Genomic DNA, 72,089 nt, shown 5'->3' on the forward strand with positions numbered 1-72,089 from the left:
TTAAGGAGGAAAAGATGACATGATTTTAGCTTGTTCAGGGTTACTTGTGCCAAGCATTCTTTAATGGGAAGAAGAAGCTGTTCTGAAGAAGGTAAAAAGCTGGGTTTCTAGGGGACAGAATAGAATGCAATAATGCCCCAACTCATGCCTTCTAAGGACCAGAAACATTGATCAGCTCAGTCTGAGAAATTAAAACTGTACATCTTCTCTCATGTAATAGAATCATAGAATCATAGAACCATAAAAGAGCCTGGGTTGAAAAGGACCACAAAGATCACCTAATTTCAATACCCCTGCCATAGTCAGGTTTGCCAACCACCAGACCAGGCTGCCCAGAGCCACATCCAGCCTTGAATGCCTCCAGGGATGGGGCATCCACAATCTCCTTGGGCAACCTGTTCCAATGTGTCACCACCCTTTGTGTGAAAAACTTCCTCCTAATATCTAACCTTAATCTCTCCTGTCTCAGTTTAAAACCATTCCCCCTGGTTCTGTCACTATCCACCCATGTAAACAGCCTCCCTCCTGCTTATATGCTCCCTTCAAGTATTGGAAGGCCACAATGAAGTCTCCCTGGAGCCTTCTCTTCTCCAAGCTAAACAAGCTCAGTTCCTTATGTCCAGAAATGTATTTACTGAAGAAAAATGGCAAGATTATAGAGTATAGCTATGGAAACTACCTCCCCCTTACCTCCTCCCCAACACTTTCTCCTGGTGACTAGAGCACTCTGAGGGTCACAAGTTAGGTAAGGATGCACCTCCTTGTAGGACAGCCTTTTTCTCAAGCTCCCATCTAGCTAGAAACTGTGGATGGCCTTTTTCTTTACTGTACGTCTCTTCAGCAGATGCATCTGGTCAGAAATACTGTTGAAAGTTGTTCCTGGTTGTTCTTCATCCATACTGCAAAGGCTAAGAAGAAGGGGAGTAGAGCTAGTGAGCGTGAAGGATGCATTGTGTCAGAGCCTTGCAGCAAGAGTGTGGATGCTCAGAATTAAGGTCATATGGATGAACATCCTGGAGTGGTGCTGGAGAGTGTGAACTACTGGAGAACCTGTTGGTCACCTCTCAACCCCTGCACTGGCCTGTTGGAATCATACCTGTGGCAACTGCCAGCTTCAGAGAAGGGAATTAAGGTTGCATCACAAGGGTATGATATAGTAGCATTTTACCATTTCCAGGGGTGTGAATTGAGGCATATTAGAGGTATGAGACACTACCAGCCTTTATCTGTGTTAAGGAGTTCAGAGTGTTCAGTGTTTAAAAACAGATTAATAGCAGGCATTGGGCAATACTGCCTGGAATGTTCCATGGAGGTATTCAACTCAATTGCCATTACTTACCAAATCATATGAACTATTCACACACTTGGAATTGTGGTCATCAGCACATGAAAGTCATCAACCACAAGGTTACCAAATACTCCAGCACTGTCCATTTGCCAAATCAAAGACGTATTTGGCTGAAGCTAAAACTGAAATCCAAGTGTCATCCAAGAGAAAGCTGTGGTTTTGTTTCCTGCGAAAAGCAGCCAGATTAAAACAATTTATAACAGATTAATTAAATGGCCTCTGAAGTAATGAAACTATATTTGTAGTCATTAATCATATGACTTTGACTATTCCCTTTAAATATTACCTTAAAGAAACTGAAGCAGATCTAGAACATCGTGTTACTGGCATAAGGCAGGCAATGCTAGTATGAGGCATTTTAGTACAGTGTTAATAATCTGAATGGACCATTTGAACTGACCCACAGCAAGCAAGGCATTCTGCATTCTGAGATTAGGATATTCTCAGTATTTTTTTTTAAATCAGTCCTTGTAAAGGAAATTCTAACTACGTTTACAGGGAATGCCTGATTTTAAAGAGCAACATCCTTTCCTTGATTACCTGTTTTTCATATAGTCTCTAAAACCTTTTGATTGACTCAATAAACTAGTGTGTGTTTTCTCCCCTCATTTCCTTCCTACCTTCCCTTTCCTCCTCTCCTCATTAATTATTTGACATGGACTTCCAAATATTTTGTAAATTAGTAGATTTCATAAATTCTTTTATAGTGATTATGCTTCTTCTAAACATCCAAAAGATGACCCTCAATTGTAATTTTTAGCACTGGATTCACAACCAGGTTCTGTTCCAAGCTCTGATTTTGATTGAATCTCTCTGAGCAGAATTTTAGCAAGAACAATTACTTTGGCTGAAAAGTGACAAATTATTATGCACAGATGGAAGGCTAATATGTATTATGGGCCATAATACCAAGAGAGATTATTTTTCAGAGTGCAATCGCCTTGTAAATTTAGATATTAACAACATAATTAATTATATTAATTAAAAACCTAGCTCAATTAAGTTCATCTGCATTCAGTTCCAAAATCATTCTCAGTGTCCCAAAATGGGGAAAGAATGGGATGGCTCTCCCTTTTTTGATCAGAAGAAACACAAATAACAGGACAGACATTCAATTCTTCCTCCTGCCTTAATAAGACGTTACAGTATTTATTTGAGATTTGTCTGTTATATGTAAGATTACAGTATGGATACAAGATAGTTTTAAATATCTGAAACAAAAAGGATGCATTTAGCTTTCTTAATAGATATATTAGAATCAAGAAAGCAAGACCTGACAGTAGACAATGATAATTCCCCCTGTCCTTGTGTCACAAGAAGCCATTAGCTCTTTTTGCTCCACAAGTTGAACACTTTGAAAGGAAAGCATGTAATGTCTCCTCTTCTGTGGAGGTATTTCACTGACTTGCTGCAAGCTTCAAAGAATCATAGTGAGATACATGAGTAAACTGGCATAGTAGCAAACTACCCCTTACCCATTTCTCAGAGGAGACTTATTTCTTCTTCATATTCTTAAAATGTGGAGTAAGTTACAAACTCTGAGTAGGCTGTGCTCCAAACTTCCACTCTATGTGTACTATTACACTAACACACTATTTGCTGGCTTGATGCCATCGACAAAACATGACTGTAGCATCAGAAATAATAAATATATGAAAAGTTAAAACGAGTGAAAAACAAACCCTTCTCGGAAGATTGTAGCTACCTTTGGAAACAGCCTGGCCCTTCCAAAACTGTACGGGAACTGGAGATTTTTAGCATGGACATGTCAGCTTGAAGTTGTGATTTTTACCCACACAGAACTATAAGGGTTAAGGCCTGGTCTCTCCTGGGTCTTCTCAGTATTTCAGAGTGGATCCACAAAGCACCTATACTGACTCCCAACCAGGAGCTGGTGTGGAGAAATATTGCTGGAACCCTCTTAGTAAATTTGGGCCATCTTGGAGACAATAATGTGAGGTACTCGAGGATAAAAGGAGACTATATACTTCATGGTTTCTTTCTTACGGTACACATAAAAGAAAAGCTGAGGGTCCTGTTAGTGCGTCTCCAAGTTAAATTAAAAGCACAGAGCTATTCAAAATCCTGTGGGAAGGTGAACTCAAAGCAGCTGAAGTCTGTGGTGCGTAACTGTACTCCTGGTTAATCTATCGAGGTAGAAGAGCAGTGTGGTTTCATTAGGTGGGAATCGTGGTGAAAGTGCTTTTACACAAGGCAAGATCAATGCTTCTTTCATGTGGTCTGTTTTTGGTTATTTAGTTTACTGTGTGCTTCTAAGTGTAGTTTGTATGTTTTTTCCTGAAAACAGACCTGTTTCTTAAGACCTAAGTGCTTAAGACCTGGCTGTTTGACTTCCAAAAACAAAGGTGAGGCTCTCATCCCTCCAGTCAGTTTCTGTTTCCTTCAATCTTAAGGGCATAGTCAGAGAATGCAGCTGTATCAACCACCACGATAACAGTATCACTTGAACAGATAATATTCTCTCCTAAAAAATGAGTCCTGATCCCCCCTCCTGTCCACACCCTCCCTCACTCCGCAAAGTTCATTCACGCTGAACTCCCGAGAACTATCGCTTCTCGTTCCCCATGGAACCTCAGAAGCCCAGCACGCTTTCCAACGAGCCTCCCCTCATTCAGGGCTCCCCGCGGCGACCAATCGCCCCCCGCTACGGGAGGGCAGCTCCGGGCATGCGCAGCAGCTGCCGAACCCCTCCTCCCACCCGAGGGCTTCCGAACCCTTCCGAAGCCCCCCATCGCGGCACGCATGCGCACCGTGCAGGGGGCAGTCGCACCAACGTCCTTCTGTTCCCCCCCCACCTTCCCATCGGATCCCGGCCCCCTCCCAGGGCCCGCAGCACGCATGTGCGGTTGCCAGGGCGGCCGGCTGCGGTGAAGGTTTAAAATCGGCGGGGCATGCGCAGCGCCGGTTCTGGCTCTGGCGAGGGGGACGCCACATTGGATCGACGCGGGGAGCGCTCTGGGCAGCGCCGGGCCGGTACGGTGCTCGCCTCGCCGGGCCGCATGCCGCTGCTCCCGGCCCGCGCGTAGCGCCGCTCCGGGCCCGGCGCGCTGAGGCGAGCGGCTGCGCGGTGAGCGGGCGGGCGGCGGCGCTCTGGCCGGGCCGTGAGGGTCGGAGTCGGGCGGGCGTGGATGGATCCCCGCGTGGCCTGGATCCAGCCCGAGCAGAAAGGCCCCGCGAATGCGCTCTGGATGCAGATCTGGGAGACCTCGCAGGGCGTGGGGGGCCGCGGCGGCGGCGGCGCCTTTCCGCACTACCTCTGCCTCAACTCCCCGGCGCTGGACTCGGCCGCCGCCGTCGCCTCGCCGCCCCGCGGCCACGGCTGCGCTCGGCTCGGGGCTCCCGGCGGCGGCCGCTGCTCCTCGTCCTCGCCGCCGTCGCCCTCGCCGTCCCCCCCGGCGCTGCTGACCGGACTGGTGCCCGCCGCCGGCCCCGCGGCGGCTGTGAACGGCGGCGGCGAGGGAGGGCGGCGGCTGCAGAAGTCGCCCTCGGTGTCTTCCTCGTCCTCCTGCTCGTCGGTGGAGTCCGGCACCGAGAGCCCCGGCTTCTCCTCCTCGGGGTCGTGCGGCGGCGGCGGCGGCTCCTCCTCTTCCTCCTGCGGCCCCCGGGCGGCGTTGGCTCCTCCCGGGCTGCCGGGCGGCGGTGCCGGGCCCGGGGAGTTCTTCAACTTCCACGAGAACGGCAAAGCGAACGGCGCGCACGGGCACCACCCGGCATCGCACCTCTCCCGCAACCCCCACCCGCCGCCACCGGCTTCTCCCCAGCAGCACCAGTACCACCCGGGCCGCAGGAAACGAGAGAATAAGGCCAGCACCTATGGCATGAATTACCTGCTCTCCGGCAGCCGCGGCGTGGCCGTCGCCGCCTCCCCACACCAGCAGCGTCAGCCGCCCCAGCCCGCGCTGCAGAGCCCCGGCACCCCCTGGAAGAGCAGGAAGTACAGCCCGGGCGTGCAGGGGTGAGTGGCTGGGAGGCGGGGAGGGAGGGGAGGCGGTGGGCTGGGGTGCGGGTACGGAGCTCTCGGAGCACCGATGTGTGTGACAAGGAATGATGACATCCCGCACACGCAGCGGGATGGGCCTCTTGTCGTGCTGAGCTGAGAAGGGAAGTGTCGAAGCGCTCCTGCAGAAATCAAAAGTGTGGAAGTGCAGGGGAAGCGTTTCAGAGGTCTTCAGGTCTTCTCACCTTGGAAGGGTTTTCTTCAGTTTGGAAGAGCTGAAAGGAAAAGGTTACACAGATTTTTAAATGCCTTTCCTGGAGCAGGCTGGATGCTCAGGAGTGTGTTAAGAACATAGATCTGGAGGGAAGTGCTCAGCTCTGCCTGAAATGTGTCAAAGTCAATATGGACATGATATATTTTTGAGGGAAATATTCTGTCTTTAGAGTCAGCCAGTGTCAGCTTGGCTCCCTGAACAGCAAGGACACTTTAAAGGTTGTCCTCTTCTGTGGCGGCTACTGTCTCATACAACTGGCTAGTTGGAAAGATGAAGTTCTTTCAGATGGTTTTATTGAAGGGACTGGAGTTTGAGCAGAGCGCCTCTGGGACATGCTGTGAGATGTCTTCCAGCTGTCAAACTTCACTCAGCCAGAGGATAACATTGCTTTCTAAATTTAAGGTTATCTTACAAAAAAAGTACTTGCTGCATTGATTGACTGGAGGAGATTTCTCATGGCATTTCGAAAATATTTTCTTTGAACTTAAAAAATCCAAAGCTCTTGAACACATGTGGGAGTAAAGGCACTGCATAACTGTAGAAAGAAATAGATAACAGGGTGTACTGGAGAAATTTCAGTGAGATCTGTACCTAAGGTTGGTGTCCTCCTTTTCTGGGTGGTGCTGTCAGATACTGGGTGCTTTATATTTGTTCTGAAGTATTAAAAGATGCTTTTAAAGTTTAGTTATTGCAAGCCATAGCCTCTCCTGACAGAGGTTAAGATCTGACTGCTCCTTTTAATCCTGAATTGCAGGCAGTAAAGTTGTATGTATAAAATTCTAGTAGTATCTCTAAAATAGTCCAAGTTTTTTTGTATTTCTAGGCATACGCAGTGGAATGCTTAGTTAACATCTTCATTTGTCTGTGTGAGACAAATTAATGTCAGTGAGGCAACTTACAGCGGACCAATGAGCAGAGCTATGGCAAACTTGCAAATCCAAGTTCTCTGTTCTCTAGCTATTAGGGTTGGCACAACTTATGCTAACTGCACACTTCCCTTGTCTTTTTGTCTTTTGGTCTTCTATCGTTTAGCCAAGCTCCCTTTGATCTGTTCAGTTGCATAACACAGGTGCTCAGTTGCTGAGGAGTTAATGCAAATTTGCTGGCTATGTATCTTCGAAGGGGGGACCTGGGTTGTTCCCTGGTCTTGACAAGGTTCTGTGTTACAGCAGTGAGGCTTGATACTAGCAGAGGATTGGGAGGATAGGTAACTACGGCATGTGGTCACATAGTTCCAGATTGCCTCATGATCAGTTTGTCAAATCTAATACCTCTAATGCTTCACAAAACTATGAGTGCCATAGATTTGCATGGAATAGCAGGTAACTAAAGTTGGAGGAGAGCGCAGAAGTTGAGGCTGTGGACTTATGTAAGAAATCTTAAGCTTACTGAATGTTGGACAAGCATATATTCCAGAGCAGTTCTGGTGTCAAAATTTTTCCATGAAGTACTTCTGTGATAGAAATAACACAAAAATATTGTCACTAATAGAGATGTTTTAGGTGTCTGTTTTCTGCAGTGATGCCTGATGGCCACTGAGCTTCATTTTCCTAAAGGCAGGCTAGTGGACTATTTGGCTGTTCAAATAATGGTATCACTGTGAAAATATCGCAGTGGGAACAGATCCTTACAGTGGTTTCTTCTGGAACATTTATGTTTGTTACTTGCTGTCTAGCATTACCTGGAACTGTCAGCCTAGCTCTGAAGCATCACTTCTGTAACTGTGGCTGTCTGTTGGCTGGCGGAGTGTCTTCAGTGTGTCAGAAGTGCTGTATGCTGATGTCTAGTCAAAAAAATGTGATCCCCACAATCTTCAGTTACAGGCTGCTTTGGACCTAAATGGCAGGAAGGAGGGCTTGATTGTAGATGCTCTTATGCACCTACTGTGCATCAGTGTTACCTGGTAGTGATGTAGGGCTTACTTTGCTGTGTATATAGTTTGTTGTAGAATGTAATTTAAGTCATGTAGAAAAAAAAAATAAGTGATAAGCAGTAGTTCAGGGTTATGTACCCTCTTTAGTAAAGAGGCATGGAAATGTTAGGCCTTGCTTGCACTCCTCTAGGATGCAGTGATACTTTTGGTGGAGTGCCTGCATGCTTTGAAATAGTGTTGGGGTATCTTCAGTTTCTCATTCACAGCTGGACATGAACTATAGCAGTGCATGTCATTGCCATTTTTTCCCATGGACCATCTTCAGTGTCTCTGTGATGGTAGGTGTGGTGATATTCAGGAATGCTGTATGCTGTAAAGATTGTGCTTTGCTCTATCTTATGGCATTCCTTCTTTTCCAGTGTACTCACATTTGTTGCTTTCACAGCCTTCTGACAGCAGCATGCCAGACTTTGAGTTGTAAAGGAAATTAAGTCTCATAAAACAGTGTGAGAATAGTCATGCTTGGTTAGAGTTTATCTGAAAGCTGTGCTTTAGCTAGCCCCAGGTTGACCTTTATGTTGTCTTTCTCCAGATGTTTGGAAGTTAGTGAGGAGGATGAGGAAAGCCTTATTTGTTCTGGTGTGTCAGTGGAGTGAGTGATTAATTTAGCAATTAAATGCCTGTAGATGTTGAATGAGGTTAGTGCTGAATACCTGACATACCAGCTGGTTCGATACAGCACTGTGCAGGAACAACAAAGTGGTTTATCAAGGGCTGGTCCGAGTACTGAGTGTTATAATGCATTAAAGTGGTGCTAGGCCTGCACTCATAGCTTTGCATAGCATCTGGCGTCTTGCAAAAGTCATCCATTTCACCCCCACAGCAGTTGTCTTTAACTGTCTCTTGTTAGAAACACAAATGTTCTGAGTGCAGGGGTATAAACGCCTCCACATTTGATGAGGCTGAAGGAGGATACATGGTGGCACTTTCTGGCTGAGGCAGCTGCTGCCCAGGAAGTGTTCCTTTGAGCAAAGTGAGGTTATGATGATGCTTTTCCAGATCACTTGTTTCCACAGAGTTTCAGCAGATGAAGGATACTGCCTAGTGAAAGCCTTGTGCTGAAATTCATTTCTGTGGCTGCTGGAGTGTGGAGTTCTTACTGTATATGAAGCCTATATTAGGTTTTGTTTTTTTACCTGTGCTAATTCTAACTTTGGCAGAGAAATTGAACTGAATTTTGTGCTATGCAACTCGACTATTAAAAATGCTTTGTGTTTGGGATGTAACATAGCTCTAACTCTGTTTCTAAACTCTTGCCTCTTTGTTGCTGTCAGGGCTGGATGCTGAACGTGTAGGAATGCCATGTGAACAGCCTCTTCCGCAAATGTGTATGCTCTTGTGCTTTGGCTGAGCTGAAGAAATACAAACCTAAGAAACTGTGAAGCCTTTTCTGTCTGCACTTGGGAGTATCCAGCATTGGTAAAGGCTTTGTGGGACTCCCAAGGGTGTTTTTCTCACCTCAAGTCAGTGCTGTCTTGCTGTAACGCCTTCTAATAATCAACATGGTGTTTTGTGCTTCATCCACACTAGTGTTAAATCATTGGTGTCTGTTACAGATAACTTTAGATGGGTACCTGTAGTGAAAGTTTTGATAGAAGAGGCAGACGTTGCTGGCAGTGTGTGATAGATTCTTGATTCATCTGGCTTTAGGATTAGAGCAGAACTAGGCAGTATATACTGTAACATGCAAGGAGAAGGGCAGGAGTTGGTCGCAGTGTCTGGAGAGACACTTGAGAAAGCATCAGGAAGTGGTTGAATGCATTATTGTTTTCATGCCTAGAGGTTGGTATGCAGCAGTGTTCAAGGCTGGATGGATTGTCGCATGAATGGAGTGCCCAGTGCTCTTTTCGCAGACAACTGAGCTGACTAAGGTGAAGCTCAAAAGCTTTCCTTGCAGAGTGAATGAATGCCTAGTGTAGTTGGACTGATGTTTTTAGAAGTGGAATGAAAGGAAGCAGTGGCAGATGAAACAGGACAGAGGCTGAACTGCAGTGGTATAATGTGAGAAGGATTTACTGAAGAGATGCTCATGTGTGTAAAGGAGAATAAGAAATGTTTGGAGCAGTTAAATCCTAGTGTTAGCTTCATTATACTTTTCAGGTTTGCTAGGTTTTTGGCAGTCATGGTAATTAGCCCTAAGGATAAACAGCTGTACCAGGTGAGACCATTAAAGGCCAGTGCCAAATGTTGAGAGAAGATGATTATATCAGTGTGAGGCTGTGTTGATATTTCCTGGAGTAATTGCTTATTTTAGTGATCAGTGGCTGCTGCAGACTGTGCATTAAATTCGTAATGAATTTGATATATGAATTTGATTCATCTTGAATGGGTGTGAGATTCTGGGATCAACAGTGTTCTGTGTCACGTTATTCCTCAGAGAAGTTGTGATTAAAAACCATTTTTTGTCCTGTCACTTGAGTTGCAGTTGCTGCTGGTCATGTCTGCATTAACCAGGCAGTTCAGGGGCTCTTTGCATCTGACTTTGTCCAAATTTGCCTTTCCTTCTTTCACCTGACTGTTGTCCTCTTTCTAGTCTATAATCACTTCTGTTGAAGCTGTTTCTTGCCTCCAAACATCTGCCACCTCTGCAGTTCTGCTGCGTCTTTGGAACTCAGACAGACTAGACCTTCATGTAACAATTATTTCATTTTTCCTGTACTTTGATGCTTTCTACCTTATTCTTTGGTTTCCAACGCTGAACCTCCTATTTTTGCATGCTTTTGTGGAATTCTTACTTGTAGAATCTGTTTCTCTGTATTGAATCCTCCATTGCATCTGTGTAGAGATGGGATAAATACAAAGCACGACACAGGAAGTATGAGAAGATTGTCTCAAATTCCAACTAACAGTTCATTGTGCAGTCTTAATGTCCTACAGTTCTGCAGCTGGCTTATTTGCAGATATCTTCTGTATCAGATTTTTCTGCTTTACTCTGTTTCTTTTCCAGATTGCAGATAGGGGTACTGAATAGTACAGGACTTTCTGGGACTTCACTTGTGATTTTCCTTTTACACAAAACCTAGGTTTCAGCAAATCATTGTCCATTTTAAAACTGTTTCTCTACATAAAGATCTTCCCTTCAGTTTCACATCAGCTTACTTTCTGCAAGCTTTTCTCAGGATGTGGATTTCAAATGCTTATAAGTAGGTAATAAGATTTCCTTTGTGGTTCACTGATTCTTGCGAGTAATTCCTAGTGGTTTTGTTTGAGTCATTACTTCCTTTTAAGAAAGCTGTGTTGACATCTTGATGTAGTCATAACTATTTATGCACTGCACTGATTCTACCTTTTACTAGTTTGACTATTATGAATGTCAAAACAAATTATTTAAAAAAGGAAAATCTTCTCCATGTTCCCCTAATACAAATGTTAATTTTGGTAAATAAGGAATTGCTTAAAAATGTATATTTGAGGCAGGTTCTGCCTGTAAAATCAGGGACCAGGGAAATCTCTCTGAGGAATTAAGATTTTGTTGACCTGTGGAGGTATTCAAAGTGTAGGATTTGCTGCTGTTGGTGCTGTGACACATAGGTGTGTTTTGAATTATTCTGTGTGCTGCTCAAGGCTAAGTTGCATTGCTTCACTGAAATGTTACAGTGGCTACTGCCATGCAATAAATACCTGCTATGGGCATAATTAGTTTCTCATCACTAATGTTTCTGCTGTTGCAACCTTTCTGGTTTGTGTGGGGTATTAATCACTTGCCATGTTTGGGTGTTTGGAAAAGAACAGTATTAAGACAGGGCTTGCAGTGTTTAGTGGTTCGATTTATTGGCACAGTGTGCTTGCTGATGCAGTTCCAAGGTTTAACATATGGTAAGCTCCTTCGTTGATGCAACAAAATAATGTGGCATTTGCTTGGTGTTGTGGTGAAGACCAGCAGCCTGTCAGGAGTGTCATACAGCTGTTCAGAAGCTTGCATAGCAGATCTATTTTGTCATGTATCGACTTGGAGCTACTAATATATCAGCTTCTTTTCTTGTTCTTAGTATAACATTGTTCTTGGTGCAGTGTAGCTTTTTCAAGGTATATCCAGCCATTAAGAAGCAAATTGGTTGAGTCTTATTGAATTGATATGCTTCAAAAAACAGATTAGGTTTTGATTCTTTTTCTCTAACAAAATGCAGACATATTCTCCTAAGTCTGGAAGCGTGCAGCATAAATCAGTTGGTTTGAAGTGTAAAGCAAGCTTAGTTTCTTGAGTGCTTGAACTGCCAGATGCTCTTAAGGAGTAAATTATAATTCTCCAGAAACTCGATCTAAAATTAGGACAGGGTCTGACTCCCAAGCATTTGGGGCAAAAAAAGCTTAGAGAGGAAACAAGATCTCTTGTGGAAAAGGTACAGTAGATCTTAAACTGCACTCTTTATTGTATGGATGAGAGCAAATGTACTTTTCCTCCATTCCCTCTGAAGTTCTGTATAGCTGAATTTTCTTTTGCTGTTCTGAGTTTGTGCCTTCCATGCAATTATAATGCTAAAGGTATTTGTCTGAATTACATAGAATATTGCTGCAAGCTGGTCTCATATTACTGTGTGAATGTAGCATTATGTTTTTGTAGCTTATCTAAGCTGTAAGCATAGAATACTGTTATCTGAGCATTGATGGTAGTGAGGAAAACCAAAGTGGGGGCACCTGATGGGTGTTGTGTGGTGTGGGAAGAGATGAACTGTAAGTTAATATCCTCTACTAGGTCTTAGTTCTAGCTCTGCTATTCTTCTACATAGCTTCATTCTAGATAATACTGAAAAAAATCTGCATATCAGAATATACAGTTCTTTCAATTCTGTATATATCAAGCTATTTTGTCTGCCACACTGTTTTAGTGAAGTGTGTGTATAGTTGCTTTAGTTTCATTTCACCTGTATTTTCATTATAACACAATTGTGTGTTCCAATAGTAATAGTTGTGAAAGCAGAGTACTTCAACAGAGGACTGAAATATGCACAGTAGCTTTTGGGGCTTTCACCATTTAAGCTTAAGGCAGCTATTTCTTCAGGCGCTTTTCAGGGTTGTTACTTCATCAAAATCTATCTTCTTGTTTGCAAGTGCTCTTTCAATACAGCTTGTCTTGAAATGCTCTCTTTCCTATGCAGTGCTAATGTTGCACGCATGCTGTAACTGTGGCATCTATTCTTTTACTAGGATTCTTGACTGTTTCCTTAGACTTCTCATTTAGAAAAATACTCATTTAAATAAGTAAAGAATATATTTTCAGTAACCAGTTAAATGTAAATGACGCAGTCATGTGTAGGTCTAAGAATAAATTTGTGTGCTTAAAAGTGTAGACATGAAAAGAATATACTTACCTGAGGAAATGATATCTGTAGTTTTTCATTCACTTTCTAGATTGTTGATGCACTTTATGGTTTTTGTTTCATTTCCTTGAAGTAATGCATGTTATGTGTATAGTACTTGCAGATACAGTAAATGGTGAGTAAGGTAAATGATCTCTTAGAAACCTTCCTTTGAAGAGAGACATGAAAATCTGAGGATGTATCTTCTTGGTCTTATTTTCACCTGAAGATTAAAAGTGTGTCTTTGCCTTTCCTGATATGGTAAAGGGTAAATTTTTGGTAAACAAGGTGTCTGCTCTGTTGCATGTTTCACTGTAAGCAGCAGATGTTTACTGTGCTTAGCAGTAATGACGTTAGTGAGTGGTTAGCTTTCTCCTTGATGTTACCGTCATGGAGATAGTGTAGTAGGTGCAAGTAGCCACTCTTCTGCATCCCTGTATTCTAAACTTTCACCCTCCACTAGCAGTATTGCTACATTTCAATATTAATTCCAATATTTGTGTAATTATGATGAAATTGCCTTTTTAACTAGTCAGTTAATATGCTCAGCTTTAAGAGAGCCATATTGTAGGAATCATAAGCAACGATAGTGGTAGGTGCATGGTGGGATGCTATTAGAGCCTAAACTTTTTGAGAAGCCAGAAGGAGATGAAGAAATCTCTTCTTAAAAAACAAACAAAAAAAACAAAACAAAACAGCAGAACGCATCTATTTCTCTTTAACGTATTATTTATTACTTGCAAGTACCTCGTGCTGCAAATTGAAACTTTCTTATTAATCATTAAGATCCTGTTGTGTTTCTGGTTAAGATGACTAGTGCTTATGAAGATCAGAGGGGCTCCATGGGCTTAATATTTATCTGAAGTCTATCCATACATTGACTGCATGAATATCATGCTGTTGTCCAGTTTTAGAGATTGGGTGATTCCTGCGAGTAGTGTAGAAGCTTCTCCAGGATAGGCCTGAGCAGCATGCAGCATCTGACTCTATGTATAGCAGAGCTACTTTTTGTGTGACTGGTGTTACTGTAATCTTGAGCAGAGAGCTTTAGGAAATACCAACCACAATAATACTCAAGTTTAAAAAAAGTGTTAATTTTTGAGAAACGTCTCAACAAAGAAGCCAAAAGAAAAGTGACCATGAGGTTGAAGTATTTGAAAATGCTGTGTTAAGTTGACATGTTGTCATACACTGAGATGGCGTTGATACCTGTACAGATTTAGACTGTGCTGGTGACATTCACTGAGAAATAGAAACAGTTGAAATGAGTCAAATCGGAAGGAGAGAAGTCTGGTAGGGCAGAACATTTGAGAGTTGATTTGTGAAGTACGTTAAAAGTTGGAAATCTTACACATCAAAAGCAATTAAAACTTGCTAGGTTCATTAGTGCTCATAGAATTAGAGGTATGAAAGAATACTTAAATGAAGGCAGATCACATAGTAAAAACTGAATGTTCTAATTGCATTGCTTTTTGTTTTTTATTTTTGCCAGAGAAAGTCTAGAAGTTCTCACTTTCTTAGTTTGGAAATTGCATCTTAAAATTTCAGTGAGTGTTTAAACCCTCTGCAATGTGGTAACTATCCCATAGCCATGTCTAATGGTATATTCTGAGGAATTCTAGAGGAGCTTTGCCACAAAACTCTAGCATGGAATTTGGACTTGAACACAGCCTTCGCACTGCTAGGTCCCATGCAAACTGAAGCATTAAATGCTGCCTTGGCAGCATAAGAGAAAATGTAGATGACTAGAAGAAAAGCAGGCTAGTGTTCTTTTGATTGTTTCATGATACGGATAAGGATTGTGACTGGTGGTCATCTGAACTGAGGCTCACTGGGGCGCTGCTGTGAGAGTGCACGTGTGCTTGCTGGTTTTTTCTGACCTCACTAACAAACTAGAGGCTGCTGCTGAAAGCTGACACAGAGCGTAGTGCAATGTGTTGAGGATTGAGAACCCCATTCTTCTCTACTACAAAATGGCTCCTATGAGCACATTTTTTTCAGCGATATCTGGGGGTGGTTGAATCTGGCTGATATTGTAACACAGCTGATTCACATGAGTAAACACAAAGGATCTAGTGCAAGCTTTAATGAAGATCTGTCAGACAGCTACCTTTAGTTCTTGGAAGGATTCATCCTTAATCCTTACTTGTGTGGTCAGTGCTAACAGAGCTGTTAGATTTTTTTTTTTTTTGAAGGGTGTTTGAGATTTATTTTTGAAAGCCTTAAAAAAAGCTGTAGGGTCATAAAATGGCTTGGGTTGAAAGAGACCTCAAGGATCATCAACCTTCAACACCCCTGCTGCAGGCAGGGCTGCCAGTCTTCGCATTTAATACTAAACCAGGCTGCCCAGGGCCCCATCCAACCTGGTCTTGAACACCTCCAGGGATGGCGCCCATAACCTCTCTGGGCAGCCTGTCATATGTTTGCTGAACTTACAGGCTAACTAACTGCTTATAAGTAACCAAAGGAAAGAATAAATTATAACTTGAATAATAATAATGAAGGAAGAGTATCGGTGGAATTACTTAAGACTTGGTTGCTTGATATATTCATAAATACTTGGAGAGAAGAAATTAATGAGAAAGGAGCAGAGCACTAAGATAAGTGGAAAGCCAGAGCTGACTGCAGATGGTTGTAATGGGAGTTTATTATTCATTAGGCTACAGAATTGCAGATAAAATTAAATGCTGGTAAATACTGAGACACATATCTGAAGAAAAGTAAATAACTCAGGCAGCTTGTGCCAAATGAGTGGACAGTTGGTGGTAATTGTTCAGAAAAGATTTCAAAGCTCCTTCAGAATAACTTCTGAAGAGTAGCTGTGTGCTCAGAGATCCTGAAATAGCAGTTAGTAGTAATAGACAATGAAATAAGCATGTAATGGACAGTAAAATAAGTGTGCCATGGAGTAAGTGGTGTGTAACTGGTCATCTGCCAAAAACATGGTGCAGCTGAAAATGAGCTGAAGAAGGTTGCCAGTGATAAAGCTTTGGACCTACTCCTGTGTAAGGACAGAAGAACAGTGAGGATTGTTAGCTTGGAGAAAAAAAAAAAAAAAGCTTGTGGGTAGAGATGAGTGAATTTAGTGTCTGCAAAATATTGTTTGCAGATGAGTTGTGAGTAATCACATTCTTCCTCAAGAAAAAGAGCATCAAATAAACTGTTGTCTGTAAATTACTTCAAAGTAAAGCACTTGATTACCATGATACATACTTAACTTGTCGTTAGAATATTGTAAGTGACAAAAGCATAAATGGACTAAAGACATGGAGAAATCCACAGGTCTTCTGAGCTAGTGCGTATTTGAAAGTGTGTCAGACTTAGTGGAGGCATAGAATTGCTGCAAGGTAACTGGATAACTGCTTTGTCTTCTATTGCTTTCACTCTATATCTGTCTACTACTGATTTCTTTTAAACAGGACAGCAGGAAGCATTTAGTTGGTCACTGCTGTTACATATGTTCAATTACTTTTTCTCTAATCTGTGGGGAGGGAGGGAGTATCAGCCTTCCTAGAAATAAAACGAGTATGTTAGCTTTGAACTTCTTCTTTTGCTCTGAAGTTTAGAAATGCGTTCGTTCATTCGGTAGAAAAATGTAGGTTGTTGACTGTAGTTAAATGTTAAATTGTAGATCAGTAGTTTAAGAGGAAAGCCAAATGATAATGCTAAATATATACTCCTTAAAAGTGGTGTCGTCATGCTTTGCTGTTACAATCCTCATGCACAGAAAGGAATTCTGACGCTTAAGAAGTATGAGCGGTGCCTTCCAAGTGTGATCTATTGGAGGATATCTGAGAGAACAGGAATTCCCTAGTAAAGTGAGTTACAAAATGGTCATAGAAATACAAAACTGGAGCTCTATTAGATGTATAAACATTTGATTTGGAAAACTAAGTCTATTAATGGATGGGTTGAATTTGTGGGGTTTTGAAGTCATTGTTCAGATTTGAGTACACTGAATTGTGAACTTTTTGCTAAAGATGTTGCTAATATCTCATTTCAACAGATTGTTTTCTTGTTTGGCATGGCTTTGTGCCTTTTTTATTGTAAGCAGGCATTTACATTCATCTTGAAATTTAAATTCATCTTAATTCTCAGTTGTCAGTGAATGTTCTATCAGGAAGGTGGAAAATTGAAGCAATTAACACATATATAAAGACTATGAGATCTGTGTAGTGCTGGTATTAATGTATTTTACACTTGAGATTATATTTAACAGTTCTTCATAAGTTCAGTTGAAAAGTAATTTCCTGTATGAATGAATGGCTTGTAAATGGCTTGGATTGTCAAAGAAATCCCCATTTGCCCAAGCCTATGTTTTTGTATCAAGGAATATTCAAATATCCCTTTTTTGGCCTTCTGTGGAAATTTCCACATAAGCAGAAGTATAGGCCCCTCAAGAGCTCACCTGTTTGAAGATTTTTCATTGTTTCTGTGTTTGTTAGTCCATGTTTATATTGTTGTGTAGGTTTCATTTCTTTTTTTTTTTTTTTTTAAAGCAAGCAGTGAGGGAATCAGAAATTGAATTTCTACTTCATTGCTCAGCATGTAAGAAGGGTAGCAAATGTCTACCTGTGTTCTTGATGTGCTATTTTACATTTTTAGCAGTTGGGTAATGTAGCGAGAGCTGATGTGTAGGTATTGCTGAGGTTACTGTTATGTACTGCTATGAAAATTAAGTGCATCAGCTCCCTGTCCCCACCAGTCCTAGACCTCAAGCTGTTCAGCTTCCTGTTCTACAACCTGATTTCTGTGACACTTTTCTTGAAATTACTGCTGATTTTGGCTGGATGGCAATATGGAACAAAACCTGTGGCTTTTTTTTTAGAAGTGAAATTTATTCTAATATTTAAATTATAATTGTAATTATGGTGCTTTTTCCTTTAGACTACATGAAGAAATAATTGACTTCTATGACTTCATGTCCCCTCGTCCAGAAGAAGCAGCTATGAGAAGAGAAGTGGTGAAAAGAATAGAAACGGTCATCAAAGATCTTTGGCCTACAGCTGATGTGAGTATAGCTTAAGTGCTGGTTTGTTATTATGTTATAGAGCTCAATTCACTTAACTTGCTATTATTTTGGTTTTTGCTTTTCAGAAGTGAACAGATGAGGCTTAATGTGGTTTACTTGGAATACTGTTAGAGCAGTGGTATTTATTTTAAAAAGTATAGAAAACTTAAAACCTTTATATCAGGTTAATGGAGTTTTTCGTTTTCAGAACTGTGGATGTGAAGAGCTGTCCACCTTAGGAAGTGTTTCTTAAAGCTTATTAAATATTAAAATGATAGGTATCCACAAGGAATCCTGACTATATGAATATTTGTAAATATTGTGTAACAGGACAGTTCTGAAAATAAAATTCCTTTTTTGCATCCGTAACAAATTAGGCATTGAGGGAATTACTTCAGATGTGCTTTAGTGGGGAAATTTTGACTTCTAGAGGTATCTTCCAACCAAATCTTTCATTTTTAAACCCTTTTTCCAAAGAGCAAACTGCTTCCAAATGGAAACGGCCCAGAAAGAACTTAATGCAAACTGTATTGATAACAATTCTGCTACCTTTAGTTAGAAGGATGATGTTATTAACAGGCGTAAAAACCTTTCAGGCTGTTATGATTTCACAAGCTTCAATGAGAGACTGAGGACTGTGGGCACAGTATTGAGCTAACGATACTGTAAGTGCTGTCTTTACCTGCAATTTTCCTTAGCAATAAGGTTTTTCTAGATCACGGAACAATTACAGGCATGGAAGTGGCCCAGCCTTTTCATGGGTCACTTCAAAGGGGTAAACTTGCAAATTGTGCTGCAACAAAGGAGGAGGATTTCAGTTCTCTAGGATGGAAGCATGGTGAAAGCATCTGATCTGCATTGCGAACTTCTCTCAATCATCCTCCCTTCTTCCCACATTCCTCCCCAAAATCTACCATAATTTGTCATCCTTACAGTGACATTTGGAGTGTTTGTGTTCCTTATGAATTGAATAATTAGACGTATTTGCTTTTAAACCTAACAAATTAAGAAAATGCTTCCAGAAACAAACAGTAAAGCTGTCTTATGAGGGAAGAGGGCACATGAAAGAGGGAAATGTATAGCTGCTTATACTTCTGTAGAACTGGAAATAAATAAGAAGGACTTCTCAAAAGTTTTTGTTTTCTGGCTTGCCGGCTTTGTAGTCACTTCATACCTCAAAAATACAGTTTCCTGCTAAGTTGCACCTGTAAGAGAAAACACATTTCTACAAGCATAACAGTATACAAAAGAAAGTCTCCATTTTATTTTCTGGGCTGCATCTGTAACAGGTCCAGGAAAATCTTAATAAATCTTGAGAGCTAAATGAGCATTCATGATGAGTGATTTCAGTGATTTTTATTTTTTTTTCCCCCCTCAGGTCCAGATATTTGGCAGCTTTAGTACAGGGCTTTATCTTCCAACTAGGTAAGTAATGATTAGCTTTTATCCAAAGCTTGATTTCTTTTAGAGTACTGGTAAAATCTGGGGAAAAATTCAGAGCATGGAATGTATAAATGTGTCAATAAAGCATTTGTTTAGTATCCTACATGACCAAGAGAAGAGCTATTCAACTTAGATTTGATATTCCAGTGTCAGTACTAGGTGCTTGGAGGTGCTTTGGTAAATACCTTTTCTTTCTTTGGGGTTAATCTTTGGCATTTTGCTTTTAAGTTACAGTAGATCTGACCAGTTCAGAACTTGCTATTTAAATACTGTTTTTAAAGTATAGTTACTGCGTGTCACAGTGTAGCTGCAAAATTAGAAGTCATCACAGATGGGTTCTCTCAACCCATTGGAGAGTATAGAGTGTTTTGAGTGTGTCTTTTGTCACTTAATGGTTCAATACATATTGGTGGTTATGAAGTTATATGGGAAATTTTGTGTAACTGTCTTAACAATGTGTTGTCTTAAAATAATTTTTTCATTAAGCACAGGGAATTTAATTTTTGTAAGAATTACTGATAACAATTGTTGGTATTATTAACAGCATGGATGGATGAGGGACAGAATTGGACTGAGGCTGTGGAAATCAGTGGTAGGGTGCAAGGAAGAAAAAAGGAAGGAGTTGTCTCTAGAACTTATCAGAGGATTGGAAGCAAGAAGCTAGGATCCGAAAGCACGCTGACCTGTCTCTTAACGTTACTAAAGCTAATGTAGAAATCTAGATTGTTAGAAGTTGAAAAGTGCTTATCCTGGAGGACTTGAAACGTAGAAGAGCAATTTCGCCCTTTTCTTCAGGGGATATTGTGTCTTGCACGTAATGCATTTCATGTGTTCTTTTTGTCTAGTGATATTGATTTAGTTGTTTTTGGGAAGTGGGAACGCCCCCCTTTACAGCTGCTGGAGCAAGCACTAAGAAAACACAATGTGGCTGAGCCATATTCCATCAAAGTACTTGATAAAGCTACGGTAAGTAACAGTCTTTGGAATAATGAACAGAAAAGTTTACAGACTCCTTAACGTGACACTTGGTGATTAATAATCTTAATATTAAGCCATTTTGAAACAGCTGATATCTTAAGCACAACGTTTTGCTCTATTGAGGCAAAATTTTAAAATGCGCTTGCCTAGCAATAGTATATAGGGGTTATGATATGGAGAACAGTAATTGTGTATTCTGTTTGCTTTAAGGTCACATTTTATGCTCATATTGTCAATAAATATCTCCTGAAAGTTTGCATTCCTAAAGTGTAAGATAGGTTAACTATATCATGTTTTTTGATAGAATTTTAAGAGGATTTGTATTTGTCCAGGGAACGGTAACCAGAGTTACTGAATTTGAAAAAACTGTTTGAAGTCTTGTTTTTCATGGTATACTGAAATGTTTTAAGCTTAACCAAGCTTGATGTGTAGTGTTTCTTGCATCTGGCTTGTGACTCTAATGGATCAAAGACTGAATGTGCTAAAAATGTAGTGTGAGAATATTACGTTACTGAACAAGTGTTTTCTCCAGGAGACAAAGTGGAATGTCGTGAACTTGTTTTAGTAAGCTGCTCCCTTCTGTGGCCTTTGAAGTAGTGACTGTTCAAGGTTCAGAAAGTTCCTGCAGTTTTATTGTAATAGCAGCACATAACAATAGCTCTGGTATTCTTTGGTTTATCTGAGGGTGAGATTTTTGCATTAGCTGTAGCACTTAGTGAAAGATAATAGGTTTATTAATTTCACTGGCGTCTTTTATTCGCTCTGCTGTTGGTATAAAATGGAGTTATAAATTTGCTCTTTCAGATGAAAAGTGCTAGAAGTTCAATTTCAGATACATGTATGAGCTGAAATTTAGGTTATCTTTGAGATAACATGCTTATAGTACCATTTTGTGGGATATCGTTCTCAGGGCAGTGGTGTGAGACCAAACTGAGTATTCAGTAATTCTGTCATGATTTTCTGCTGCCAGGAGAAGCACTATTGTTCCTGCTTTGCTTTTTATCCAGTCTGGATTTCATTTGATTGCAGTAAACCAATTTGGTTTGATGAACCAATGGGTGGCCCTTTATTTTCTCTGCTTTATTTTTTCTTCTGTCAGTTTAGCAAGCTGAATGGCACACTGCTAGGTCAGATGAATGCAATTCTTACAAGCTATGGAAGTACAGTATCTCCTATTAATGACTCTGTTAATTATTAAGTAAATTTACTTGTGTTAAAAAACACCTCAGGTACTGCAGATAGAGGCAGATACCTAACAGCTACGGGAGTGTACGTGAGAGATAGTAAGTTAACATGGTCATACATGCTATTATTTTAATCACCTCACTGAAAATTGTTCACTGTCAGGAAAGTTAGAATTGCTATCCTTTCTCGATTTCCTTGTCTTGGTGAATGTGTTTATTTGAGCTAATAATATCCATGTATGTTGAGTAGCTGGAGAAGAGCACCAGTGTTGCATTTCTGGGGGCTCATAAAATCTTATTTTCATCTTCTCAGGTACCAATAATAAAACTCACTGACCAGGAGACAGAAGTGAAAGTTGACATCAGTTTTAATGTAGAAACTGGTGTGAAGGCAGCTCGATTTATCAAGGAATACATGAAGGTATCAGCTGTACAATGAATGTTATACTACTTATCAAGGATACACTAGATGCTTAGATAACCTTTTTTGGTATGGCTTAAGACTTTTGGAAACTTACTGTTGAAGACTGTTTTCTTTTCATTAATACTAATTAAGCATGGGTATTTTAATTTATTTTCTACTGTTATTTACTGAATGTTGCTTTGGTAGAAAGACAGATTTTTATTTTTTTTTTTAAGGCTCAAGCTTTGTAAGCTAGAATCTGTAAGGATGGAAGCTGAGTATTGTTACATAATTTTCTGATAGTTGAATGCTGGATGCTTGTGTGCAGAAACATGTATTTTGAATGGACTTGAACAGTTATATCTAGATTTGCAGGCTGGTTCTAAACTGTGCTTCTAAAGCAAGGCTGTTCAGGTTTTGGTTACTTTAAATTTTACAATAAATTTTAACGATGCTTGAGTATGAATACAGTCTTGTTAGACAATGTCTAGTGACAATTATTCTGTATGTAAGTACTTACGATCAAGCTCATTTTTACACTGTGCATTAAAAGTACTGTTTAGATGAAAAGCATTGACTGAATTAGGCTGATAATCAATGATGAATTTGGAGATAATCCTGTTAGGAAGGAGATGGGAGGAGTTAAATTTATGTAGGCTACTATATCAAGTATGAGTTTGTATATTTGTGTGTTTTATATTTGCATAAGTTTTGTATATGTGCATGTTTCAGTTCTTCCTGAGGAAACATGTAATGGTGTGCTACTGAACAACATTTTTGTATTAGATTAATCTTATTTTGAGATTCAGTATTTGCTTTGTTTTGGAATGTTGGCAGTATCTTTGATAAGAACTATTTTGCTTTGCAGAAATATTCCTTGCTGCCTTACTTGATTTTAGTATTAAAACAGTTCCTACTTCAGAGGGACTTGAATGAAGTTTTTACTGGTGGAATTAGCTCTTATAGCCTAATTTTAATGGCAATTAGTTTCCTGCAGGTAAGTCTGTCCCTTATTTATTTGCTTGTGTGTTCTTTAAAATATCTTGGTTTCTGTCACTCAGCCTTCTTAGTGAAGATGCTGTTTCTTTACAATCCAGTAGCAATGCATAGTTTTATTCTGCTATGGCTCTAGATGTTCAATCTTTGGCAACTCTGTTAGACTACATCTAAAACCTCTTAAGATTTGTGAATTGGAATAGCAACAGGAGACCTGTTAACAGTGTAGAGACACTGCATTGCTTTCTATAACAGGTCCTGTGATGAGGATTACATCACTTTCCTATGTCTATTCCAGTAACTGAATGGTCTTACTGGTGTTAAATCTGCTTGGATGCAATTGGTCTGCTACTTCTTAGACTACTGGTACTGAATGTAGAGAGTAGTTGATTTTGGTGTTTAAGAAATTAAACAGTCAAGTTGTTTTAATTATATGTTCATTGGTTAAGCATTAACATCATTAAAACTGGCAGATATTTTAGACATCGTTAATGAGTATTAACTATTAATGTATTTCTGTGGCAGTAATATTTCTATGAGTACGAAGTACATAATAGGTGGATTAAAGAGCTACTTCGGTTGGAGCAAATAGTTTTTCTGCTTCTGAAAATGCTAAGCCTGATTTTTTTTTTTTTTTAAACAAGAAAAAGAAAAAACAACTATTACTGTTAATAAACCTTAATGCAGTAGTCTTCTCCAACCTTATGATTTTGTGATTGTTTGTGCTTCATTGCTATTGGCTTAGGAGAAGTTTTGGAGGTGGCAAGAAATAATTTTTTCCATATGCTGCTGAAGTGCTGCCCCCTCTTGGTTACACAAAAACAATTTAAGTACATGAATTAATGACTCAGTTCAGACTTTTGTAGAGATGATACTCAGCTTAAATGAGAGCTTTTGTTGTATTGTTGTAGCCTGACAAATGGTGATTTTTAATAATTAGTAACTGTTCTGTCACAGCTGCATCCAAGAATTGATGCCAGAAGAGCTGATGAAAACCTTGGAATGCTTCTAATAGAATTTTTTGAACTCTATGGAAGGAATTTTAACTACTTGAAAACTGGTATTAGAATAAAAAATGGAGGTGCCTATATTGCCAAAGAAGAAATCATGAAAGTCATGACAAATGGATACAGACCATCCATGTTATGTATTGAAGATCCTCTGCTGCCTGGTAAGACTGTATGCTTCTTGCAGTACGCTGGGGCTCTGGCTCAACTTTTACTCTCAAACTTACTTTAGAGTCTCTAAAATCTATTAAATGTGTTGAGAAGATGCTGTTCAGAGTGAAGGCTTCTTGGTGGTGAGATACACCAACTGAGATGAACTGAGGGGTAAGGAACCAAAATACGCGACTATTTTTAGCCTGAGTAAACTAGATTGTATGCAAATGAAGCAAATAAATGGTGCACTGGAAGTTCAGAAATGTGTACTTAAGGTTCTCTAGCAGTGGTGGAAATAATGACGGAAAGAGATCTAGGAAATCCTGGAAGAGGAGTTACTATAGGGAGAATGGTTTGTTTATGGTTTTTTTTTTTTTTTTTGCTATGCGAGAAAGGAAGGTATAGTTTTCCTGCCACAGTCTGTGGTGCTATTTTACATATAACCACATCCTTCTCTCTACATTGGAGAGGTATGGATTTGAAAGATGGACAGTTTGGTGGATTAAGAACTTGCTGGTTGCAGCCAAAGGGTTGTGATCAGTGAGTCTGTGTCTGGGTGGAGGCTGGTCTCGAGTGGTGTCCCCCAAGGTGTGGTCTTGAGGGCTGGTGCTCTTCAGCATCTTTATCAATAATACAGATGATGGCATCGAGTGCACCCTCAGCAAGTTTGTGAATGACACCAAGCTGAGTGATGCATTTGATACACTGGAGGAAAAGGAAGCCATCCAGAGGTATCTGGATAGGCTGGAGATGTGGGTCCATATGAACTTAATAAGGTTCAACAAGGCTAAGTGCAGTGTTGCACTTGGGCTGGGGCAATCCCAGGTATTTATGTAGACTGGGGAAAGATCTTGAGAGCAGCCCTGTGGAGAAGAAGTTGGGGGTCGTGGTGGACAAGAAGCTGGACGTGAGTCAGCAGTGTGCACCTGTAGCCTGGAAGGCCAGCTGTGTTCTGGGCTGCAATAAAAAAAAGAAAGGGTGGTCAGCAGGGAGAAGGAGGTGATTGTCCCCCTCTAGTTGGCTCTTGTGAGGCCCTATCTGCAGTACTGCATCCAGGCTTGGGGAACCCGGTACAGGAAGGACGTGGAGCTCTTGGAGCGGGTCCAGAAGAGAGCCACTAAGATGGTCAGAGGGCTGGAGCTCTCTTACGATAAAAGATTGAGGGAACTGGGCTTGTTCAGCTTGGAGAATAGAAGGCTGCAGGGATACCTTATTGTGGCCTTCTTGTATTTGAAGGGAGCATGTAAACAGCCATTCCCCTCCTGTTTATGAAAATGGATAGTGATAGGACATGGTGGAATGGTCTTAAACTGAGACAGGGGAGGTTTTGGTTAGATATTAGGAGGAGGTTCCTCACACAGAGGGTGGTGACGCACTGGAACAGGTTGCCCAAGGAGGTTGTGGATGCCCCATCCCTGCAGGCATTCAAGGCCAGGCTGGATGTGGCTCTGGGCAGCCTGGTCTAGTGATTGGTGGCCTTACCCATGGCAGTGGGGTTGAATCTAGATGATCTTTGAGGTCCTTTTCAACCCAGGCCATTTTATAATATAAATTATTCCATATAGGAAATAAATGCAGCTCATTAATGTACTTAATCTGCATGATGGTACAGTAGAGACTGCACAGAAATATGGGTGTACACTCATGAATGTGTATCAAGGGAATGACTAGATTATGGTGTTGGTAGGGAGAGTCTGATATGTGCAGTTGGTTTCTGAGTTGTATGTGGACCTTCAGCAAATGTCAGTTTTAGTTGTATATCTGTTGTAAGTTAGAACAGATTTCTTGAAGACTTCTTCATGTTCAGAGTAATGACAGCTAATTTTTATTAAGTTCCTTAAAGCTGTCAGTTTGGATTCCACTTACATTTTCATATGTAGCTGGAATTCTAAACCAACTTTTTCATGAAATGAAACTTTGGTTAATCTGGACTTCAGCATTAGTATTTCTAGACTGTAACTGGCAGTTAACCTTTATGCTGTCACACCTTGTCCTTAGACTGTTATGTATAGCACTTCAAAAGCAATGATTCAGGAACTGAAGTTTAGCTGCTTTCTAAATACTCAGTGTACTGAGTGTTCATACTTTATAACAGGTTGCATGCTAGGGTAGTTATGTCTGGTCACCTCTACATATGTAGCTCTAAGCTTGTGTCCATCATTACTTCTGTGCTTGGCCAGGCCTAAGTATGGTTTTGTGCAACTTCTATCATGTTCAGCTTTCATTCAGTAGCTGTGTATTATTTGCCTGAGAATCCATTTCAATGGCAGCATGAGTACGTTTCTTTGGAATCAGAAACCTTTATCTGATCTTCCTACCTACTGAGGACTTAGAAATTTCTTACACTGAACAATATTTTAATTTTGACTTACAGTTAAGCCTTTTAATTGTTCTTCTCTCTATTTTCTCCTTGAAGAAGAAGGAAAAATAAGATGTCCATTAGGGGCTTTCAGTTGTTTCTTATAGCATAAATCTTGCAGTAGCCAAAAAACTGATTTGGAAGGAAGATCTATAATTGCATGGTCTCAATAGCTGGTAAGAATTACATTTTAAGTGATGTTCTATAGACTGTGATGATGTAACTTTTACAGGAGAAAGTATTTTGACAAGGCAAATAAAAACTGACAACTTGAAATAGATTATCTCTTTGGGCTCTAGTGATCAAATACTTTCTGGTAGCTACCATAAAGCTGCAGAACTTATCTGTTATCTTACTAGGAGTAAGATTTCCTAGAATGTAAGAATAGCTCATTGAGTAAGATCTCATGAGTACAGTACAATGCTGAAAGATGAAACTCATAACTTTAGAAGGAACAGTATTAAATTCAGTGGGATTGGTTTCTTTACGTCTGAGGTGCATTTTAGTATAAAATAATGTTTGACTAACAGATAAATAACGTAATCAAAGCAGGTTGGTACTTTTGTTGTTCCTATTTAGGACGTTGTTGATTCCTAATCCGGAAGGAACAGGCATCAGTTCTGGAAGTAGTGGTTTTAGCTTGGGTGAGATTTACTTGGGTGCTGCAGGATTTCCTCTGAGAGTCTCCAAGACAGTTCGTTGAGCACAAGAAGTTTATAATTTCTGTGATTTGAGATCACAGATTCCAAGAAAGACGTTGGGAATCTACACTGGGAAGTCTCTTAATCTGGCTTTGAGGTATCAAATCTAGTCTTTGATGCATCTTAAAGTGATATCTGATCTTCATTAATGCCTTAGGATTCTTTACGTTGACTTAGTAGTATTCTAGGACAGGATAATGGGATGAAAATCTCTCCCTTATTATTAATCAGTGAAAGGATTTTCAGTAAAATCTCTTGAAGCCACTACTGCATCAATTTCTAAAAACTGTTGAGGAGAATTGCAACCCATGGGAACAAATTGGAGCCGGGTAAATTATTTCATCCTAGTAGAGGCTTGTATGTGTGGGATTCACCTTCCAGTATCCTGTTTTGGAAGGCAAAACTCTTATTGTAGGTCACAAATCTTTAATCTGTGGTTTTTAACAAACTTGGAATTTATTCAGCAAGTTGTTGGAGATTATCAAGGTTCATCAGGTGTGTTTTTGATGCTCAGGATAGGGCTGATTTAATCTTGGCTCAGAATGGTGGCAGTAAATGTAGAAAGTTGTGATCTAGGACCTGATGTTTCATGTCTGTTATTCTTTTCATGAGAAAGGTGGCATTCTTCATTCTCTATTCCTGGATTCTGTAGTCACTCGCAGAAGCTCTTATGTTAATTTTCATATGGTTTCCTTGGAAAAGGACTGTTTAACTTATAGGTCAAATTATCTTCATATTACTTGCTATTCTGCATCTTGATATGCCACACGCGTGAGAAGCAAATACCCTTGGCAGCTATTGGTGTTATCTGTTCTAGTCTTAGTAACTTTCCAGAGGTATTCATTACAACTTTTCAGTATCTGCTATTTGTCATTAGAAGGTGTGGATATATGTGTGTGTAAAATACATGCGTTTATAAAAATATGTAAATACACTGAGGATAGCAGCTGAAAGAACTTCTTAATGTCAAGTGTTGTGAAAAGATCTAATTAGTAGGTAATAGCTTAACAAAACCAGGCCAGCTTCAGTTTTAGCTCATGGTTGTACCTTTGCCTTTCCAGGCTGTGTTTTTGAAACTGCTTCAGGTAATGAAAGGCTACTTGGCAGAATGATAGTACTGATAGTTGCTGATGGAAGTCTTAGGTATGCTTCTGCAGGGATGAGCCCCTCTTTTACGAAAATGAATGAGGATGGAATTAGATGTGAAATTATGCACCATTGTTACCTACTAATGTGTTTCTGAGGTTGAAGTCTGTGAATTTGCATGAAAGCATTTGGGCTTGCGCTTTAGCTGTTCAGTTTAGATTGTGATGAAAGGATGCTCAGGTACGTAAGATGTGATGAGCTAACAAGAATAATTTATCAGAAGATAATTTATTCCTGAAAATACAGACTTAACTGGGTACTATTCATAGTAAGTCACATAGCTTTGGCTTTCATACCTGCTTTTCAACTGCAGTGCCAGTCAGAAGCCTTGCAGACTGTATAATTGAATAAAACCACTTATTCAGATATTTTTATGAACCAATTACAGGTGCAGAGTGAGGCAATCCAGGGACTTAGGCATGCTATGGCATGGGTTATCCTGCCTCTTCTCAAATCTGCTTTAGTGAAGGCTCATACGCAACTTTGGTGGTTTAAATCAAACTGCCCTGGTTTGCTGTGGATTAGGGAAGGCTTGTGGTTTCTTTTGCTGGCAGAACAGCAGAGGTGACAACTACTGTCAAAAGGAGTGACTTGCTGTTAGTAGCAGTAGTGTTTTCGTTTGTTCCTTCCAGAACACGCATTACATGTAGTTGCCTTAACAGCATAATAGGCTAGGCTAATGTAATTTCTTGACTTTGTGTACTCAATTCCTGTTATGTAAATCTAGTGGTAGAAGTGGTAGGTGCAATTGCATGTGTTTAGCCCCTTGTAAATACTATTTTTGTTTCTTTATTGTTTTCTGGCTTAATTTTCTTTTGTATGTCGTTAAGTGAAACCAGTATCATTGCTGCTTCTGCCCCTGGAGAATGTGTACTGAATTAATCTATTTTCTCTAGTATAATGTCTTTGTTCTGTTATCTTGACTGCTGGCATACCTTGGGTCTCTATGCAGTTACCCTTGGACTAAATCCTTCGGGAAAGTGTCTGTTAACTACTTAGCAGTGAAGCACTGAACTACAACATGCTTCTTCTCAAGTTTGCTTCCCAAGACCTGCTTCTACTTCAGGGTGGAGTCCAGTTGTAAATACCTTCTTTTAGAGAGGCTTTCATAATTTTAAGTCTAGTAACTGCTGGAAACTTCAGCAGTATGTTATGTGAGATGCTCATTTACTTCAGTAAACATGAAGTCCTTTGTAATCAGGTTTTAAATTAATCATATATGTTACTGAAAACATCCTGTGTTCCCAAAGTGCTCTGATTCCCAATCTGTTTTCATTTAGTTACCCTTTCTTGTTCAAATGGCATAATTGTTGGAGAATCTTGAAGTACTGCAATATATTGTCAAGTAGTAAAGCTGATGCTGCTTTTCCTGCATGGCAAATTTTAGCGTATCTGTAATGTCTTAGTGAACCAGTATACTTCAGTGAGTGAAAGTTTCCTCTTGAGTCAAATTCAGCCTCATTAGAATTCACTTTCCAAATGACTTGATTCTTTCTGTATCAATTTTCAAAGAGGATTTTTTATTATATGTTGTTCATGGGCATTGATTTCATTTGCAGTCTTAAATACTTTCAGTGGTTTGTACATTTCCAGTGTTCTCACAACATTAAAGTATCGTTCTGAAGGGGTGAACCTTTTACTGTAAGCTGCTTTTTACTCACTCAAGATCTAATCTGTATTTTGGGCATGCAATTTGAGGGAAATTATTTTCAAGTGTTCTTTAAATTGAGTGGTGACAGTGAACCTTTGGTGTCTGGTACCAAAAATATCTACAGAAACCCCAACTGGTTTCTTGCTAGTGCTGACAAGGTCTTCCTGGGTGTCAAATAGAAGGCCTATGCCTGTATGTGGTTGCTGATACAGAAGCTTTAGCTGTATGTTTTCTGTATGTTCATAACTTCTGTGGTTCCTTGTGAGGCACTGGGTTTGGAAGGAGTTCTGCTCTAAGTAGAATGTGCTTAAAGAGAGAGTCAAGAACTAATGCGAACTTGAGCACAGGCAATGCTTGTGTACAGACTTGTGGAATCCTACGTGATAAAGATTTTGAGAAATTGGTTATCCTGAGAAGATAAGCACCCTATATGCTTTGGCTTATTCAGCTGTAGTTTTGAGGAGCTTAAATAGAGTTAATGTAAGTATATCTGGCCGTTGGTTCAGTGAAGATAATGCAGTTGCACAAGTGAAATTCTAAGCTAAGTTTGGTTTGCCAAAACTTTACTGGTAAGTGGGGTAGGTTCTTTCTTAGAGATCAGCTTCAAGCTTTGTTCATAGCTATACTTTGTTTCTTTCAGGCTGTAATATATCAGTATTTTTCACATGCTGTACTGAATGCATAATTTTGAGTGTCATTCCTAAAGCTAGCATCCTGTAATGAGATGGGCACACTTAGTTGTACCTGATATGAATAGTTTGGTCTGACTAGTTTAAACAAAGTAAAGTTGTATTTTTAAGGCTTCTGAGCTTTAAGTATGAATGATTTTCTGGTTACTGATACTAAAAAAGGTGATCTGATGATTGTCACATTATTTCAGGAAACGACGTTGGCAGAAGTTCTTACGGTGCCATGCAAGTGAAACAAGTTTTTGATTATGCCTACATTGTTCTTAGCCATGCAGTATCACCACTTGCAAGATCATATCCAAATAGAGATTCTGAGAGGTAATTAGTCCACTTTTTGAATATTGTTTGTTTCTGTAATCAATTAGGAATGTTGAGTCTAATCAATAAAAGGAATATTGCTCTTTATTGTTTAACTGCAGTTGTATTGAAATCTGCCTAGAAATCCAGGCTGGTCCAGTGCTATGAGAGTGTAATACCTTCATGTGCAGCATTGAAATGAAGACAGCATGACAAAAGCCAGAATTAATCCAGTGTGAGGTTTCTTAGTGTGCAAGAATGCCAGAGTAGCCTATTCACAAAGGTTCTGCCTGAAGTATTGCAAAGAAAAGACTGTTGACTAGAAATTTGGTTTGATTTCTGTTTGTATTACATCAGAGAAATGGGCTTGAACAAAATTTTGTGTAAACTAGACAGAGTAAAAATTTGCCCTGTTCTTTAATATGTGGCCCCCAAACTATTTTAAAAGGCTTTGTATGAAATTAAGCTATTAGAATAAATTCACTTAGGCAGTAATGTTTGAACTGCTGTTGAAAGCTAACATACTCCTAAATGTCATTTTTAGAGCACATTTTGATGTCTTTCATAGAAACACTGTACAGCTCAGTGTGTTCTCAGCTCTTAACTTTGCAAATTATGCTGAAGTATGTTTTTTGATGAGGAGAAAAAAAATGAAGATATCACAGCTATGTCACATTTTCATGCATCTGCTCTAGCATGTGATGTTTAATCCTAACCTTCAGTGCAAACTGGAATAGATCAGAGGACATATCTGCTCTGGGACTTCCCTAGAATTCTAATAGTGTTCTGAGCTCCCCAGCTAATTGCAGAGAGAAGTGGCTATTGGAAGTCATGTTAACCTTACAGATAAAATTGCAAAATTTAGTCAAGGTGTTAATTTCCAGCATTAATGTAGTTGCAAAGGGGAATAGTTATCCTATAGTAAGTTTATTATTTGGTAAGACAACTGCATGTATGCTAAGTTTACCATAAATAAGTCAACTTTTGTTTGTGGCTTTAATACTCACAGGTTTTAATAGTGCCTGTGAATCTGTTTTCTTGTGGAACAACATTTGAAGACTTAGACAATTCATGCCCTGTGATGGAGATAGGTAGGAAGAGTGGAAGTGTTACACATTAACATTTAAGACTGCTGTTTTAAGATTAAGGTGCATCTCTTGAGTGTGTACTCTCTGATAATGCGTTGCTTTATTCCTATGTACATATGGGTAGAAGGGCCTAGGGATATATGAAGTTTTGCTTGTCTTAGGCCCTAGTTAACAACTTCTGAGATTCTTCAAGGGTCATAGTCATTTTCTTATAGGGTGCCTCTGTTTATGTTAGACATCAAAACTAAGTTTGTAAATACATTTAATGCAAGTCTTAGATGTCATCAGTAAGTACACTTGTTACTGTATGTAGGAAGATACTGTCTGTAGGAAGCTCCAAACTCGAGAAATCCCAGTGGCTGTGTTTCAGCAGATGTTAATACATCTGACCTGTTCTCCTATTTTGGGCTGTCTGTGCCAATGATATGAGTCTCAGAATTTGTCGTACCTGTAACTTATCATTCAGTCAGGTAGCAATATGTCAGGTGTCATAAAAGATGCAGCTTTCAATGAAGACTAACCTGTTCAGTGTTGCCATAACTGGGGCTGTCTTTCCCTGAAGCGTGAAAACAGCCTGGTGAGTTTGAATTGTTATCAACTCTTTTCAGGGGAAGCCTATGTACATCTTGTGTATAGTCTTGTTTTGTATGTTAACAGCCATGTCAGTAGCTTTCAGATCTTTCTTAGTGATCATTGCCTTTTGTCCAGTGTTAGTCCAACCCGAAGAAGCAAAAGTCTAAGGTAACTTAAAGCTTTCTAGTCAACTGCTGCTTCTGATATTCTCTGTTTCAAAATAAGTCAGATTTTGCTCTTTCAGCACAGGCCTTACTCATCCATGTTCTGTGCTAACATGACCCCCCAGAACAGGACGGGCACATCCAAATTACTCTGTCATTTTATTTAAGCTTCCAAATAAAAAATTTGAAGTGTACTGGGAGTAAAGGCTATCTTTTGTCTAGGCTGCTCATTGTACTTTGTCTGAGAAGAAACTAATCATTTGAGTCTTAAAGGTAGTTAGTCAGTGTTACAGAAATTACCTTAACTCTTTGTTCTCGGTCTTCCTCACGTTGTCTTTCTAGAATGCTTTGTGAGAGGTTAATAGACTGTTCTGCAGATTTCTAGACCAAACAGTTTCATGTCATCTTGGAAGGAAGTGTTTCTTTAGTAGGAAATACATTATACCTTGTCTAGTCTATCTATCCATGGTCTTATCTTCCTGTTAGCAGCTCAGTTTCTTCTTGATCTATGTATTACTGATTCTTGCCTTTGGTTAGATCTAATGAGCCTGCAGTCAGAAGCTGGGTCGGTTTAACTCTCTGGTCTGACTGAAAGAAACTACATCAACACTGCTATCTCCTAAAGAAGCTGATCCAGTTTTCATTGTGGTTTCTTGAAGGACAGAACAGAAGCAAGAGAAGCAGCAGAAAGTTGCTCAGGATAAGATGGAGGGAGTGTTATTATATTGCTTGACAGTCATAAGTTATGCTGGGAGGCTGTGTGTGTGTGTATATATATATACATAAATTTATCCTTGGGAATTATAACATGTCTGTAGATCAGAATGCTGGCCTACAATACTGACTTGTCATATTGTTTGAAGTATCAGTGTGTGCTCAGACAGCATCCCTAAACAGCACCATAGCCACATTTGGGAGGCAGATCGGGTCATACAAAAGAAGGAATGGATATCTGGTTCTGCTATGATATCTCTTCAGTATAACTAAGAGTGAAATCTTTGTTCAGTCTGTTGAGTTCTGGATTCCTAATAGGTCCCTCCTTGGAGGTAAATGAATGGTGGGGGTAGATGAGGGAAAGATACTATCATGCCAAAAGACCAGAGCTGAGAGTTGGAGGAAGCTTTGGCAAGGTTTTGCATGTGTGGGGTTGTCATTTACAGATGAGAATCTTGAAACTAGTCTGTGTGATACATGAAGTGTTTTCTCTGTCTCTGTGCTTGCAAGCTGTTTGGTCTGTTTTAACCCACTAGATCTAACTGCTGGTAGGTCTGTGTGTTAGGTTTGGGCTACCCCTGACCCCAGGAGTGTCAAAGGGAATGTTAAATTGATCTGCAAGATCTTCTGACACAGATTGCAGAAGTACTATCTGAAACAGTCTTCCATTTGCTTCACTAGAATGCATACTGTCTCAAGAAATATCAGCAATATCAGCTTTCCCTACACAGTGTTTATCTCATCAAAGGCTTTACATTTTTTCCTAATCCATGTGCTCAAGCAGATCCTTCTTGCTTTAGATTGTTGCTCATTTGCTATCAGGGAGATAGTTCAGCTGCTCAGTACCCTTTAACTGTCTTTTACAGGTAGTGTTTTTTGTGCTGAGGAAAACTGGCTGGAGCTTTAGATATTGCCTCATTGAATCTTATCAGCCATCTGAGCATTTCAAGAATGATCTTAAGATTTATTTGCATTATAATTGTAATGTAGTGACAGCTAAAAGTGTGCTGTTCCTTTTTAAGGTACTCTACTTAGTTGTTGAGCTGTGAATCCCAAGAATTCATTAAGATATTGGTGACAATCATGTCAAAGCATTCAATTCTGTATGTAAAATTCAAGGTTGTATTTTCCAGTATGCATTACAGCATTTATGTAATAGAATATTACATCATAGGGTAAGAATAATAGAATAATAGAACGTAATAGAATAACAGAATAAGAGATGACACTTGTTCTGTACATCAGGATCTTCTACATCTGCTTGACTTATTACTTAAGTGATGTCGTATGGTCCAAAGTTCGCTTAAAATTCCTGTTTCAATTTTGACACACTGGCATGTTTTTTAAAGTTGGGAATCTAAATGGGAAACGTGGAACTTGGTCTTGCAGTAGAATTATGATGCCTAATGTAGCAGAACTGTTGCTCCTTGCTGAGGAGTTGAAATGTCCTAATATAGCCAGTGTAAATACTTCTAGGCTATATATCCTTCTTATTAATACACATCAAAAATAGCAGTGAAGGTGCAGCATACCTTTTATGGTGTGAAATTAATAAAAAAGCTTTATTACAACTGTTGAAGATTTTTGCAATTAAAATAATTTGACATTTTTCTAGGATGGATAGCTTTTCATAGCCTGTTTTTGTACAATATGGTCCTTCATGGATCTTGAGCATGTATAGTAAGCATTAGTGTAGTTAGTGTTTCATCTCCCAGCCCCTAATAGAAGGAGAAGTTGAAAATTGATTTATTAAACTAGGACAGAACTGTTCAAGATAACATACAGTTCACCTGTATGAATGCTGGGAAGGTATGCAGTAAAAAGCTACTCTACTTGTTGACAACTGATCATGAGTTAAGAAGATAAAAGGATCAGATGGGCTTGTTCTCACAGCTAGTTACCTTTAAAAAATTTCCTTAAATTCTAATTTTATGTGGGATTTTTTGCTGGTCTGTATCTTGTGTCTACTATGTCGCAATCCATGATACTTCCTTTACAATTGTAGGGATCTTTCAAGGTGCCTTGTAAACCCATAAGCAAATACAAATACTAGGGAGAGTCTCTATTCAGTGTGAAGATGATTTGAGGAGCTAGGACATTGTCTTCAGCACGTTATATGAACTAATGGAGTGGAAGGAGTACTTTTTGTTTGGGGAAATGCAAGAGCCTCTAACTTGCTTTTTTCAAACAAAATACAATTTGTATGTACTTTCCTGGGAATTTAGTTGAGTTCCATTTAGAAGTGAAAATCTTACCTGTGTCAGTGCTTTCAAGTTAGCATGGTAGGAGATAAGTAATAAACTAATTTAAAGTGTGATCCTTCAGTGACTTATATGCTGATGTAAGGAAATGTAGGTTCAAAAAGATTCTTTGGTTAGGGATATCTTAAACGGATTCCAAACGTAATTTCAGTGCTTTTTGAAATGCTTGCAAGTATGTATGTAACCAATAGTCTTAATTTAAATATTTTTTAGCACATTAGGTAGAATCATCAAAGTGACCCAAGAAGTGATTGACTACAGGGCCTGGATTAAAAAGAAGTGGGGGAGCAAAATTAATTTATCACCTGAACTTGGTAGGTATAGCAAATCTTTTGAAACCAACTGAAACATTTTTTTCTTTGATTTGGTGCAGTTCAAAATAACTGTGCTTTGAAATGAATTATTTCAGGTATTCTTAAGGAAACTTAAGGAGAAAAAAAAAAAAAGAAAGGGATTTTTAACTTTCTGATCCGAAACTAGTTTTCTGAGCTTGTTGTTCAGTTTGTTGGCTTGTTAAACAGAAGTAATTCTTAGATTTGAGGATCCATGTGTTGTATTCTGTGCTCTTAATTGATGCTCATGTTTTCTGTTAACAGATAATAGGTTGAAAATAAGAGACCAGATAGCTCCATGCAATGGAGAACAGAACAACAACAGAGACTCTGAATCATCTTACAACCAACGCTTGACTTTGTCATTGGCTAGTACACAACAGTTATCCTCTGGCTCATCTGCGTCGTCTGTATCATCACTCTCTGGCAGTGACATTGTAAGCTTTTTTATTTTAATGTTCTAAACTAATAAGCAGAGTTTATCAGTCTTCTCAAAACATGTGATACTGTACCTGAGCTACTGCAGCAAATTAATAACTTTCCCTGCTCAGATAATTACTTCTTTGTTAAGTGAAATAGGTCTTTGTTCCATCCTAAATCTTTGGTACCCATTTTAGTAGTAGTGAGATTTAATAAGATGTATGTTTCAAGTTGACAGTAGCTAATTAAACAGGATAGTAAAAATCTCTTAATTAAATCTTCCTATCAAGAAAAATCTCATTCTCAATTTCCAGTCCTGTTTTCTTGCACCTTAAATGTGACAATCGTATTTTACCATGAGAATGAAGAATACTGCGTTGTTTTCAGCCAAACAGTCAATTCATGTTCTAATGGTGAGAGGCCCTACCATGTAAGCTTGTCAGCTTCCTTGTTGGAAAGTGCAGTTTGAAAATGATTGCTAGACATTATTGTAACTTCATGGAAGATGAAGCAGTAGTTAATGTAGGTATGTTCCCAGGTGCTTAACAGTTGTCAGGTGTTTTGTTTTGGTATGGTTTTAAATTAGTGGAGTTGGGCTATGCAGATGATAAAGCACAAACTCGATTTGTGTGAGATACTCAGAAATCTATTGAATCACATTTGTTAGGTATCAGTACTGACTGAGAGAAGATGCAACATCCAGTTAAGTACAACTGTAACTGGAGGTGGTGCCAAGTCCAAGTACCTGTTTCTTGACTTTCGAAAGTCAAAGCTTTCAAAAACTGGACAAACATGGAATTAAAAATTGTGGATTTCATTGTGAAGAACAAAAGCATTAATTGTATCTTCTGGTAACCTGTAATTCCTTAACACTACTGATTTTTTGTATTGTCTTTTCTCCCTCTAGTAGATATGGTAAATACTTTAGTTGCACCATCTGGCAAATGGAAAAAGAACTGCATGGTGTTTGCCAGTGTTGCTAGCTGTGTTACTGATTTGAGTAGGAAAGTGAAGAAGATATAAGATGTAAGATATGTTTTATGAGAAATTGAAAATATTTGCTTAATATCATGCAAATGATATTTGGGGGCATGAACTGTATTGACTTCCCCTTAGTCCTGTTTTGCCTGACATTGCAAGATGAAACTTAACAGCCTAATGATCAGATAAATTAGTAAGTGAAAAATGGAAAAGCTCTCAACAAGAAGGACTTGCAGTTAGCTTGTGTGTTTCAGAAGTAAACAGAGGTGATGCTACTTGGACATTAGGCTTCTTATTTTCCTATGTGCTTATCCCTCTTCTATACCCTGTTTATTGGTACAATGTCCTTTAGACTGCTAGCATATTCCTTAATTTGCAGTGAAACAACAAGTTTCTGACAACAGAGTCCATCCTATTCACACTTGGATATGCAAGGATGATAATATTCTTGTTGAGTAACTCTGAGTTGTACTTCTTTCAGAAAGAGAAATGTATTCTGAAGTTAAGGAGGTTCTATGGTTTGATCTGGTATAGTATTATGCTCAGGTTCCAGCAAAGAAAATTCCATCATGTGTGAGAACTTCTTTGTGCCAAGACTTTTAGTGCATGCTGCAAATAGGTATGTGATGGAGTGAGCTTCATTCAGTACCAGTTTAAGACAAGAGAATATGGTGTTAATGTTGATACAGGTCTATATAGTGTTAGCTCTGATCTTGTGAAATGATGATTCTGTATTCATCTCAAATCTTACGAAGTTTGATACTGAAGACTGAAAGGAAGATGCAGATTGTCAAGAAAGTGCAGGAGGCAAGGAGATCCTCGATTGATGGTTTGCTCTCTTCCAGATATAAAGATCATAGTTTGTATGGATTTTCCAAGGTAGTAAAAATAGTTAACAAAATGCTAACAACGTCTGTCTGATAAGTTCTAGTTTTGTTGTCCTTCATGAGTCTAGCAAACTGAAATCTCAATCACAAAAAAAAGAAAAGCTTTGCCAGGATCTAGTGGATTTCAGATCAGTCCTCTTAGAAGCAAAATCTGACTCATGGTATCTCTTGCTATCTGTGCTGCTCAGTTTGTGGATTTATCATACTGTAGATGTCAGCAGAGGCCTCTAACTCATAGTGACATTTGACTGCAAAATTCTGAGTACTAACATTCCCATTCTGTTAGCTCAGTTCTGTAGGCAATGTAAATATTCTAGTACATGCTAGAAAAGAACCTATGAATACAAGGAAAGTGGTCATCAGAACGTATGATTGTATGTGTATTTCTTGGCTTCTGTTAATTATCACTGATCTATATAGTATATTTTTTCTGAATGAAGTATTCAACTGTGCAGCTATTTAAAGTGCCTGCCATATGCTGCCCTGATTAAAAAAGCAGCATGTATTCTTTTCTTGTCCACAGGTAAGTTATAAACTACTGCATGTTCCCACATGATCCAGCAGATGCTGAAATAAATAATGCTGCTGGTTGTACGAAGTTCTTCCTTTTGAAAGTGCTTTATAAATGTCTTTGCTATCAAGGACAGTGCAGAGTGTCTGAGCTTTTTCTCTGTGGGAGCAAGAATCAAACTGTTCTGCAATAGAAAATTAATGTCTGGTATCAGGAAAACTCATTTGAACCCTCGTACTGATTTAGTGACTGATGCAGCAATCTAAAACCAGATGTTCACCTTTGCCCCTCTGCAGGCTGGGGCTAACTGCAGATACCAGTTAGAGAAACTAAATAACCAAATGTCTTTCTTAAATTTTCTGTTCTGGATGTGTGCTTTGCAACTGCTGGTCTTCTTTCTTATTGCTGAAGTGTTATGGAGACCTTCCTTCCATTAATTTGCAAAATAATTCACAAAATCTTAGTAGTGCTGGAGAATATTTACCTAACCAATGATCTCTGCCAAATAGAAATACTTATGGTATATTTCTTTCAGTCCAATTTTGGTCTAGTATAACCTGGTGCTAAATATACTCTGTAGTTTTGATGCCCTTGTGCCAGAGTTTAGAATTGAATGTGACAGAGGTACCTGCATATCAGTAACTAATGTAATTGATCATAGGAAAGTTCTAAGGCTGGTTTTGAAATCTAGTAGATGCATAACCTCTGAAATCTAGTCCTGCACAATCTCAAAATTTTGTTGGAAGTTTGTAGGAAATCTTGTACACATTATCTCAGAATGGCTCTAATGGTAGCTTCCTTTGAGCTTGTATGACAAGATTATTTCATGAACGTTTTTGAATCCTCAAGATCATACAGCCCTGTTGAGGTAGTGGAAGTTCCAGTGAACAAAGTAAGCTGTGTAGTCTATTCAGCTCTCTTAACATTATGTGTTTCAGCCTGTTCCTGAATTTTAGCTGTGATCGTTGCTGTTCAGCCTTTATAATATTTTGTCAGAATGTCACTGCTTGATCTGCCCACCATTCTGCCACTGTCAGGGGATATGCCAACCAGTACCTTTGATGTTTTGTGGAACGTCTTTTCACTGTCTTCAAATATTAAGTATTCACTATTGTGATCAGATACTGATGTTATTAAAGTAGTAGATAAATGGCTGCCAAGACTGTTCCTCGCTATTGCTTTCATTCTGCTGAAAACAAGATTCACACTGACTTAAGAACTGTTACTTGCTGTGCAGTATTTGTGACCTTTAGTACTTGGGCTCAAAGTATTTGATTACCAGCATTTCCCTTTTATTCCTCTTAGTCTCAAGGGCTGTGAATTTCAGCTTATTGGCAGAAACCGTTGAACTTCACAATTTGGAGGTGGTAAAAATGGCATCATCTGTCCTAATTTTGCTTTCTTCTTTAAAGGGATAAAGTTTGCAGGTATAAGGCATGTGCTTATCTGCATTAGGACAGACACTGACACTTCAAAACAGTTACTGTAACAGCTCTTGTTGCAGACTTGTTATATCTGTGTAGTGACTCTGATTTATTTTATTGAGTTTTGGTTAAGTGTGTGTAGGGGGGTGGGCAGGAGGACTGTGGCCCAACAATTCTCAATCTGAGAACAAAAGCTGCACAGAAAATTACTTTTCTATCTTTTTACTTCTCTACCTTTTTACTAGTCTGAGTGTTCTCATGCCCTAACTGAAATTACCATTCAAATATGCATGGATAATTGATCATCTTCTGATAGAATGCTTGTACTGTCTTGTTCTTCCTTCTTCCTGAACAAATAAGGGGAAACAGGTCCTCTTAAAAAAAAAAAAAAAAAAAAAAAAAGCAACTCAGTCTTTAGTCTCTCAAGAACGGCTGACTCAAGTCACTACTTAAATCTGTCTCCAAATAAAGCAGCCAGTTACCTTGAAACCTTCCCTCCCCAAATCTCTTAAAACTTTTCTCCCTATTCTTACTGTGGAGGCTTCTGACGCTTTCTGTGGAACGAATTTTGCCATTACTGCTCTTTCCTGATTATTTTCCTTTTTCACTCTCCAGTCCTATGCTTTGCTTTTGTTTTCTTAACCCATATTCTTATGTGCTGCTTTATACTGTCTTGTCTTTTGTCAGTTCTTCTCTCTCAGTTGCTTGAGCAGGCTTTTTATTATGTATACCCACTTGATGTAAGAGTAGACTCTTCAGGAGGCGGAGCTTGGAAAAATAGGTCATTTGATAAATTATTCTGAGCAACAGAAGGTGCAGAGGAATTGTGAATCAAGAAATAAAACTTGATTTTACTGCTGTGGTGTCTGTGAGGTAAGGAGAAAGAAGCACAATTTCATGAGTTAGGCTACTTCTTGACACCTCCAGCTAATTATATTCTTGCCATATATTAATATTACCTCACCTGAAAAAGAGGTGCCAAAGCCATTTTAGGATGGAAGAAAACCTAAACTGAACATTTATATGCTCAACTTGCATTAATAAGTGCTATAATTGAATGCTTAATTTGAAAAACATTTACCTGCAAAATTTGGAATGTTATGGTACTCTTATCAATTCAGGCCAATTGAAAACCCATGAAATGAAAGTAGTAGGAATAATAAAGGAAGTTTGAAATGACACACTTTGGGGAAATATCTTTTGTTTAATAATGATTAAAATAAGGAGTAATTTTGCAGGCATTGGAGAAGATAACACAGGCTAAAGGGGCATTTTTTTTTTTGTATTTTTAATACTGGGAGGTTCTAATTAGATTAACTTCAGTTGTATTTCTGTGAAACCACTACTAGCTTTGGAGGTATATTTTTCAGTTTGCTTCTGTTATATATGTTCTTACACTTTTCCCCCCCTTTCCTTTTAGCATGACAAACATTTTGTTTTTGTAATGCAGTTTAACTAAGGACAGAAAAATCAGTTGCATCTTGTTTGAGGTTTTGTACTGTTTATAGATTGGCAAATAGGAAGGGTGCAACTTTTTTGATTGATGTAAATTCACTGTCCTGTGATATTCCATAGGCAAATGTTGATCTCCTTCTATTTTATTATACCATAGTCTATTAAACTTATGGCTCCACCTACCAAAAAGGGAAATGGCACAAGCTGGGGTGAAATGGGATGAGGATTTGACACACTTCACATCACCTTGGAAGAATGTGGATTTGTCAACAAGATTTGAGGGTGCTGGACTAAAGCTATTCAAGCAAGGTTATACAGTGAAGTTCTTCAGTGCTTTGGCTGAACTTCTTTGAAATGCCTGAATTTCTCCTAGTGTTACTTTTTTCTCTAAGGAGTGTGGTTTCGTACTACTGCTCAGTAAATTCACTAGTTGTTCTTTCTAGGGATGACTTTGCTTAGTTGCTCCTTGGGTTTTTATGCATTCATACTCAGCTGAACTTGTGGTAAGTTGATTCAGAGGGTAAAACTAGAAAAAGGAGATTGCTGTTTCTGTGGTTTCCCTCAGAATTGGCTCATAATGGCAAATGCTAATGCAAGTACAATGGAGAGAGCAATAATGGAAGAAGTGAAAGGAGTAGGAATGGCAGCAGTTATCTGTTAGATCGCTTTGCTCCTGATGTTGTAATAACACATTGAGAGGAGCATGTGGAAAAAATCTTTACAGTAAAGTTCCAACTGTAGGCACCAGTGCTCAGTTCTTTGCTTTCAAAGAATACAATTTGTATAGAAATAGTCCTTGTTCTTACAGCTTCCAACTCTGAATGTTGTAGGAAAGTGAGAAACTGATGGAAGAAGGCTGGAGAACGGGATAGTAAGAATATCTTTGCCAAGATCTCTAGTTCATTCTTGTACGTTTATAGGGGACAACTTGTGTATATTATGCTACCAAGGCACTTTCATTCCCTTGTTAAAGGTTTTGATTTCTTAATATTGACTTCTAGGTTAGTTAGATATTTTTTTTTTCCTCAGAGGAACAATTATAAGAATTGACTGAGATTCTAAAACTTGTTTGGTCCATGTATTTAAAAGAAATATTGAAAATTGAATTCCTAGAATAGTAGCTGTTGTCAGTTGAAAAGGTTGAATTGTCTAGCAATGTCATGAAACAAAGCAGAAAACACTACTTCCATGCAGTTAGATTTTGGAAAGGATACCTGTAAATATAATTAAATCACATGATATTAGTGGAGAGTGAACTATTGTGCTGAAGGATGGGTATATCTATAAACTTTACCTTGCATCTTAATTTGTATCTAACCCTTGAGTTGTTAATGGAATTTAAATAAACTCTTATGGTGAGACCTAGTTAGTAGAGGGTTCCTGATGTTAGGTAGGGGCATTTGCATCATGAGATCATTTCAGTACATTTGTTGTTTCACTATTTCTGCCTAGACAGAAAACTAGGGATCCTGTTAGTCAAGCAAAAGTTGCAGTTTGATCTGGCTTCCTCAGTAACGCTTGTTGTTTATCCTCCATGCTTTTTCCTTTCCTGCAACAAGGTAAATTGAGCAGTTCTATCTAGTCAGAGATATGAATAGTAGAAATCTTCCTTTTGAATACTGTGTTTTTATTTGGGAAGTTGAAATTGATTTAAAGAATAGGTTTTAAAATGGGAAGTTGTCAGTAGAATAAAGCTGTATCCGTTTCCAAAAGCATCTCTTCAGGTATTTTTGTGAAGGGCTACGATAGGCAATAGGCATTCAAAGGACCAATAAAGAGATTGTGAACTTACTTAGGTGCTTACTGCAGTTACTGTAGCTTCATCCCTACATAATTAGCTAAAAGCATTAGGGGAATCTTATTCCTGTATTTGTCTTTTGACAGTGTAATCTCTGTAGCCCTTATACTGGTGAGGGCCAGAGCTCATCTTTCAGACATGGATCTGAAGTGTCAAGAGTATTTGTAAACTTCTGGATCCGTGTTTGCCTCTTTGCTTGAGTGCTCTTGAGTGCCCCAGATGTGCAGTGTTAACTCTGCTTATGATGCATATGCAATTGCTGTTGGTCAGGCTGGAAGAAGGAAGAGTAAGAAATATAGTAGTGAGCTCCATTACAGTATTTCTGTTGTCTTGCATCCATCTTGCTTTCCTCTGAAGAACTGTGCATACCTCCAATGGAAAGTGATGAGAACCCCTAACTAGTATTGAAGCAGATAACTAGTGCTTATATGTTAGTCTTGTCTGATTGGCCATCTCCTTGTTTCTTGGTAGGTGGAGCTCTAACTTTGGTGGGTTGAATGAGAGGAGACTGTAAGAGTTTGAGTAACTTTTCCATACAGTTAAGTACAGTGCATAACACTGTTCTGAGGACTGATTCTATCATGACACCTGCAATTGTAGTCCTCATTTCACTGTCACTATTCTTGCACTGTTTTTTTCCAGATGTAGTTTCTACCTTTTAATTCTAATTAGATAGAAGAGAGCTTTACTTGGCCTTAGATGAGCTGACCAGAACTGATTTGTTATCACCATGGACCTGCTGACTTTGTCTTTGTAATGCAGATTCAGTTTAACTTAGTCTAGACTGCTAGATGTGTGAAATAAACATAGTACTAGTTTATATTCTATTTTCTTACCACTGAAAGAATCTTTACAGTGTTCATGAGAGATTATATTTGGATGCATTTTCACATTCATAGACTGTATATGCTGTATTTTCTGTAAAGTTGCTTTTCTTTTCCCCTTTTTCTCTGCCAAAAGGATTCTGATACACCACCTTGCACAGCTCCTAATGTTTACCAGTTCAGTCTGCAAGCACCGACTCAACTTATGGCCAGTTTACCACCAGCATTGCCTATGCCCAGTGGTAAACCCCAATCTGCGCCTACGAGAACCTTGATAATGGCCGCCAGTAATCAGGTATGAGCCAACTGAATGGAGCTACCTTTTTATGAGAAAGTGATCTAATCAGAATCGTAGATCATTTGCTCTGTGCTAAAATCCTCTAGAAATATACTTGATGTAGTATGTGCTGATTTTCATATAACCATTAAGCTACTTAACTGTCGTGTGCGAAGCACAGGAAGAAGAAAGGGTGGGAAATGTTTGAGATGTTTGGAGCTCTTCCACAGCTCACTCACCCCTAGGAATAACCTGATAGGCAATGTCAGACATCTGACTGATCTATATTTGAGAATTCCAGTACCCAAACTACTGGGATATTTGCAGATCTCTAGGCTGTTTAATTTCGTTTTCTTAAAGCGGAAACTTCTCACAAGTGATATATCTGTTAAGCTAGTGTTTGGATGTGAAGAAATACTACTGCCTTGTCTGGGTGTGTTTAGTGGCCTTGATTTCTGAATTGCTAGAACAAACTTGTCTCCACTTGTAACCTTCTGTAATAATTTTAAAGATGGAGGAAAAAATCTGGGCATATTTCCAAGAAATATACCCAAATGTTAAATGTGCAGGGAGACAGACGGTATGTTACCTAATTAGCCTGCAGTATTACTTTAGCTAACATCTATTAATGTACGAAGAGAAGAAAGATCTTTAGCTTTTCCTTACAGCCTTGGTGCATCTGTCTATAGCAAGATGCTCCTCAATCTTGATTATTGAAACTATATGAGCTATAGTGAAAGTTATCATCTAGGCCGGCTCCACTGAACACTTCCAGGGTGGGATTATGACACAGGATGTTTGCTTCAGTTTCTGCTTTGAGATTTGTGAAGTATTTAAACTGAGTCTGAGTATTTGGTTGGAGGGACTTTGAACTCATTTAGTCCAGTCCTCATCAAAGGGCAAATTGCTCATGTTTTCTGAGTAACTCCAAGAATGAGAATCCTCTCCTAACCTCCTCTCTGGGCAATGTGTTAGAATCATAGAATTATTTCTGTTCAAAGGGACCTTCAAGGGTAATCTAGTCCAACTCCCTGCAATGAACAGGGGCATCTACAGCTAAGATCACATTGATCAGAGTTCTATCCAGCCTGACAAAAAGAAAGAAACCCTGCCCCAAAAATCGTAAAGTGAGCTCTCCAGGGATGGAGTATCCACCACGTCTCTGGGCAACCAGTGTGTTCCTATGTTTCACTGCCCTTATTTATTGAAACAAAACAAAAAAAACAAGAAATACAACTTTCACCTCTTCAATCTAAATCCCCCCCCTCTTTCAGTTTGAAACTGTTTCCCCATGTCCTATCACAGTAGACTCTGATAAGGAGTTTTCTTTCTTTAAGTACTCCTTTAGATACTGAATGACTGCTATTGGGTCTCCCCAAAGCCTTTTTTTCTAGGCTGAACAGCCTCATCTTTCTCAGCCTGTCATTGGAGAGGAAGTGTTTCATCCCTTGGATCACTTTTATGGCCCTGCTCTGGACGTGCTTTTGCAGATCCATGACTTTCTTGTACTGAGGACTCCATACCTGAATGCAGTGCCTCCAGAAAAGGTCGCACCATCACGGAGTATAGGGTCAGGATCACCTCCCTTGCCCTGCTGACTATGCTTCTTTTGATGCAGCCCAGGATGCAGTCAGCCTTCTGAGCTATGAGGGCACATTACTCATTGATGTCTAGCTTGCCATCCACCGGGACCCCTAATGTCTTTTAGACAGAGCTGTGCTCAGTACTTTCATCCTTTCGCTTGTATTGATAGTGAGGGCTGCCATTACCCAGGTGCGAGGCTTTGCACTTGATTTATTGAACCTCATGAGGTTCTCCTGAACCCACTGCTTCAGCCTGTCTAGCATCCCGTCCCTCAGGCGTGTTGACTGCAACAAACAGCTTGATATCATCTACAAACTTTCTGAAGGTGCACTTGATTGCACTACTGATGAAGATACTGAAGAGCATTGGTCCCAATACTGACCCCTGAGGGACGTCACTTGTTGCTGATCTTCACCCAGCCATTGATCACCACTCTTGAGTATGATTTCTTAACTAATTCCTCCTTCACTCAACAGTCCACCTGTCAAATCCATTTCTTTCCAGTTCTGAGGAGAATGGGTGGGTTAACCGTGTCAAAAGCCTTACTGAAATTCAGATGACATCAGTGGCTCTTGTCCATTGATGCAGTTACACTATCACAGAAGGTCACTAGACTGACTGGTCAAGCAAACACTCTTCCAGTGTTTGACCCCACTTTTAAATAAAAGTTTAGACTTGAATTTAGTCTTAAAATACTTTTCACACTTATGTCCATTTTTCCTTGTTCTTTCACTAAGCATTCTACTCTTACTGAGAACAGCCTTCCTCCATTTACTTTAAATCCTCTCATTAGGTATTGAGATCCATCAGTATGATCCCTACCCCTCAGAGTTCTCCTTTTGGGGGTAAACAATGGAGCTCTGACATCTTTTCCATTTATGATAAACATTGCAGTGTCTTATTCTCACAGACTTTCATTGGACTCACTTGTATGCCTACATCTCTTGTACCGGGAAGCCTGGACTTTCACATAGCCCTCCAGATGTGGCCTCTCTAGTGCTGAGTAGAAGGGAAGGATCACTTCTCACCTTGTAGTGATACTCTTCTTAATGTAATGCAGCTTGGGATGTTGTTGACCTTTCTTGATATGAGGGCATGTTGCTGACTCAAGTTCAACTTGTCTATTGTCTGTGGTTGTGTTACACTGAAGCTGTTTTCCACCTGGTCAATGCCTCACACGTATTGATGTATGAGATTATTCCTCCTCATGGGCAGTGTTAAATTTGAAGTTTATGAAGTACCTATCAACTCATTTGTCCACTCATTTGACAAGGTTTGGCAGCACAGTTGTCGTGTTTATTAGCTCTCCTTTCAGTTTCTGAGGGTTACTATCCTGTCATCCAAGTCACTAATTAAGGTGTTAGTATTGGCCTGGCATCAACTGCAGAAATGGACCACTGGTTGCTGACCTCTAGCTGGACTTTGTGGTGCTGATCAAAACACTTTAAGCCTGGTATATAAGGGTATATTTTTCATTCAGCTTGTGAGTTTGTCTAGAGATGGCACCTACCACTTACTATAGAATGAAAAAAAATCAGTGCTTGGTTTGAACTTTCAGCTGTATAAGAAGTTCTATCTGAACAGTTTTTTCATGTTCAGTAATACTAGCCTTGAGTTATGGCATATTATAGCTTGATAGCAAAGTCTTCCTAGTTGCTACGCACATATTTAAAGGACTTGACAGAAGTGTTTTTCAAGACCCGTTTCCTTTTGTTTAGATCGGATTACTGTTGCTCTACATACTGTTGGTATTCCACTATTTCCTTGTAGATGCTCAATACCTTTAATCTTTGGAAATTGTTCTATCACATGCTTTCCCCATCTATTTCCTCTGCAATCCACGGTCATACAGCAAGTCCCTACTTGTATCTCAAAGTATGATTTTTGTTTTAATCTCCTGAATGATTCATTCAGTTTTCTTAATTTCAGTTTCATGTTAAACTCATGTAAAGTGTAATCTTATTCTGTTTGTTCTTTCCTTTAGCAACTCTTTTCAATGAAGAGGTGTCCTGTAGCTTAACTTAGTCAAAATTGTGTGAAAACAGAATCAAGTTGCAGTTACTGGTGCAAAACAAGTCAGGATTTGGAGTTGACTAGGTTGTGAAGAGGCAATTTGTTGAGTGGATGTTGAGTGACCTTAGCTGCAATTTTGTATCTTTGAAGAAAAGTGCTTTACAGCATTACTTGGCTTTTCTTCAATAGTTTGTACAATACATAGATGTTTAAAACTGGAGTTTATCTCTGGCTTTTGAAAGATAAGGATCTGCACTTTAGGATCATGTTAACTCTGAAGAATTTCTTGCTACCTACAGAAGCAATTGTTTTTCTACAGTAAATTTAGTGAGAGTTTGTGTTGTGGAGTAAACTCTTCTTTCAGATGAAGATTGCAACCAACCAAGTGGGAACTGAAATCACACTACTCAGAATGTGGTAAACGTATGCTTTTCATTTGCAACATTTTGGAGAATGAATGCACTGGATTAGCTTTAACTTTACTCAAACTAGCACAGTCTTCATTTATAAGATTTAATATGCACGTATTAATAGCTGGAAGGGTTTCTATTCTGATAGTCTTGAATTGATAGGCCTCCTTAACAGCAGGTATTTTCCTCTATCCGAAAAGTGTTTGAAAGGCATTCCATTGTCCATTTGTCTTCAGCATCTACCCTGGCAATTATTTTTCCCTCAGTTCAGCTTGTTGTCTTTGAAGGCCTTACGTTATTCGCAGGAAGCTATAGCTAGGTCTTCGGTACTTGCTGTAGAAGCAAGAAATGCCGGTGCAAGAACTTTGAACCTGTAGCAGCCTTCTAGACAAATTCCCTGCTGTTAGATCTTCCTAATAGTTTCTTGTTTGAAGAAGTATTGGAGTGATTAACAGTTCTATTTATACACTGCATAATTAATTGGAGAAATTCCAGGTAGTTCAGGGACTAATTAAGCTCCTTATAAAGATCTATGCTCTTTTCAGTATTATTAGTGTTTTTCCTTGGTAATCATTCTACTTTGCTGACAAAGCAGTTTGAAATTTCTTTTGGGAGAGCAAAACAGTTTATGAACCAGTGCTCTCCATTGGAGTGAGTAGAAAAACAATACTGGTATACATGTCCAGGGGAATGGAAGGGAGAAAAAATACCTGGTGACTTGCCACTAGGAGAAGGACAGTTTTCTTGTATTTACAAATGGGTTAAGTTCTGTTCAATTTCTTGGGTTGATGGTGGCTACTTTGAGAAGTCATGGATGAAGACAGAACAAACTACAAGTTTTTTAGGTCCAATTTTTTTAATGTTGCATTGTTTTTATCCTAAGAGTGCTTATTTGATTCAAAAGGATTCAAGATAGCAAGTACTGGTCCTGCTGGACTAGCTTTCGGAGTGTCTGTTCTGTTCAAGAAAAGCTCCACCGAGGACATTCAAATGAATGATACCTAATTGCTAATGTGGTCATTAAGAATTTCATAGCAGCATTCACTAGTGACTTCGGAAGGAAGAAGACAACTAGGAAAATGAAACTTTAATGCTAGTGCTAAAATGACATAATCTAACCTTTTATGCTTCGCTTGCTAAAATACTTTTCTTCAGAGTTTGCTCTCACCTAGAACAATTGTGGGAGGTGTTGCTTTGTCCCAATGACAATTCTGATGCTGTTAGCATCTAATGGTTTCTCAAAATGTAGTGGCATTGGAAACAAGATTTTTCAAGTGTCTGCTTCCAGAGTACTTTTTCAGTTGAAGAAAAGGCTGGTTGAAACTCTAACGAGCAGTTTGTAAAAACAGGACGAACAGGACTTCATCATAAGTAATAATAATAAAAAAAAAACAAGTGAAGAAAATGTGGAGGTAATATCTGATCAGTTTGCTTAGCATAACTTTGTCTTCCAATGTCACTGTCAGAATGCTCCTCTCTATCTCAGATTGGTTTAAATACATGCATATGCATTTCATCTACCTGTTTTTTCACACTGACCATATTGATGTGAACTCATTGTTTGGAGAGTGCTGGTGGGCCTGTGTCCTGAAATTTTTCTCCAAGTAAAAGCTGAGAAATCTCAATAAGAAATCTGTCTTAAGCTCTAAAATAGAGTTAAGTCAGAAAATTTATCTCCTGAGATACTTAATAAAAGGTGTTTGGAGAAAAGAACAATGGCCATCTCAAGATAGTAGCAAAGTTACAGTATGAGTTCTGTCTTCTCATCGTTTGTTTCGACTCAGCTGTTCCCTCATGACTTTGAGTCTTCTGATTCTGTAGTGTTAGCAGGTAAGAAGTGATGGAACTTGTTTGTGCTCTTTCTGTACTCTGTACAAGTTGTTTTCTGTTGCATAAATGCTGTTTTCTTTTGTTGGACAAGAAATGAGATTTGGCTTGTGAATGCATAAATACAAACTTATCATTATGCTGTCAGTTGAAAGCTAGCTGACTTCAGCTAGTAAGCCCAAACAAAGGGTTCAAAAGGGAGAAGGATCTCTTGATATTTGTAGTGCGTTAGGCTTGTTTTTCCCAGATTTAAACAACTTGAGTAAGAACCTTTACTACATCTTAAATATTTAAGCGCATCTTAAATATAGACCAGATCTAAATTTTAACAGATTCAAAGTATGACCAGGTAGCTAATATAAATATTATATATAATCATGTTAGCTTAAAAGTAATGAGGCTAATGAACCATTGCTTGTTTGGAAATAAGGTGGAAAAATTGAGAAGAACTTGGGAAGATTTTGAGGCTGTTTGTTAAGGTATTAATGCTAAATAGTACAGCAAAATTCTGCAAAATACTACACTAATACTTTACATGTAATAAGACTGAAATATACGAGCTTCAATGATGACAATTCCTATCAACTGAAGAATGGATTCAGTCCAGGCAGATATTGTCAGTTGCTCTTCCCTTCATCCACTAATGCTACACCTTCATAAAAGGCCACCAAGTTTGTCAGGCATGACTTGCCCTTGGTGAAGTCACATTGGTTACCACCAGTCACTTCATCTTTATTTTCCATGTGCCTTGGTCTTTCCATGTGCTCCATGGTCTTGCCAGACACAGAGGTGAGACTGACTGGCCCGTAGTTCCTGGATCCTTTTTTGCCTTTTTGAAAACGAGAGTTTTTTCCCTTTTTTCAGTCAGTGGGAACTTCACCAGATTGCCATGACCTTTCAAATATGACGAATAGTGGCTTGGCAACTTGATCTGCCAGTTCCCTCAGAACCTGTGGATGGATCTCATTGAGTCCCATGGACTTTGAGCATCTTTAGGTTCTTTAGATTGTCTTGAACCTGATCTTTACTTACAGCAGGGCAGATCTACTTTCTCCAGGTTTTTACCACTGCTTTCTGCAACTTGATCAGTGTGTCTCAAGGTCTTTCCAATTGAAGACTGAGGCAAAGAAGTTACTGAAAATTTCAGCCTTCTTCGTATCCCTTGTGATCAGGTCTCCACTTTCCTTCTGGAGAGGGCCCATGTCCTCCCTGACCTTCTTTTTATCACTGACATATCTGTGGAATTTCGACTTGTTCCCCTTCATGTCTCATGACTAGATTTAATTCTGTCTGGGTTTTAGCTTTCCTAATCTGATCCCTGGCTGCTCAGACAACTTCTTTGTAGTCTTCCCAGGTAACCTGTTCCTGCTTCCACTCCTTGACTTTCTTTGAGCATAAGCAAGTCCAGGAGCTCCTTGTTGATCCATGGAGGCTTCCTGGCATTCTTGCCTGTCTTCCTTTTTCTCAGGATGCACTGCTTTGTGCTTGGAGAAGATGGTCCTTGAATACTGACCAGCTTTCTTGGGCCCCTGCGCTTTCTCCCATGCTACCCTGCCAGGCAGTTCCCCGAAGAGTTCAAAATCTGCTCTCCTGAAGTCCAGAGTAGCAAGCTTGCTGCACACACTCTGACACCCTAAGGATTTTGAACTCTGCATTTTTTTGCGGTTGCTACAGCCAGGGGTACCGCTGAGCTTCATATTACTCACCCTTCTCATTGATGAGGACGAGGTCGAGCATAGCTACTTTTCTCATGGGTTCCTGTACTACTTGGAAGAAATAATTGTCGCATTCAGGAACCTCTTTGATTGCTGGTGCCCTGCTGTGTTGTCCATCAAAGAGATACTGGGGTGGTTGAAGGTTCTTCAGGAGGACCATGTTTTGTGAGTATGAAGCTGCTCTTATCTATTTATAGATAGAGTGCCTTGTGCACTCAGTCTTCCTGATTGGGTGGCAAATTTAAGATGAAAAGTTTGTTTTCTTCAGCACATTACTCAATATTTAAATTTCTACCAGACTTGTTATCTGGGACAAAAGCTGAGAGCAACCTTTTCTTAAATTTCTGTTAAAACATCTGGGAATTTTTTGAGCCTGGTATGTGTTATAAAGTTTTTCCCCATCTTGTTTTAGTTGCAGTTTTCTGAGATTTCTCTACACATATAGCAGCTTCTACTCGTGGAAGATCAAATTCAGACCCCCTCTCCCCAACCCCCCCAATCACTTCTGACACTTAATTGTTGAATGAGCAGCCATATGTTGGTAGAAATGATTACTCCTTGGTAAGGGAAATGATCAGAACATTTAAACTGAAGATGTCTGCATATTGCAGTTAGAGGGCTTGCTTTTTTGCTTATCTGATCCCTCTTCAGCCACTGTCTGGGTAGACATGCCATCTCAGTGACTGGGGGGAGCATGTGGACATCAAGAATGGTGTGGACTAGATGGAGTTAATAGTCTTCTGGGAATTTCAAAAAGATATCAGCAAACTTCCTTTACCTAATAAATAAGCAGTGAAATATGTAGCAATTTTTTGAAAATTTGATTACATCTTGAACAAACTAGTGGTATTAATTACTTCGAGGATACAGATAGGCTTAATTACCCTGTTTTCAGTGGGGTTTGGCTGACCTGATTTGAGTGAAGCGCTGCCTGCCAGTGTGCCATTATTTTTTTCTGAACACTCAAATTAAGGATTAAGTTGCCAAGTTCTTTGTATTTACAGCTGAAGATAATAGGCTTGAGTAGATTCTGTGGTCAGAGCTTTGTTCTGATTTTACAGTAGCAAAACTAGAGTCATCTCCTTTTTTTTTACATAGTGAAGTGTAACTAAGGAATAGAACTGTCCTCATTGTTTTGACTATTGAATGACTGATCATTTGAAATGTTTTGCTTTATTTAAGCAAATTAGTTGATACATGTCTGTAGAGCTTTGCTTATGGATTCGAGAGTCAGATATACACGTATTGAACTTCAACACTTTGCCTCAGAAGGATGTGTAAAGGTGGTGTTTGTTTGAAAGGCGACTTGCCAAAATAGAATGTTTTTATTTTTTCAGCTTATATTGTTGATTTTAATGAATAGCTCTTGATAGGTGCTTTACAACATACTTCAGTAGACAAGTTTTGAGTTTCGCCTCTTAAGATGAAGGATTCTTTCTCTTTCATTCTCTTTTTGTCTTTGTCCTTGGTTATCTTGCCATTGCTATTCTGACAACACTTAACAGGTCTGTCCTGGGAGTTTAAAAATTGAATATTCAAGGTATTTAGGTCACTGTAGGGCATTCCTTACATATGAAAAAAGGTTTGTTTGTTTGTTTTACTATTGTACAGTTTTCTTTTCAATACTGTTCTTCCCCAGGTCTTTCTGTAGATGTTCAGCATCTCTCCTAATTATAATTTAATAGCAAAAAGCTTTGTATAGCATTACTCCTTAAATAATTTCAATGATAATTTGTTGTTTTCATATTTATTTTGACACCACGCTTGTTTGGAAATACAGATTAATAAGCTATCTGCAGTTATTTCATGTTCTAAACAGCTGCCCTATGTTAACTTTGTGGTGTTTCTACTAAATCACTTAAGTTAGACAAAATGCTATTTTTATTTTTTTTTTTAAGGCAGTCTGTGTTCTCACAATAATTTCTTTCACTCCTCAGGAAAAAAAAAAGTTGCTTGTGTTTAAGCTGCAGGTATTTTTAGAGTCTCAGTATGTAGGGAAATGATAACACAACTCAAGGTGGTATTAAATGGTAGGGAAAACACTGAACTCGGTTGTTATTAAGCCTTTTCAGCAGCTGCTGTTCCAAATTATTAGAGATTCTCCCAAAGAAAGTGTCATGTTACACTCCTGATAGTTATTTTGCCTTGGTCTGGATGCGTGGTATGTAGCAGGCAAATAAGATTGATCAGATTAGGCCCAGTTCCTTCCAAAGTCATGGCTAGTTTACTGATTTAGTTAAGTGAAATTGTAAGTAGAGCAGGCTAGTCCTTTGCATTAGCTCATGTAGTGATGCCCCTGTGTTCCTTAATAATTATATTTCTGGAAGTCTTGCTGGATATTTCACTCGGTTATATTATTTCCAAGAATCTTATAGAGACATGTCTGTTACAATTAGTGTTTAATGTGGAAGGTCTGTTTTTATAGTGTTGATGCGTGGTGAGCATATTTAATACTCAGATCAAAGGTTTTTAAGGATGCATTTAAATCTACACCATTTCATTTGCAGGACATTTACTTCAGAAAACAAGCTGTTAATGCCTTTGGATTTGTGCAGCTAAAATCAGACAAGCATGGAAAGATCAGTTGCTTCAAGCAGTATTCTGTGGGAATGACTTGTATGTTGAGGAAATACCATTGGTAATACGTACTTTGTTTCAGTTGTTTGTATGCCTAAACTGAGTGCATGTGTTGTGTTTTTTAACAGCACACCGGGATGAAGTTTTCCATGAAAGGAACTCATAACCAAGGCAACAGCTACAGTCCTGTCAACAGTGGAGGCATGAGGCAACCAGTTGGTAACAGAGGACACCACCAGTACAATCGTAATATATGGAGAAGAAAAAAACACAGAGACAGTTTACCTATTAGTCTGAGCAGATAATGGCAGATGGCAAAATGACCTTCCCTGTTCAGACAAACTGAGCGAGTGCCACTCGACTTAAGGGATGGAGACCAGCGTCCAGCACATCGTTTTATTGGTGTTGCCAAATATCTGCAGCTGACTTCTTTGCATGTTTCTTTGTGTGGTGGTTCAGTCCATCTTCAAGAAGTAGTTGTGCTTATCTGTGAAGCCTTATTAAATGTGGAAGTTTTGTTTTTCTGCCTTCCCACAATGGTTCATACGGTGCCGAAGCAGCTCTGACAGTGGAACTGCAAGGACATTTACAAATGCTGTGGCTTTTTTTGCTGTGGCTACATCTGTTCCTATGTGGGTTCTGTTTTCTTTTATTTTGGAAGTGAAGGAAACTTCAGCCCCTTTGATTTTTTTTTTTTTTTTTTTTTTTTTTTCTTTGCAGCAAATCGAGTTGGGAATTCAAAAAAATAAATTTGCTGCAGTCCTGTTTGTTTCAAAGTTCAGGATTTTTTGCTCTGTAAATATTGGAGATATAATTTGTGCAATAACTTGGAATTTTAATTTAATTTCATATTGTCACATAAGTTATATTTAAGGGGAAGAGGTTTTTTAATTTACAGATCCTTTCCCAGGTTGCATTATCTAAGTTGGGTTCATAGTTTTGGCAGGTTGTCTGAGCAGTGTTACAAACATGACATTTGGTAATATTTGAGGCTTCTTGATTCACAGTGGAAGAGCGATTTGGCTTACAGTTTTAAGAAGGTATTAAGCTCCAAAGCATTTCGACCCTATGTTTTTTTAGCTCATTGTCTGGCCTCTACAGTCTTCTTGCTCTGACCAATGAGTTTTAATTTTATTCCTTTTAATAGACGACAAATCCAGCATTCTTAGTACCAGAAGTAAAACTTTTGAGGGAGGGGAGAAGGTTGGTTCAAGTCCCGATGTGAAATTAAAAAGCGGTGAACTACATGCTTTGATGCATTTTAGTAATGTAACCTGTTAATGTTTGGGTTCAAACAACATTATTAAATGGAGGTACCCGGCTTAAGGAATGTGGAGAAAGGAAATATGTTGATTCCATTAAGGAATCTGTATAGCAGTATGCATTAGTTCTGTTAAGAGCAAATATATAAAAAGTACTTCAGCTGCTCTAAGCATTATGAGAAGTATCTTTTAATGTATTGCAGGAGAGCACAGCCCAGTGTTGTACGCAGTATGAGTGGCTGGCACTTAATTTACAGATGCATACAGGTATACTATGCAAGTGTGTATTGCCATGACAAACACTGTCTTTAACTTTTTGAAAAAATGTACATCCTGCCTAACCCTGAGTTTTTAAAGCACCACAGTTGTCCTGGGAGTAGGTCACGTCTCATGCCCTCTGACTTCCTGTTTTTTTAGCGAGAGTTCTTAAACTATACAGAAAACTACAGATCAGTTATATAAATCCATTAGCAGAGAAAGCTGAAGAATCCTGTTAACAGGACTATACTGTATACAGATAGAGAAGGTTTTAAAACTGATATCCGAGTGTTAAAATGAGGTGTCAAGCATGAAGCTTTTTAATATGCTGTATGCCTTTGAAGCAGAAGTAGTTCATGTTATTACTGAATCTGTCAAACAGGTCTTTGAGGGGAGAGAGGGCAACATTCCAAAGTAGAGTAGTGCATATGTTTGCAAAAAGTTTGTCTTAATGCTCCAGGTTCGTCACAATTTTAAACAAACAAAAAAAAATTGTGAGCTGATTCATAAATAATATCTAAGGGCTGTTACAGGAGCCTGTACTGCTTAGTCTTCACACACTAGCAATATTGAGCATAACTACATTAAAGAGCCTTCAGAGGCTTTAGTTGGTGTCTTATTCTAGCGTCCATTTTAAAGTGAAATTCATTTAAAAGTGGTATCATGTAACACTTCAGTCATGGTGAACCAAATAAATTGGCCTGGCTATCACTGTGGTTATGTGCTACAGGTTTGAAAAAAAAAAAATCATGTTTAAATTTTTTGTGTGGACAACTATGTGGAAGCTAAAATTGACATATTTTTATGTAAAGTTTTCTATTCTTTGATTTTTAATAAACTTTGGAGACCAGTCACTCTTATGTATATTTTTATGGGGAATGTAATCAGGTAATATTTGACCTTATCTCATTGTTTGACGGTTAATTTGAGCAGCAATTTCAGTGTGTGTGCCAGACATTTTCAGAATTGGGACGTTGAATGAATGGGTTCCATCTGCATGCTGTTCTTTGTATTTAGGAAGGGAACAACGAATACAGCTGTTGGTTTCATAGTTGTGGTTTTGGTCCCTTGATAATGAGAGTGCAAAGGAGTGAGCGGTAGTTCCTGACAATATTCTTAGGAAGGGATAGAATAACAAATCCCCTGAAAAAATCTTAGTTTTCTATAGAATTTTTAAATTCCTCCCTGTAATTTCAACCTGCTTTCAAAATGTATCCATTTTAACATCCTTAAATATTGGGTGTATCTCGGGTTTTTGAGTTTGCAAGATCATAGAAATCATGATCGGAGGGATTTTTTCTTCAGGGATTACCTTATATGCCTTCTCAAACTGTGAATATAAATGTCTTTATGCTTGAGATCTGGAAATTTTTCTGGTGTGATCTTGTTAATGGCCTTTGTCCCACTGCATCTCACGTTAGGATTACGTGCACAAAGGAAATCTCATTCTATCTACTTTTCCCACTACTCACTGATGTGACATGTTCTCCTGCTGTGAATTCTTTACTGTGCAGCAAGTCATTTACTGCTCAGGTAGCTTATGAGAGTTGAACAGTAAGTTACTTAGCCTCACTACAAACCATATTCCAAACAAATGCTTCACTTGCCATTTTTTAAGCCTAAAACAGGCACATGTTATGGGACTTTCTATGTGAGGCTAACAGCTGTGCTGAAACTGAAAGCCTGTAAACTCTGTCAGAATAACCACTTCTTGGCACTGAAAACATTTGTAATTGTCCACTTGGGGATGTCCTCCTGCGAAAATCTTTGTAAGAAGATTCCCTTCTTCCTGCTTCTGCTTTCCAGAGGCTTTCCAGAGAGGAAAAGCTGAATGTTCTGATGAACTGCCTTCACCCCTTCAGTAGTAGTGTTGAATCCATCTAGCTAATTTTGGTGCCAAGATGAATAGGTGAAACTCCTGGACAAGCAAGTCTTGACGTGTGATAAAAGATGGTACCCTTTCTCATAATCATGTAAGAGATCATCCAAACAACTCTGTTCTCTTGGGAAATTTCTTTGGAGACCAACGAACAAAGTTTAAGGCTGATCTGCTGTTATATGTGCAGTTTTATGTTGTTGAACAGAGTTCAGTTTTCAACTGCAAATGCATGATTTGTTCTGACATTCCTGTGGGGACTTGGGGAGGAGAGCAGGGGAATTCCAGCAGATCTGTTTGGTTTACAAAAAATCTATTGCTTCTGATGAAGAGCAAGTCCATGCAACAACTCTTGTTTCAGTAGTCGAACAAGTTGACTTACCATTTTGTCCCCACTTCCTTGTTAACAAAGAGTTGCTGAGAAATGGAAGGTTGTGTGGTTGTGTGAATGTTAGAAGTCATAAGCAGTCAAGCACTGAGCACAGATACTCCATGGATAAGGATAAGGCTTGGATAAGGCTCCAAACAACCTAAAGTAACTTAAAAGTTAGCAGTGCTGGATCAGGAGGCTGGGACACCCTAAACAGTTCCTCCTAATCTGAATTTGTGATATTAAGAAAGGATAACTTTTTTTTGATGTAACATCTGTATTCAGTTTATGAAGTGTTTTGATGGGGGCAGAAGTCAGATAAGAATAAGGTTTTTTTGTTTGTCCTGCACTTCACAAAACACCTCTGGAAATTCTAGGTCCAATAAGTTAAAGCAGGTAAGTATGTACCACATTCTGGAATCAGTGATCCCTGAAAATGCATGGTTTTCAGTCACAGACATTGATCAAGAAGTAAATCAATAAAGCTCCTTGACTAAATTGATCTTTTTTCTTGATATTTTGCTGCTTCAGATCTGTCAGTTTGCACTTGAAATGTTAACGCACAAGTGTGAAGTACATGGTTTGTCTCATTCCCAGTGTGGCTTCCATAGATTACTATCGATAGATTAAGCCTGGAAACTGTTGAGAATGAAAAGCTGCTAGTTTGACTTGATTCTGTAGTGCAGGAGTTGCATAATTACTTACAGTAATACTGCTGCATGCTTGAAGGGTGGCAAAAGCATCATGAAAAGGCCTTTTAAAGGTGAGCCGTGGAAGCTGTGCTTATTCCATGTTTTACCTGAATAATTCTAGGTCATGACTGTCTAGATCAGATCTTTTGTTTTTTAACATGGGAATGAGGACAATTCTTGTCAGGAGTATGTGCACAGAAAATTGCAACAAGAAAAAGGAAGTAAAATGTTAAGAGCTCAGCAATTTTAGCTTGAAATGTAAAATAACCATTCCAGTATAATGTAAATTATTACAAGGCAAGCTGTTTGTCTAGTACTAAGTATGCAAAGCCACCACCAAGAGGAATCCATAGTGCTAGCATGATCTATGGAGGAAAACTCTACTGTATCTGAGATACGAGTATTGCTAAGCTGGATGACTTGACTCATACAGTATTTCATCTTTATAACTGGTTCTATGGGAAAACAGAATAGGATTAGTTAGAACCTGCATCAAAATGTAGCATTCATTTATCAAATGTTTTGTAACACCTAACAATGTTGCTGTTAAAAAATAGATTGTTCAGCAAAACATGGTCCTGTATTACACAGTGAATGAGCCAGTGTGTTGCCTTCTGCTTAACCAGAAGGAATCAATAGATGGCGCTGAGTACGAATTTTTGGACTTGCAGTCAGTTGCAGATGAATTGTGAGGCCAAATTATTTTGACTGTTTGCTAATGATCATAACGTAAGAATTACCATGCACTGATGTAACAAATTTGTGCAGCGTGGCCAATATACAGCATTAGGTTTTTCTGTAGTATTTATGGCTATTTTGAAGCAGTGAAGGCTTGTGTTAGAAATAATAGAAGAGAAACACCTGGAAAATATTAGTTGATGTTATGACAGAACTCACCAGTCCATCTCATAGATAAGACAAATGTGAACTAAAGACACATCAGATGAACTGTTGCCAGTATAATCAGCAACTCTTATTACAAGTCTACAGTTTTACTGGTTAAATTCCCTGTGGCTTTCCTCACTTTAGAGAGACAAAAAGGAAAGTGTAGTCATCTTGTTTCTCTATTCAGCTATGGCAGCAGCTACAGATGGAAACAGATTTATTGAATCTACTGACACATGAAGATCTACTTCTGGAAATTAATCGGAGCTCATCTGGGCATTTATGGTATCATGTCAAAATGATATGAAATACAAGGGATGACACCCAGTGTTTTGCATCTGTTTGTGTGATTCTTGTATTGACAAACTTCTGATCTCTGGCTTTGATGCAGGACTGACTTCCTGGGGATGCAGAGCATGCTAGCTGGCTGTCATTTCAGATCTGTAGATTACAAGAACGTGATCTGACTTGGATGTCCTGGGGAACGTGGAAATGACTGATAGCCAGCCTTCCTTTTCCAATTTTGGTGGAGAAATGCATATTGTTTCCTGTCAGGTGTTTTTTTTTTTTTTTTTTTGATACTTGGAAGAAAAAGGTGTGCAACATCTCAGGCTCCTCTAATTGGCTCCTTACTTACTCCTAGGCCTGTCAGTGAATAAAATATGATGGGGCTTCTATGGCATCATTGACCTAGCCTGGCATCCAAGACCTAACTTTGTCCTTGATGTCTTTTGCTTTCCATTCCTGTTCACTAATCTGCTATTACAGGATGATCTAAACTTCAGTGCTGTTCCTCACTGTATGGTTTCTGACTGGCTGTGATGTCTTGAAAGAGTAAATTCTTTTCCAGGAGGAAGGGTCCTTGCACGAGAAGGAGAGATCTGCTACACAACTCTTGTCTCTGGCCTGGCCCAGCCTCAGGCACACACCCATCACTCAGAAACAACTGTGATCTCTACTGTTGCAGAGAGGAGAAAGACTTCTGTTAAGCTAACAATTTCTCTACAATATTTTTAATGCTAATGTTCTTGGATTTATGCAGGAGGCAGCGTTTTTTTTTCTCCCTTTTATATACTGCCCATAGCTCTAAATTCAATGCTTAAAGATCTGTTGGAGTGTGCACTTAGCTATTGTACACTCTTGTGGTTTATACAACAGAATTTTGTGAGGTTTTTCTCATCTTCTGGAAGAAGTAAGGATTCATTTCTGACTGTTGAACCTTTATCCTTGTCAGTTTCCTACTACTGACTCTTTCAAATGTCTGATACAGTTTTCTCTAAAGTACATTTTGGGTTAGGGTATTTTCTTAGACTACATATTTCCAGGCCAGAGGATTTTTTTCTGGAGTTCACTTAGATATATCAGCTCTAATGTTTTACTGTTTGTGGGACTGTGTCTCAGTCTAAATGTATTTCTGAGAGTGCTAAAACTGCTGTTTTCTGGAGGACACAGAAATGCACATGCAGATACTGAGGTGCATGATGCTGCTCAAAATATCTGAGGGCAAAAGCAATTGTGCCAACCAAACCTCAAGGAAAGGAAAGGCTGATAAATACTTCTCCCAACAATTCATTTGTTCGTTCATCCCCAAAAATATATTCTTTCTACTATTGCTCTTCTGTAGGATCTGAAAATCTTCCTGGCTTGTGTAAACCTCAGAGTGGGAAGCATCTGAGGCTATGAGGACTGTAATCTTGAAGGCAGAAATCCTATTTAAATCATCAGAGCAAAATGCACAATTTATTATGTGTTTCAATTTGAGACCCTTCTAAAGCAGAAGTTAGAAGAGCTCATGAGAATTTCTCCAAAGATGTTTTATGGAAAGGATTGCATGAATGTGAATTGATTTTTATTTTTTTTTTCCTTAGGAACTGCTTAAGTAGTTTGCTGCAGTAGCTACTTCACAATTTGCTTGTCCTCATTTCCTTTTAGCTAAGCATTAAATGCAAGAGAGAGAACTGTTTTCATGTGCATTTTGCAGAACTTTTGAGAAATTATAAGTGGAAGTCCCCACAGTGCTGAAATTATTGCATGTTGCTCATCCAGCAATAAGGCTTCGAATTGACTCAAGTGTGGGATTATTTTTAGTTATATTGCCTCCTTACTGAACTTGACAACATTTCCTGCTGTTAATGAGGTAAATGCAGTTTACTAAATTCAACTTGCTTCGGCTGCAGAGAGGGTGCGCTCTTGCACCGTTCTTGGGGCCCATCGTGAAGCAAGCATTTACCCGTTCCTAGCTTAGAGCTGGAACCTTCCCTGAGGTACGGAGTAGCTTTAAACATAATCTATAGGATGAAATCAAATCGTACTTGAAACATTTTATTTGTAACAAGTAATGGTTTACAGAATCGCAGGGGGTGGAAGGGATTTCTAGAGATCAAGACCAAACTCCCTGCTAAAGCAGATACCCTACAACAAGTCACATAGGTAGACACCCTGGTCTTGCATATCTCCATAGGAGACTCCACAACCAATCTGGGCAGCCTGTTCCTGTGCTCCACCACCCTTACTGTAAAGCTCTTCTGCATGTTTGTATGGAACTTTCTACATTCAAGATTTAGGCCATTACTCCTTGACCTACTGTGACACACCACCAAGAGCCTGGCCTCATCCATTTGCCTCCCTCCTCCCTTCAGAGATTTATAAACGTATATCAGAGTCCCCCCTTCAGTCGTCTTTTCAAGGTGATGGTTTCTCCATGAAAAATGTGCGTGGGAAATGATGCATCTGATTTGCAAAGTGCTGTTACACTGCTAATACAACATTTCATCCTTCTAGATGATAAAATGTTGTTTCCTTCTGAGGGATCTCTAGGTCCCCTAACTACGTAAATCCAGCTGAGGTGCACGATTCCTAATTGTTTTATCATGCAGAGGAGGTTATTTCTTATTCTAAAGTGCTCATGGGAATGGAAACATGAGACTGGCAGCTTTTGTCTAGCTTCCCAGAAGTTGCCATCATCTTCTATTTCATTTCTTCATGCTTAAGGCATCAGTTGAAAATAGAATGTACTCAGTATGGAAGCAAAAGCTGAACTTGGAAATGGCTTCAGGCACCATGCAGATTGGGGATTCTCTGCTTTCTATAAACAGGTACTGATGTTTCTTCTGTTATGCAGCTTTTGGTTCAGTGTTCAGCTTGCTGTTAAATTTATTTTCTAAAAGTTAGAGAGAGAAATCTGTATCAGTAGTATAACATCAGCAGTCTTCATGACAAATGAGTTTGTGTTCATTAAATGTTCATGGGAGGAGTTAATAGGACTTCTAACACAGAGCAAAGGCCTCTGCAAGATGAAATTCAGTTCTTCTCTGCAGTCCATACTGTATTTGGGGAGTCTTAAGGTGATGGTAGCACAGCTGATCACAAGTAGAACAGACTGTATCAGTTGGCCTTCTATCTAAATAGGATCTTACATTCAATTAAGGAACTTCCAAACACAACTACACTGTTCATCAGGCTTTCTTTTCCTGTTCCAAGAACAGTTATTCCCATTTTCTCTCCCACCCAAACTTTCACTTTTCTTGGTCATTTTTGTCATCTGTCTCCTTTCCTGTTCTTGGAAGTTACTGGAGATAATGGTACTAGTATGCTTCTCATCTTGTACTTGTAGCTGGGGTACTGCATCCTACTTAGACTAACAGTGAGAGCATCTAGAGCTTTTAATGTCTTCTATTTATAATGATACTCTGAGAATTCTGTGGTTTTACAGATAGTCTTGTACCCTCAGAAAGAAGCATTTGAATTTTCTTCAAGGAGGTCTTTCCTAGAGCCTAGTTCTCTCTTCAGCCATTTCCTAGACTGTATCAGTGTTCCATCAGTAAAATTAATGATTTGTTCCTAGTGTGCATTAAACTTTTGTGTTATTCCAAAACTTTTTGCTAGAGTGCTGCTGAATATTTTTGATGTCTGATTTAGTATTGTATTTCTTAACAGGAATAAAACATACATTAAAAAAAAAAAAAAGCTTTCAGCAATGTAAATCCACCGATGTATCTTTTTTTCCCTTCACAGAAGTTGCTTCTGTATATCTGCCAGTCATTACCTCCATACTTTGATTCAGAGCCATCTATTCAAAGTATAGACAGATCATGGAACCATAGAATGGCTTGGGGTGGAAGAGACCTCAAGGATCATCAGATCCTGTTCCCCCTGCTGCAGGTGGTTGTCAACCACTAGGTCAAGCACTAGATTAGGCTGCACAGAGCCCCATCCAATCTGGCCTTGATGACCCTCCAGAAATAGGTCATCCGCAACCTCTCTGGACAACCTGTTCACAGAGCACTTCACCACTCTCTCAATGAAAACTTCACCTGACATCCAGTCTAAGTTTTCATTCCTTTAGTTTAAAACCATTCCCACTTGTCCTATCATTGTCTACCCCTATAAAAAGTTGATTTCCCTACTGCTTATTATGTTCCTTTAAGTAGTGGAAGACTGCAATGAGATCTCCCTGCAGTTTCCTCTCCTCCAGCCTGAAGCTCCTTCAGTTTGTCTTCATAGGAAAGTTGCTCTAGCCATTTGACCATCTCCAAAAGCTTCATAATTTTCTTGTGCTGAGGACCCTGGGCATGGATGCATTTCTCCAGAGGGGGCTTCACAAGGGCAGAAGAGAGAGAGAGAGATGATCACCTCCTTCTCTGTGCTGGCCACTCTTCTGATGAAGCCCACCATACCATTAGCTTTCCAGGCTGTAAGCACACAATGCTGGCTCATGTTAAGTTTTTCGTCAGCCAGGATTGCTAGGTCTTTCTCAGTAGGCCTGCTCTCAAGGAATTCTTCTCCCATTGTATACATATATATTTACAGAGTGTGGAAAGAGAATGTGGCCCCGTGGGAGGAATATAGTATCATGGTCAGGGCATGACAGGATGCAACAAGGAAGGCTAGAACTCACCTGGAGTGAAATCTGTCTAGGGAGGTCATTAACAACAAGGGCTTCTTTAAGTATATCAATAGCAAAAGGGAGAACAGAAAATATAGGCCCATTGCTGAATGCACTAGGTGCTCTGGTAATACAGGACACTGATAAGGCAGAATTGCTGACTTTTTTTTTTTTTTATTCAGTCTTCACAGCTAAGACAGCCCTCCGGGAATCCCATACCCTGGAGATAAGAGAGAGGTCCTGGGAAAAAGATTTCCCCTTGGTTGAGGAGGATCTGGTCAGAGAGCATCTATGCAAAATCAGCGCAAACAAATCCATGGGTCCCAATGGGATGCACCCAGGAGTGCTGAGGGAACTGTCAGAAGTGACAGCCAAACTACACTATCATTTATGAAATGTCACAGAGAACGAGAGGTGCTGAAGAATGGAAGATAGCCAGTGTCACTCTGATTTTCAATAAGGATATGAAGGAGCTTCTGGGAAAATATAGGCCAGTCAAAACCAAACAGGCTGGAGGGTAGGGCAGAGAGGAACCCCATGTGGTTCAGCAACAGCAAATGTAGAGTCCTACACCTGAGGAAGAATAACTACATGGATCAGTACAGATTAGGGACTGACCTGCTGGAAAGAAGCTCTGCAGAGATGAAGCTGGCTTGGTGTGAGCCAGCAGTGCGCCCTTGTGACCAACAAGGCAATAGGATCCTGGTGTGTGTTAAAAAAGAAAAACGGGTCAAGGGAGATGATCCTTCCCCTCTTCTCTGCCCTGGTGAGGCCACATCTGGAGTACTATGTCTGTTCTGGGCTCCCCAGCTCAAGAGAGATAAGGAACTTCTAGAGAGAGTTGCAGCAGAGTGCTACAAGGATGGGGAGGGACATGGAACATCTCCCCTAGGTGAGAGAACTGGGACTGTTCAGCCTGAAGAAGAGAAGGCTGAGAGGGGATCTTATCAATGCTTATAAATATGTAATGGACAGTAGTTGAGTGGGTGTGGCCAGGCTTTTGTCAGCAGTGCCCAGAGACAGAACAAGGGGCAATGGGCACAAACCAGGACACAGGAAATTCCAAACAAACATGAGGAAGAACTGCTTCGCTGCGAGGGTTAACAGAGTCTTGAAACAACCTACTTAGAGAGGTTGTGGAGTCCCCAGTGGAGGTATTCAAAACTTGCCCGTGTAACCCACTGTAGGGAACTCACTTCAGAAGGAGAGGTTTGGGCTGGATGATCTCCAGAGGTTCCTTTACAATCCCTATAAATCTGTGATTCTGCATCTTCCCCTTCAGTATGCTGTTGTGATTCACTGTCCTCCGTCAAGCTGCTAATATTCAGGTAACACAGACATCTTTGTGATATTTGTCTCTTTCAAGCTTGATTAGAGCTGACGAAAAGAGTTAGATCTTGTAATAGAAGGCATATGAATAGATATTTAAAAAAAAAAAAAAAAATTGCCTAAGACTTACTTTCTTAGGAAATCCAGGTAAAAATATAGTCTTCAGACCCACTCATCAATCTTGCATCCCACTGAACTGTGTTTTTTTTTTTTTTTTTAAGTGTAACAGATATCAAGATTTGGAAGCACAAAATGTTTTGCTTATATTTGTCTCCTTTGTTGCTGAAGGTACATTCTGTGTATTCTTGAAACATAAATCTTGCTGCTAATTAAGTTGTTCACTCTTGGAGAAGATAGCCTTAAAAAAAAAAAAAATACAGCTCACCAAAGGGAGTCCCAGAAAGTAAAAGTGTCCGTGCACAGGACTGTAATTTACCAGGAATAACTACTGTATATCCATTCAGAGGCAACAATTGAAGCTATTTTCACTTTGTTTTTATTCTTCTCAGTTTGCAAAAGTTACTTCTCAAACCGAAAAAGTTATCATTCAGATAAAGTCATATCAATGATTTGGAGTGAACTGAACAGCACAGAATAAAATTGTTCAAGTCAATCTGTTTGCTTCATGCTTCATTTTTAACTTTTAAGTAGAGGACAGCAAATAGATCTAATCGTAACTATGCAGAAGCAATATGCTTAAAGGTTTAGTGCAAATACAGGTCTTACATAATGAGTTTGAATTTCATATCTGAGGAAAAACCCAGTAGAAGCATCCTGGTTCATGATAAGCAGAATAAATGCTCCTGGTTTTACTGTTTCTATCCCCTACCCTTCATCTGAGCTCCTTGTGCATCTCCTCTGGTATGACCACATCATGGCAGTTGCTGGCTATCAAGGTAAAGTCAGGCTCTTCCCAATGGGTATAACTTGAAATGCGAGAGGTTCCTGCTTGATGTAAGGAGAAGCTAGTAACCACCGAGACAGCTGAACAGATCAGGGTGCCCAAAGAGGCTGTATAGTTTCCATCACTTGAAGTTCTCAAGGTCAGGACAGATATATCCTGAAGAAATGTGGTTTTACCATTGAGCTGACACTGCTCTGAGCTGGAGATTGTGTTAGATGACCTTCTGATTTCCCTCCCAGTTTGAGCTCTCCTACGATTCTGCTTTTCTATCCAGTTGGTCTGATCTCATGAGATAGGTTCATGAAATATTAGAAAGGGAATTGCATAAGCTAGAATTTTGTTACATTTTTATTCCTCCTGTTTCCTTCAAAAATGCTTCATTTTTAAAATGATAAATATAGTTACAAGTCTTGTTTCTCTCTATTGTGACAACCTAGCAATATTTGCAGGGCAAAGGTGTTTCTACACACCATCTTATACCCATAAGAGATACAGGGAAGTGAGGAAAACCCTCCTGTTAAAACAGGACCAGCGTACAAGATGAAGGAAGGAATTTATGCTCTGGTTTTCAGTTTCACTTTCAAGAGACTTAGTTTGATATTTATTGATTTGATATTTATTAAGAAAATTAATCATTAGGTTTTTAATATAAGTTTTTATAAAATAGCTGTTAAAGTTTGATTCTCTTATAATTAATTATTTTAGTACAACTGTTAAGTATCTTGTAGACTAACATCTTAAACAGTCTCTTTTACATCCACTGTTGAAAATGCTCCCCAAATTGGGGAAGGAAAGAATCAGCCTAAATAATCAGAAATAATTCCCACGTTACTTGCTAACATGCTTCACTTAATGACAAAAAAGCCTGGGAGAAAGGCTTGGATTTCTACTTGAGAATATCTTTTTGTATATGAATCTGCTATATCTGTCTGAAGCATTCTGAGATGTAGCTACAATTGTATCCCATTTCTCTGCACTACTGTGATTTTTTAAATTATTTTTTATATCCTGATATGGCTGTTTTGGATAGAAAACTGTTGACAGATTTTTTTTTTTTTTTTTTTTAAATAAATTCAGATGGTTTCTGAAGACAGCTTGTTACATCTGTGATATGATTAAAATATTTCTTTTGCACCATTTATGGGTGGAATTGTCTTCCCTTGAGCCATGCTATGAAGAAAAGAGCTATTACAGGTTCAGAGAACAACTGGCTCTCTATTATTGATAGGACCTCTACTGCAGCATTAGATAAGACTGAAAGAAACACAGCAAATAAGGAAGATTATTTGTTTAGACAATATGTAGGCACCAAAAGAATTTCAGGGAAAAGAAGCTGGGGGGCAGGGGGGGATGGATGGGCAGGAAACTGTTCATTGCATTTTTGAAGTTTAGGCTAGACATAAGATATCCTTAGAAGTGGAAAATTCATATTTTAAATTTGACTTTGCTGAGAGAATATACTGAAATATCAGCTTTAAGTGTTTGTTACATATTTGACTAGCCAGTATAGACAGAGAATGTATAAAACAGCTGGAAAACACATTTTCTTCCTAAAAGGAAAAATAATTGACAAACAAAAAGCTAATTAATATCTGTCCCATTCAGAACCAACCTGAAAGGAGAGAAATGACACTGTGGTAATTGCTTCTGCTAATGCCAACAGGAAAGATTTTCGTTTCATAAATTGCTTTTAGTTATTAGGTTAGGATGATAAATTTATCATTTATGCCTCTTCCCTAGAATTATAGCTGATACACATTCTTTATGCGGGGTGGTTTTGCTTACTCCAAAATAAGACAGCATACAAAACAGCAGCTTCACCCACTGTCCCTCCCAGCACTGACCGAAGCAGCTGCTCTAGGAGAACTGAGGTCTCTGCTCAGGTGCATCAATGGCTCCAAAGGAGGCTGCAACCACCCAGGTCCAGAGCTGTAGGGAGAGTCTGGTGCCACTGGATAGGGCTGATGCAGATAGAGGTGACTCTGCTGTCTCCTATCATACTGGAGAGAAGACTTAAGTTTGAAAGTTAGGAGGAAATTCTTTACTCAGAGGGCAATGAGGCACTGCCACAGCTGCCAATAGAAGATGTGGTTCCCCAGTCCTGGAGGCACTCAAGCTCAGGTTGGATGGGGCCCTGAGCAGCCTGAGCTGGTGGGGGGCAGCCCTGCCCACAGCACGGAGTTGGGTGGGCATCATGCAATAACAGCTGTTTATGGCTCCAAGAAATGCTATACATTATACAGGCTCCTTAGGAAGCAAATGTAGTCCTTGTGTTTCAGTAGCACTTCCTGTGCTTAGAATGCATAATCAGCTTGAAGTGCTTTTACTTGAACCTCTTCTTCAGTGTAGGATGAAAAATCTGTCACATATCTGTCTATTGAGGGAAGCTTCTGGCCTTACTGCTTTTGAGACCACAGCTTTATAGTGCTAGTAGTGTCATTACATTTAAACGACATGTGCTCTCTTGTTGCATAAAAAGGGCAAAATGACAAGTTAAAGTAATTTTATCTGAGCTTTGTCCTGCTTTGGGCTAGTTAGTTTTCTTCTTAGTATGTGGTATGATGCTTTTTCAGATTTAGGATGAGAATAAAGTTGATAAGACAGAGATGTTTAGTTATTGCTGAGCAATACTCATACTAAATCAAAGACATTCCTGATTATTGCCCTAGTAGGAAGGGGAATGGAAGTTACACAGGGAGCTAGGAGGGGGCAGAACCAGGACAGCTGACCTAAACTGGCTAAAGGGACATTCTATACCATTACTACTTCCCTATCCTTTTCAGTCCTATTAAACTGACCTTTCCTCAACCCACAGTTTCACCTTTTTTTTCCCACAGATCTTCTCCTCGATCTCACTGTGGGAAAGCGATGGCATGGTGCTTGGCCGCAGCTAGGTAAAACCACAGTATCTATTTATAATGTTTATACTTCTGTTGCCCTAAATGTGCTCTTCAGCCTCTGCTCATTTACCCTTATTTCGTCTACAGAATTATTCTCATGGTGTAATGCTAGAACGTGATGAACAGTATTGCAACGATAACAGGGTAGAAAAGTCTTTAGCTGCAACAAATGAGAACACACCCAAATGCAGCAGCCATAGAACACAGGAACAAAGGAGAAGAGCTGCTTACCTTGGAAGGCCTCCAATAGACAAGGATCTCCAGTAAGATACTCTTCCCTCCACTGCCAACCCTTAAATGAGGTTTGGAAAGCTGTTGATCCTGACTCATCCTTTCCAGTCACTCAGGCACATTGCATGCAGCTGACCTCCCCTGGGTTGGCCCCCCTTCTCACCAGGTTCTCAATCAGTGGTTCAGGCCATGACTTAGTGCTTCTGCTACACATGGGTACACTTCAGTAGGCTTTGAATATTTCAGCAAGATGTCAGTCTATTGTTACTACACACTTAATCTTCAAGAGGCTCTGCTGGGAAGGCCTGAGACTGCCTGCTGCACCTAGTTGTGGACCTGAATAAAAATCTGTCAGTTAAGAGCAGGGATGAGGCTGGCTAGGGATACAAAACTATCCCTTGTAATTGTTTAAGATACAATTAATACAAACATAGCTACAGATGCCTATAAATAAAATGAAAACTTCGGATAATACAATAGTTAAATTAGTTAAATAACAGTGATAGTTAAATGTGTAGCTTTTTTTCTTTTTCTTTTTTTCTTTTTTTTTTAATACAAATAGAAGACTCCATTTTTTAATTTCTTTTTTAGTAGGGCTCTTTCATCCCCTGAGTCACAAAGGCCAGTCTTGTGGGTTTAAATCCTTTCATTTTCAGCTTACAGTGACTTGTAGATAGGAAAAAAGCACGCATACTATGCTTTAGGTGCTGTCCAAAGGGGAATGCCACTGTTCAGTGGAACTTAGGAGCAAGCCCTGGGTGGCCAAGTTTGTTCAGATGTGTAACAAGCATGAACTGAGTAAGTAGAATTTTGATCCTGCTCTTCTCAGAAGACAATCTCAGAACTTGATTGCTTTAATGGCCTAGATATCCTCATTTCAAATGGATATTTATTCATGGCTTATTAATAGTCATTTGTTCTCATGCATAATCATCATTTTTTTCCCTGATGTTAACTCACATATCTGCTATTACGTGTGTAGGTATACACACATAGAATAATCTTTCTCTTGTAGAGGAGGACTGCTTGGAAACAAATAGCAAGTGTTTTCCCATAATTTCTCTTAGAACAGGCTTCCCACTCTGTCATCTCTCAGGCAGGTGTACTCCATATACATTGTAAGAATCTTCTTTCTGGAATGCAGGTTGTAAAACTTGGATTCACAACTATGATGATCATCAGAGCAATTTGCCATCAACCAGAAATATCTCTACTGACGTTTTGACTTCATTTATTTATTTATTTTAATACTGTATCACACTAGCAATTTATGCAGGCATAGCTAAGCAAGTGTCACAATTCCCAGCACTGTCTGTAGAAAGAAAATTCAACATGACTTTGGCTCTCTGGTTATAAAACCAGAACAGTTCCAATTCTGCCTGACTTCATGTATTGTGATATGCACTGATCGTGTTGATGAAGGCAAAGCTTTACTTGCTGCTTCTTCACAGCAGTGGTAGTGACAACAAAGTTCTTCCAAAATCTCCTTCAGCCTTTCAAAAGAAATGGAAAGAGAAATGAAAAATCTTACTTAAAGCATCTTGCTAGCAATGCTATATATCTTCTCTTGCACTAATATGTTGAGAACAAAGGTCAGGTTTCTGAAACTTGTTTTACATTTCTGAATGTGAGGAGATTCTTGATTGAGTATTTGTGGCAATATGGTATTTCTATCTTCATATGTTCTCAAGGATCTATTTTAAATGTTGGTTGGTCTGTTTCTATGCAGCATCTGTCAGCCATCTTCCACTGCATACAGTGTATTGCTACACTGCAGGAAAGTAGACTTACAATGCAAAATGCAAGTTAGAGAAAACTTGCTTCCAAACTCTTA

At 39.2% G+C, this 72,089-nt stretch overlaps 1 protein-coding gene across 3 annotated transcripts; it reads left to right on the forward strand.

Annotated features, from left to right (window-relative positions):
* Nucleotides 1-4,476: 4,476 nt before the first annotated feature.
* On the forward strand, nt 4,477-57,037 carry TENT4A (terminal nucleotidyltransferase 4A). 3 transcript variants are annotated; one of them, XM_042808681.1, is made up of 13 exons: nt 4,477-5,324; nt 17,698-17,821; nt 19,200-19,246; nt 20,110-20,230; nt 21,740-21,847; nt 22,698-22,826; nt 23,783-23,996; nt 30,723-30,849; nt 35,842-35,942; nt 36,225-36,397; nt 44,397-44,555; nt 54,594-54,702; nt 54,792-54,913. In XM_042808681.1, exons 1-13 carry the CDS (start codon nt 4,498-4,500, stop codon nt 54,827-54,829), a joined length of 2,277 nt encoding a protein of 758 aa, XP_042664615.1. In that variant the 5' UTR covers nt 4,477-4,497; the 3' UTR covers nt 54,830-54,913. The 3 variants fall into 3 exon arrangements, with proteins under 3 accessions (XP_042664615.1, XP_042664614.1, XP_042664616.1); XM_042808680.1 differs by lacking the exon at nt 54,594-54,702 and having other exon boundaries at nt 54,792-57,037; XM_042808682.1 differs by lacking the exons at nt 44,397-44,555; nt 54,594-54,702 and having other exon boundaries at nt 54,792-57,037.
* The last annotated feature ends 15,052 nt before the right edge of the window (nt 57,038-72,089 follow it).

The sequence above is a fragment of the Centrocercus urophasianus genome, unplaced genomic scaffold (assembly GCF_019232065.1).
Source record: "Centrocercus urophasianus isolate 14NV4802_14NV808 unplaced genomic scaffold, USGS_Curo_1.0 seq_11, whole genome shotgun sequence".
NCBI classification, from domain to species: Eukaryota; Metazoa; Chordata; class Aves; order Galliformes; family Phasianidae; genus Centrocercus; species Centrocercus urophasianus.

Coding starts and splice junctions, on each gene's coding strand:
- TENT4A (XM_042808680.1), top strand. CDS start 4,498: ATGGATCCCCGCGTGGCCTGGATCCAGCCCGAGCAGAAAGGCCCCGCG. Junction 19,247..20,109: donor GGGCTTTATCTTCCAACTAG/GTAAGTAATGAT, acceptor CTTTTTGTCTAG/TGATATTGATTTAGTTGTTT. Junction 21,848..22,697: donor TTATCAAGGAATACATGAAG/GTATCAGCTGTA, acceptor TTTGCTTTGCAG/AAATATTCCTTGCTGCCTTA.